General features: G+C 42.5%; 3 protein-coding genes and 2 pseudogenes across 5 annotated transcripts; 3 read left to right on the forward strand and 2 right to left on the reverse strand.

The window, feature by feature from the left end:
- Window positions 1-26,936: 26,936 nt before the first annotated feature.
- Window positions 26,937-27,400, forward strand: LOC308371333 (annotated as a pseudogene). The gene has a single exon. The product of its transcript is annotated as an uncharacterized misc_RNA (transcript).
- A 2,579-nt stretch (window positions 27,401-29,979) lies between these two features.
- Window positions 29,980-35,296, forward strand: LOC308371344 (annotated as a pseudogene). Its single transcript has 3 exons — window positions 29,980-30,822; window positions 34,085-34,255; window positions 34,391-35,296. The product of its transcript is annotated as an uncharacterized misc_RNA (transcript).
- A 2,414-nt stretch (window positions 35,297-37,710) lies between these two features.
- Window positions 37,711-39,601, forward strand: LOC308371354 (uncharacterized protein; the record flags this gene model as incomplete). The annotated part of the gene is made up of 4 exons (XM_080846215.1): window positions 37,711-38,371; window positions 38,474-38,542; window positions 38,625-38,747; window positions 39,579-39,601. The coding sequence occupies 4 exons, from the start codon at window positions 37,711-37,713 to the stop codon at window positions 39,599-39,601; spliced, it is 876 nt and encodes a 291-aa protein (XP_080702341.1).
- An 11,117-nt stretch (window positions 39,602-50,718) lies between these two features.
- On the reverse strand, window positions 50,719-54,061 carry cUnh5orf15 (chromosome Un C5orf15 homolog; the record flags this gene model as incomplete). Its single annotated transcript, XM_080856988.1, has 3 exons — window positions 50,719-50,869; window positions 51,246-52,108; window positions 53,950-54,061. The coding sequence occupies 3 exons, from the start codon at window positions 54,059-54,061 to the stop codon at window positions 50,738-50,740; spliced, it is 1,107 nt and encodes a 368-aa protein (XP_080713114.1). The 3' UTR covers window positions 50,719-50,737.
- Window positions 54,062-55,801: 1,740 nt separating this feature from the next.
- On the reverse strand, window positions 55,802-62,417 carry vdac1 (voltage-dependent anion channel 1). Its single transcript, XM_080835705.1, has 9 exons — window positions 62,322-62,417; window positions 60,595-60,664; window positions 60,050-60,099; window positions 59,286-59,438; window positions 59,119-59,171; window positions 58,725-58,952; window positions 57,155-57,305; window positions 56,997-57,054; window positions 55,802-56,864 (listed from the first exon to the last, which is right to left on the reverse strand). Exons 2-9 carry the CDS (start codon window positions 60,659-60,661, stop codon window positions 56,773-56,775), a joined length of 852 nt encoding a protein of 283 aa, XP_080691831.1. The 5' UTR covers window positions 60,662-60,664; window positions 62,322-62,417; the 3' UTR covers window positions 55,802-56,772.
- Between the last annotated feature and the right edge of the window lie 9,672 nt (window positions 62,418-72,089).

Genomic DNA, 72,089 nt, shown 5'->3' on the forward strand with positions numbered 1-72,089 from the left:
GGTCCACTTTTTTGTCAAATTGTCCTGGCTCTCTGGTCAAATTCAACCCTGGCTCTGTAAATGGGAAACAAACATAGTGGCTGAGCCATAAACAACTCCCAGTTACTCAACTCAGTGCTTCAGGACCACAGAAGAGAAGGTTGTAATTTGATTGGCTGTTGAGCTCAAATATCAACAACAACCTTTCGCAAAACCAAACCGCGGACCGCATCTTTAAGATCTAACAACAGTGGCTACCTGCAAGAGTGATGGTCACATGCTGAATAGCATGAATCATATACAGTGGCAATATCTTTGGCAATATGGTCAGATCATCCTCTTTCAGAAAATCTTTGAGACATGTCTGCATGCAAACATGTAGTCTCCACAACACCCGGAAGGCTTTATTTGTCAAGATGGAATTGACCTTGAATTTTGCATTCAAATTTCTTTCCATTGCGATTTCTTGGGCTGTATTAAGAATTTCTAATAAAACTCCCTCTCGCTCATCACTAGATTTTCCTTACACTGTACAAGTAGTTCAGACACTATAATTTAACGGCTGTTCCACTTTTATTTAAGTACACTAAGAATCACAGTCTTTTCCTTTTTTACTCTGTAGTAGTGATTTATATTTGACAATTGTTCAAGCCTATTGTAAACAGAGCCCAGCACTGTTCAGCAGCGCATCATGGACACCTACACAGAAGAATAGAAGTACCTAGTAAATTAAAAGGTTAAAATGCCACAATATATTTATTTTCACATTAGCAGCACCTCATTACAAAGCCTGTTCCGGTGCCATGGTCCCTCAGTGTGTGCAAGCTGCTGATTGTGCTCGTATTACCCAACATAAGTTGAAACACCGGCTGACAAGCACCCCAACGCTCTCAGGGGACCTGTGAGGCGTTCAGAGATTTTCTGACACAGTGCTTACTTGTTTTCAGATTCTTGCCAACCACCCAAAAAAAAAAAAAAAACAGAAATCCAAGCCAACATGGCAGAGAGGGCCTCTCTTGTGACCAGGTGAGCTCAATCCTCCATCTGCACACGCAGTAAGGAATTTACCTGCGCGATGGGACATGTGCTCAACCATCCAGCAAATGGGTGGGAGAGGGGCCCGTCATCTGTTCCTGTCTATGCTACTGAGTCCTACAGCCTGATGGCGATGATAAAATGCTCCTCACAACCTTTTACCACGAGTCACAGACAAGGTAAAGGATGCATCTCCTAATGATGACAGGGGAAAGACTCCAGAGGAGTTCTTTTTTCAAGAGTGGGGGGGGGGGGGGGGTGAAGAGAGACCAGGGAGATCTTCTTCACAACACCACCACAGCTATATGGAGACAACTGTGTTCCAGCTCCACTCACACCATGGCAGTCAACAGATTCCCTCCAGGCCGACTGTAGAATTCAAACTGTTGGCTGCCCAGAATACCAGAAAGGACTTTTACTCTCTGAAACCTCGAAATCCTTACCACTGACTGTCTCTAAATTACTAAACTTCTTTATATCCCTCAAAGCTGCCAAGACAATATAATTAGGCTGCTTAGCAGAGGTATTAAGTAAATGCACTTTACCTCCTCACTGCTCATACAACTGTGGTATTGATTTGTTGCCCAAGCCTACTAGAGGAAGACTGCACTTTCTCATGCTGTCTGCACCTGCAAGGGGGAGGACTAAGAGAGCCATTTTGCACCCTCACCCCAGCAGCTGATGGGAAGTGGGGAAAGAGAGGTTTTGACTCTTGAGGCATGTAATAATTTCAGTATGAAATTGTTCATTGTGGAACATATTTTAGAAGGAGGCACGTGGCAGCAGAGTTCCGTATTCCGTTCCGTGGCCGCAATTAATGCCTCCTAGTGCTGTGCTTCCAAAATGAACAGCTTTGTTTCTGACATTGCCGAACAATGTCTTCTGAAATATGTCTTCTGGATGGCCATTGAAATTGTGAAAGACTGGTGAATTGACAGGCCAACTCAAACCAACCACCATAGGTCCAGTTGGTCTTGTTTATTTTAGCATAAGTTTACACGTGAGTGCATCATGTGTAACATGTGTACAACGTACATTTTGGTTTGGCTTTTGTGCATGTCCTAGATTTAGATTCATATTCATGAATCTGTTAATTCATATTTGGCGTCCATGACAACATCCATCAGCACAGCGCAATTAATTATCTGCTGCTGCTCTTTATTGTTCAATTGCTTTTATGAGACTAGGCAAAACTGTTATTTTATGAGACTAGGCAAAACTGTTATTTTATGAGACAAGGCAAAACTGTTATTTTATGAGACTAGGCAAAACTGTTATTTTATGAGACAAGGCAAAACTGTACTATTATGAGACAAGGCAAAACTGTACTATTATGAGACAAGGCAAAACTGTTATTTTATGAGACTAGGCAAAACTGTACTATTTGCAAAAGAGAATTAGACACCAGGAAGCTTTTATGCTTACAATGAAGATTGCATAATATAAAAATATTTTATTCTTATCAAGCTACATAATGACTACAGGCTTGTGGCCCTGATGTTATGTGACACAAATGATACTGCACTGTCTCATCACCTGTAATTTTCATCAACAGGGGCGGCTCTAGCACATTAGGCGCTCTAGGCGAGCTTCACTCCTGGCGCCCCCCCCCCCCCCCCCCCATTGCAACTTTCAAACGCTATTTTGCCTTGTAAGACTGCAATTATTTCACATAAACACAACGATCGCAGCAAATAGACTGTGTTACCGTCATACACCTGTATAAACTCAGTCCCAACACAGAACAACGACATGCAATAAGAACAGTAAGGAACAGGTACATCGTTAGTGCATTATCACACATAGAAAAGTATATGCGCCCGCCGCACGGCATTATGGGGCGACTATGCTGGCATGTTACAGTCAGTATTATCATTATTTGTTAAATTTAGCTTTGTGGCGAAATGTATTTCCTCGCTTCAATGTCGTTAAAAGAATACGTTACTTTGCGCATAGGCCTATGTGATATTGTTGGAAGAAGTTTGATTTGTAATTAGTTGCAACAGACGAGGACCTGTCCAGCGGCTGTTCCCATAAATCCATGTACATGTTCTCATTCACAATAAGTAAGGGATAATGTATAGAACGCAGGTCATTGTCGGGAAAATAAGCCCCGACAGGGCGAACAGCACCCCGACGCGAAGCGGAGGGGTGTTGATTCACCGTGAAGGGGCTTATTTTCCCGACAATGACCGGCGTTCTATACATTATCCCGCTTATTATACGGCTAAAACTAAAACAATTACTTAACACAGTGTGTCTTTTTACAATGTATTTGTTTTTGTTACAATACGTAGTGTTAAAAAGCAGAGAAATAGTTCGCCAAAGACGTTGAACTTCAAAGACAGTTGAACATTCTTTAGAACACAGCTGCTCAACCGTCCGCTGAAACTCCCTTGATAAGTTACCGTACTACTTGCGGAGTGCTACGAAAGATGTGAATCAGAGGCAAAAAGGCCACTTTCCTTGACAGCGGTCATTAAGTGCATAGCAACGGTCAGTTATCGGAAAATAGTTGACCGCAGAACGTTGGGAAGCCCCATTCAAGTGAATGGAGCATTCTACAGCATTAAGAAGAGCCGTGTAATAAGTAAGGGATAATGTATAGAACGCAGGTCATTGTCGGGAAAATAAGCCCCGACAGGGCGAACAGCACCCCGACGCGAAGCGAAGGGGTGTTGATTCACCGTGAAGGGGCTTATTTTCCCGACAATGACCGGCGTTCTATACATTATCCCGCTTATTATACGGCTAAAACTAAAAACAATACTTAACACAGTGTGTCTTTTTACAATGTATTTGCTTTTGTTACTATACGTAGTGAGGTTAAAAAGCAGAGAAATAGTTCGCCAAAGACGTTGAACTTCAAAGACAGTTGAACATTCTTTAGAACACAGCTGCTCAACCGTCCGCTGAAACTCCCTTGATAAGTTACCGTACTACTTGCGGAGTGCTACGAAAGATGTGAATCAGAGGCAAAAAGGCCACTTTCCTTGACAGCGGTCATTAACTGCATAGCAACGGTCAGTTATCGGAAAATAGTTGACCGCAGAACGTTGGGAAGCCCCATTCAAGTGAATGGAGCATTCTACAGCATTAAGAAGAGCCGTGTAATAATGTTTGATAACCCCCTGAAGAAGTTGTATTAATGTTTTCCCACGTGTTGTTTATCTGCTCATTATACACTGTTTCTCCAAAATCAGTTTGATCTCTGAAATACTGTGTTCATTAGTGTTTTCATGATAACATATTGTAGCAACCCTTAATGTGTATTGTACATCATAAGTGGACTTCCCTGCACCTTGCGGTGTCATAATATCATTACTGTCACCTGTCTTTCCGAAGGTAAAGAGATATATCGTCAGTTCTGTGATCCGGTCCGTCTAGTCATGCACGCCGTTGGGGTTAAGCCTCTTCAGAGGATACACACACATTCGCACCAAATGTCTCGCTATGCTAGCATGATCTAACGACACCAATGAAGAACATAGCCCTCCGTTTTCGAGTTTTGGCTCATTTTACCCTAATGTTAGATTTATTTTTTTATGTCAAAATATTGGTTGGAGATATAGAAGGAGCGCCAATTTATGCGTCCGTGAAAAAAAAAAAATTGTGTTTTTTTTTTTCTTTTTTCGGGCGCATTATTTGGCGCTCCCCCTCTAGATGGCGCTCTAGGCGGCCGCCTAACCCGCCTGTAGGAAAGGCCGCCCCTGTTCATCAACATCACCAGCAAATGCATCATTCTTTTTTATAGATGCTTTGCAGATCCTTGTCTAAAACTAGCAGGGTAACTAGCAGGGTAACGGAGTATCTTTGTGCATCTATATGTTTTTATTCCTTTTCCTTTTCCTTTCCCTTTTTTCCCTTTTCCACTTCAGCCCTTTGTTATGTTTTGAACCAAGTTTGCCTCTTTTGAACCAAGTTTGCATTTGTCTCTCTCTATGTCTGCGTCTCTCTCTGCATCTGTGCTCTGTTAAGTATCCTCAGACAGTTTTATATTAACTCAATCTCAAAATCAAAGCAGCTGCTTCTTGGCTATCAGGAAGCATACACAGGAAAGGACACTCATCTCCTTGCAATATAAACTCTTCTTAATGTAAAAATACAGAACATATATTATGTTCCATTGAGTTGTACCAAGTACTGACCAAAATAACTCCAGTGTTCTTTCCAGAATCATGATGTTAAATTTTCGCATATGTCTTCCAGGAAAAGAGAGAGGGAAATATAGTGGAGGGACTTGCCCTTAAGCTAAGTCCTTTCTCTCAGACAGGGTGGTCTGCCTACCTCGGCCAATGAAGGAGAAGATACAAAGCCACGCTGAAGCCTATGGGTCTTTGTCAGCAGACACTCACTGATCATGTCTCCTAAATTCAAATGGCTCTCTTAAGTCCTAGCTTACGGTGCTCTACCTGCCTGGCCATAAAATCTTAAATTCAAGTGGTGAACCCTTATTTCCTCCCTTCTGTCACACTTTCCTAGTAGCAATCACATATAGACAAAAATATGGGCTCAAAAAACTGATTATTAAATCTTTATATCCCAATCCCACTGAGGACGACCCATAGAATGCTCACTGAAAATGTCTGATTGAAGGGCTGATGATGGCTCGGGGATTTAAAACAGTCTTTATCAAATATAAATAATAGTGTGCCACCATTAAGGCCGATATCTGATTCAGATAGATGGGCCTATTAAAACAGAAGCTTAATGAAGTGTCTTTTTCTCTTCTCCCAAGGTTCGGCTAAAAAGTTAAATGAGGGACAATTTCTTTCTGTCCATTATATTAAATTACTTACTCCATTCTCTTCAGTGCTGTTTCAGGGTTCACAGATCTGTTGGGGGACCCACATTAATGTTTTATAGTTTAACAGACGATGAGCAGGCAAGTCCTGCAGAGAGTGGAGAAAGCCACTATCCTTTATTTAGAGCTATTTGTTCTCTATAGAGTTTCTTTTTCAGTGCCTGCTATCAAAGAAGACATGCATTCACTGTAAGTTTCTGGCACTAAACACTTATTGTGGCACACATGAGCCTTAAATAAAAATGTCATACACAAGAATATCTATTTCAACGCGAGGCACAGAGCGTAAATAATTAAGGTAAATAATTAAGGTAAACAATGAAGGTGAATAATTAATCTCATTATAGTTAAAAGGGTGTGGCTGGAGAGAATTGGGAGGTTAGTTCAAGTGAACTACACGTGGGTTGTGTGAAGTGAGATAGATAGATAGATGGATACTTAATATGATTGGGTGGGTGTGTTAGAGGTTATTAAATTATGTTATCTCAATCAGTCATTAAAAGGCTATGAACATACGTAGATCAGTAAGACTGGTAGTAACAAGGTAATAATATGGAAATACTGTGGTATATATTGGTATCTGAATGGTAATTTCATGGTTGTTACCAAATAATCCATAATTCAATTTAGTGGGATAGGTTGTGTTTGCCTAGAAATAAACAGTTCCAGTTACTAAATGATTGGTGAATGACTTGCCACGAAAATTAATAATGAATCTGTAGTTTTGTTCATCTGTGGTTAAAAGGTTCACTACCCCGGAGGAAAAATAGCACTTTTAGTGTAAAAGACAGAGCTATGTATGAATTTAGCTGTCTCCTCTTAACTTTTTAGCGTTTACACACTTGCAAAATGTGAACATTACAACTACATCTTAAGCTTCGGCCTTTGGATGAATCAGTGATAATGTGAAAGACAGACAGAGCCTGATTTGGTTGTGTGTTTTGTAAGATATTTTTCTATGATAAGATGAACATAGATTGACTAATTAGTACGAAAGGCCTCAGTTAACTAGTGGACAGGCTTAACATCTGAAAAAACGCTTTACAAACTCTAAAAGTGATTAATGGCCATTCCAGGGGCCCCTTCAGGTGACATGGGGAACACAACCCTCGGAAGGAGATAATACTCACAATGAGCTCATAAAAAGTTATATAATATTAGATAGATAATTATGATTGGTTTTGGCAAACAGCCATACAGAAAGAGCCATGAAGAAACAGAGAGTGGGAGGAACTAGGTTCCCTTTAAAAAAAAGCCTGACCAGACATTCATACAATGAGATCGAGCTAGTCCATGGACCATCTTCTTTTTGTGGCTTAACGACTACAATAAACCTCAGATCAACACATGTGGCCTTTTGACTATTGATTGTGAAATTGCGAGACAGTGGCTAGTTTTCGCAATGACACTTTCATTTACAGCTCCACCTAGCAAATGACGATGACACTTACTTCAGCCAGGCTCATAATGGATAACGGTCCTTTTAGCCACTTCATCAGTCAGTCAATTGAGTAATTAGAGGCATGCAGTCATCATAGAATGCTGTAGTATGTGGGTGGATGGGCTTCACCCACAGCACAGTGAGCTAATTATGTGATTGCACATATGTGACCACATATTGTTGTTCTCAAATTACATTATTATGATTCCGGTCATTTTTGCTGCCATTTCAACTGTGGCAGTTTTCACAATATGGATTCCATATCAGCACTCACAAGTCTGACTTAATGCTGGGTAGTGTGCACAGCTTTTTGATAGACACTGTCTTGTGTTTCCAATTGAAAATTGAACGTGGGGATCTGTCTCTACATAGTGGTATGCTGAGGATTTGCATTTGGTTCGATTCAGTTGTCTTGGAGTGCCAAAGGGGGGTGAAAGGATGACCATCTCGACATGAAGTAGACCTACACAGAAGTCATAAGGTAACATGCTAGCTCCGTAACTGCTAAATTCAGTCAACCAGTTGATTATATTTAGACTTACAGCACAAGCCAGACATGTCATTTTATTTGTATGTGACAAAGTTTTTTAGTTTTTAATCAAACTCCCACATATGTCACAATGCAACCAACTCGTAAAAACTTGAAGTGGAGTAGACGCGAGCTGGCTTGAGGTGGCTTAGAGCTCGCTAGCACCATGAATTCAAGGACTTTAACAACACACACAGATATCTCCGTGTTGCACCTTCAAATGCTTATTACAGTGCATGAAATGCCCTGTATTGTTATTCCTAGGCTTCTTCTTCTTCTTCTTCTTCTTCTTCTTCTTCTTCTTCTTCTTCTTCTTCTTCTTCTTCTTCTTCTTATTACAGTGCATGAAATGCCCTGTATTGTTATTCCTAGGCTTCTTCTTCTTCTTCTTCTTCTTATTCTTGTTACCTTTTTCTGCGATTAATTCAGCCCGAACCGCTTAACGTAGAAACTTCATTCAAACTTTGTCGCGTAGGTCTTGTAAACGACACTTATGCTATGTATTTTTCACTTTTCTAAACTTTATACTTTTTAAGATATTAAAGAAAAACGAATATAAATTTCTCCCATTGACTTACATTGGGCCATTATGACATCATAATAGGGTCTTTAAACTGGCTTGCACCTGTGCTTTACTGACACCTGTGCCAAATCCAAGGAACCTCTGCTCTCTCTGTCCCTCTCAATTTAACTGTAACTAGGAACATTAAGACACCATCCATTCTCTATTTTTTTTCTCTCTCAGTCAACTTTCTCTCACACTCAATCTCTCTTCTTCACTCCATTTTTATCTCCTTTTTTCAATATTTTCACTCTCTCTTTATCTCTTCATCCAGAGCCACTCTTGTTCATTCTTCTTTCCTTCTTCCACTCTTCTTTCCTTTCTTATTTTCTTCTTCCATTTTTCTTTCCTTCTTCCACTCTTCTTGCCTTTCTTTTTTCCTTCATCCACTCTTCTTTCCTTCTTCCACTTTTCTTTCCTTTCTTCACTCTTCTTTCCTTTCTTCTTTCCTTCTTTCACTCTTCTTTCTTTTCTTATTTCCTTCTTCCACTCTTCTTTCCTTCCTTCACTCTTCTTTCCTTTCTTCTTTCATTATTTCACTCTTCTTTCTTTCCTTCTTCCACTTTTCTTTCCTTTCTTCACTCTTCTTTCTTTTCTTCTTTCCTTCTTTCACTCTTCTTTCCTTCTTCCACTCTTCTCTCCTTTCTTCACTCTTTTTTCCTTTTGTCTTTCCTTCTTCCACTCTTCTTTCCTTTCTTCTTTCCTTCTTCTTTCTTTTCTTCTTCCTTTCTTAACCTTTGCATTTCATGCACTGGTATTTCCTTCAGGAAATGCATTTTCTAGTTCTTGTTACCTTTTTCGATTTTGCGATTAATTCAGCCCGAACCGCTTAACGTAGAAACTTCATTCAAACTTTGTCGCGTAGGTCTTGTAAACGACACCTATGCTATGTATTTTTCACTTTTCTAAACTTTATACTTTTTAAGATATTAAAGAAAAACGAATATAAATTTCTCCCCTTGACTTACATTGGGCCATTATGACATCATAATAGGGTCTTTAAACTGGCTTGCACCTGTGCTTTACTGACACCTGCGCCAAATCAAAGGAACCTCTTCTCTGTCCCTCTCAATTTAACTGTAACTAGGAACATTAAGACCCCTTCCATTCTCTACTTTTTTTTCTCTCCATCTCTCCATGTTTCTCTCTATCCCTCTCAGTCTACTTTCTCTCACACTCAATCTCTCTTCTTCACTCCATTTTTATCTCCTTTTTTCAATATTTGTACTCTCTTTTTCTCTTTATCCAGAGCCACTCTTGTTCACTCTTCTTTCCTTCTTCCACTCTTCTTTCCTTTCTTCTTCCACTCTTCTTTCCTTCTTTCACTTTTCTTTCCTTTCTTCACTCTCCTTTCTTCTTTCACTCTTCTTTCCTTTCTTCTTTCCTTCTTTCACACTTCTTTCTTTTCTTCTTTCCTTCTTCAACTATTATTTCCTTCTTTCACTCTTCTTTCCTTTCTTCACTCTTCTTTCACTCTTCTTCCCTTTCTTCACTCATCTTTCTTTTCTTCTTTCCTTCTTCCACTCTTCTTTCCATCTTCCACTCTTATTTCCTTCTTTCACTCTTCTTTCCTTTCTTCTTTCCTTCTTTCACTCTTCTTTCTTTTCTTCTTCCTTTCTTAACTTTTGCATTTCATGCACTGGTATTTCCTTCAGGAAATGCATTTTCTAGTTGACAAATTATTCTTCATATTGATGGAATGGTCTGTCTTTGTCAACTTGTCACAAGCTGTGATACTTAAACTTTTTCGAGTGATTGATTGATTCAGATTAAGCTAGCATAACTTACCTAACATAGCTGAATCAGTAGTGACAGCAGGCTAACATTGCTGATATATTGACCCATTGAAAACCATGCAGACAACTGCGATTTTCAAACGTTTTGGAGCACTTAGAACTACCATCAGCAGACGTTGATGGCACATTTCTGTTGTGTTTTGTAAGAGAGGAGTTTGGGTCCCAGTTTTGAATTTACATTATGGTTCATTATAGTAATGTTAGTCAACTCATTTCAACTGGCATACTGTTACTCTATAATAACATTGCTTGTCAATTTTATCTATATATAGAATACACACGTGCACAAATAGTTTGTGTTAAACAAAATCTAAAAGAATACAACAAGAGATAGCCTTTAAGCTAAAATGCATGGAACTAATATCAGGTGTGCTGTTGAGACACAAATGTTGAAAATGGTTATGATATTCAGTGAATGCTTTTGTCCAAAGTGACTTACAAAACCAATTTTAAAAAAGTAAAAAAAATATATCAGCAAAAAATGTAGGGCTTGTAACAAATATATTAGAATGACAGATGAGTTCTAAAGAGGGAATTCTTTAGACACTTTGTGATACTTTTTGAATGTACCGCTGTCACTTGATCAGATAGCGTTACTGTATGTAGGTCTTTGCACCACAGACCGGAATCATAATAATGTAATTTGAGAACAACAATATGTGGTCACATATGTGCAATCACATAATTAGCTCACTGTGCTGTGGGTGAAGCCCATCCACCCACATACTACAGCATTCTATGATGACTGCATGCTCCTAATTACTCAATTGACTGACTGATGAAGTGGCTAAAAGGACCGTTATCCATTATGAGCCAGGCTGAAGCATCTGAGATAAGTATAAGTAAGTGTCATCGTCATTTGCTAGGTGAAGCTTTAAAAAAAAAGTGTCATGGCGAAAACCAGCCACTCTCTCGCAATTTCACAATCAATAGTCAAAAGGCCACATGTTTATTGTAGTCATTAAGTCATAAAAGTCATAAAAATGAATGAAAAGCGCCTTGATGTTTTTCAGAGGAACGAAGTTGTCAAGTTTTTCCTAGATCTTGTTAAGTCGCATTACACACAATAAATGCAGACCATCAACTCATTTTGAACATTGACTGATACATATTTTAATAGCAGTGTGTGTTGTCTGCCTATGTGTGCCAGAAAGTCAAAAGGTCATTGGAATTGGAGAATCGCTGCCCTGTGCCTTGTTAGATGATATGTATTGGTTATCCAGCTGGTAGTAGAAGAGTTAAACCTTTCTTTTGTAGGGCGAGGTGTTATCATCCATAGCATAGGTTACAGTGCGATCAAATTCATCTGCATCTCTAGTTTAGAAGATGATTAAATCTCCATTCCGTGTTTCAACTTGAGTCTTTGGAGAGGAGATTGTGTGGGTGTGAAAGAAAAACTGACTTCGAGGTCTGTGGTCCTTACAGTGTGGCTTGATTAGTCTGAAGTGAGCAAACACCCACTTTATTGTGTGCAAAGCTGATTTGATTACCTACTGTAGTTTTATGGCTGGGATTAAATGGATTGGGTTCACGGTTTGTCACTCTGCTGTTTGAGCATAAGCAGACAAATACTTGCCAGGCACCACCTCATTAAAAGCACAATTATTTTTAATTTAGTTTGGTTGAGTAACAGACATATTAATAAGCTATGGTGAGCCTCCATGCAGGAATTTGTACATCACTGATGTGCAATTATTTGGCATTCAATAAAGCAGGGAAGCAGTAAACAGACAAAGGGTTAATACAGGATTTATTTTCATAAATATGAGACCGAGAAGGACTTTACACAAGTGCTCTAAACTAGTCTCTTCAAGTGAGCTTTATTGTAAACGCCATAAACACACAAAATTGCTTTCAGTTTAATAAATGAAAACAACACTATTTGCTTGTTGCTTTAGGCGATGCACTGTTTTATTGTGTGCTGTGTGAGTTGCTGCCGTCTGTTATGTGGCTGTTGAGGTGGGAGTCCCCGGTCTTGGTGAGCGATTAATCCCGTGGCATCGCTCACCTGGTCAATGCAGGAGGAGGAGGAGGATGAAGAGGAGGAGGGGCACTCCCAGATGTCTTGGGATAGAATAGATCATCATCATGCCATTAGCTTTAAATCAACACAGAGACACGGCCCTCAGGGCAAGAGTGCAGATCAATCATAGAAAATCAATGAAAAACTGGTCAAAATAATTCCCAGAGCAGGGATGGTCTATTTCAAAGGAAATTAAAGATGTACATTTTATTTAAATACATTTTAGATCGAGACAAAACTAAAATAGTGAAGTGAACAGTCAGAGTGGTCTGTCCCTGCTCTGATTCTGTGTAGTTTGATGCTTGCTATTCTGAAACGCGTCAGCTGGTGCCATATGTTCACAAGCAGCTATTTTAAAAAAGCAGATGCTGTTAGTTCAGTCAGGCATTACTTTCCAAACATTTATACACTCTCACGGTACCAACTACTTAAAACACAGCTATCAAACAGAAGGTGTGTGACATCTTGTTCATTGTTGTCAAAATAAGCATCGTATCCTATGTGTGTTCTGAAATGCTGATATTACACAAATAAGGAAAGATGCCATTGTCCTGCTGGACATGCTGGAAAAAGGGCATATAAATACAGTTGACTTGCTGGGGGCAGGTTTCTTTTGTGCATTCCCACCTAAACTCTTCAGGACACACAACTTCCATATATAATGGACTATATCCATCTGCTTGAGGTCTTTTAAAAAGAAGAGAAGTATTATGGAGAACTATTGTATTTAATTGCTATAATTGAACTGCTATAATGCCTTGACTTGGCTGCCTGAGAGAACTTTTTAGATATCTTCAGCAACGAAACAACACCATTAGAACTGAGTGTTATGTTGAAATGGAATGACTCATAAAAAGTTCACTAGTCTAATACAACTTTATGAAATAGATAAATTCAACTGATTCATTCATTTTGGATTATTTCCTTTGAACTGTACCGTTGACTGCATCGCCTGTGTTAGAGTACTGCCAAATTATCCAGCAGGCTTGCCACTCTCTAGGCAGCCTCCTCCTGAGGCTTCATTTGGAGGAAGTCCTTTTCCTCAGGAAAAGGTTTCGGGCTTGAAGTAAAGCAGACTTTTGAAAGTGTACTTCAGTTTAGTGAAGTGCAGCATTGTTATAACAGTTTTGTTATTTAGGGCTAAATTGCCAAATTTAAGATGCAGTGTTCTTTTATTGCCATATAGCTCTTTTGGGAACATTGTAAAATACAGTTGCCTACAAGTTCCTTATTACTACATTCTACACACTTCATGACATCCTGGCAATACTATTAACCCTCATTATTTTCTTTAATTTCAGATAAGCAAATGTGGAGAGAACAAATATTTGTAAGATTTAAGCCAGCCAGATGAGATAATCTTTCCTTAGAGTTTTACTCTGGAGCTCCTATGGCCGTTAGTACTGTCTTCCCAGTGCTGCTGCTGCCAGCTAAGCATGGCCATAGGATTACAATGAAACTTACAGTAAGCTTTACTTTTTCAGTAAGAGTCAGACTCTTGTCAGATCTATGGACCATTAGATTCAGACTAAAGTGAAACCCTTATTATAGGTATATTACAGAGCAATTACATATGTACTACCAGTGAAGTGTTTTGTTTAAATGCCTTACAGTCTGGAAACGCAGAGAATAAATTACGACAGAAACTCAGTGCCTGCAAACAGATTCTCATACCCCTCTGAGGTATGATGCCACTATAGTTGCAGTGTGTTGAAAGGAAAATGAACCAAAGAAGACAGTGTTGATCACACATCTCATGTGGTGCAAGAATGCCTTCTGTTCTCTAGTGTAAAGGGTATTAATTAAATACCTGTTTGTAGGATTTAATTAACACATCATAGAAGAAATTCATGCCTTAAATGAAACATTTCCAGGTGACAAAACATACTAGTTACTGCGAGAGAGAGAGAGAGTTATTCTCCTGAATCACATTGACTTGTATCTTGTATCTTTGTGTTTTCGTATTGGTTTTAACAAAAGATATCAAGGTAGAAGGCTCTCATAATCCTTTATGCATACATTAGTTGATATAGTGTTAAACCCCAAGTGCATACTTACTGAAACAAACATTCCGCCTGCCCGATCACTCATAAAAAAAATGGTATCTCATGAGTTCCTGTGGTTTAGCTGTGGACTGCATCTATAACGCCAGAGGCGGGTGTTTTAATTCCCTCTGAGAACACAGACATAAATTGATTGTGTTTGCTAATCTGTGAGAAAGAGAAATATATTAATGTGGAATCAATCTAATGCTTTGCAATTATAATGTTGACATGATTGTGAAACATTCAGTGTGGTCGCAAAGACATTTGAATAGTTTATGTTTTTAAAACAGTTGATATTTTGATAGATGCATTCAGTGTGGGATGTCATTAATGCACAGCCTCTCTTTTGCTCTCAACACTTGCAGAAGAATGAATGCACGTTCTACAGTAGAACTCACTTTCAAGATATGTTGACAGTTCATTAGGCTGAGATACAATAAAAAACTTTAACACCTTCCAAGCTGAGGAATAAAACTCACACTCAGAAGAATAACAGCAAAAAAAAATGAAAAGTTTATTAAATCAGTTGCCTTTCCACCGCAGGGGTTGTACATATGGTGTTTAATTAAAAATACAACGTCTAAGCGTGTCTGGCTTTATTGTTATGATTCCTGGGTGGGAAGCTCAGTTGTCTAGGAGATGAAAAACAGAGCCTTCAGTTTGTTTCCATAGCTGCACTTTAACACAGGCCCACACTTGCACTATCATGTACAGTTTATTTTCTCTCAACAGTGTCTTTCATATCACTCAGAAGCAGCCATTATCAAGGAGTAGCTACAAAATAGCCTAGCTCACTTGCGTAATTGCCTGTCTCCTGTCCCCCCAGTTCACATTCTCATTATATACTTTTTACATGCAGTTCTGCTTTTGTGCTTTTGTGCCACTCTTTGTGTCTATCAGAACATCTCTCTGCAGAACCTACACCTTACCACTACTCTCTCTCTCACACTCTCTCTCTTTCTCTCTCGCTCTCTGCCTTTCTCTATAAGGGCCCTTCAGTGCTGTCAACAGAGTGGATCTGTGCCATTGCTGGTATCACTTTATTTGCTTTGTCACAAAAGCAGATTCTTGAAAATTGACACTTGCTGTAACAAGCATCTGTTTCCACCATCTGCAGGCTATATGCAAATGCCAACGATGAATATTCAGCCCAATCCTGGGCAGGGGATCTCCTCCTGTGGCTTGTGATCGTGCTTTACTGAGACAGCGAAGGTAGGCCATGTGGATCTGCATGCCATTGTGTGCCCCCCTCCTGTTCGAGGCAGACATATGTTAAATAAATGCTCAACTCATTTGGAACAGTTGATTAGCTTCCTGTTGTGGAGCTTCATTCACATGTGGGTTGGCATGTTTGGTTACATCACTAGCTTCTCAGGGGGTGGAGACACACCATGCCTTGCCTGAGTCCAGAACAAGATGGTCACATGACGATCATATCCTTCAGTAAATATGACTGTGCCTGTGAGTAAAACAAATTACAGAAAGGGAAGAAGGACAACCTTAAACCTTCATAGACGTATCTTGCTCTAATCACTCTTTCTGATCTGATCCTATTCACAGCCAGTATGAAAACAAATCAAACATTATACCAAGCTCAGTTTGTGATTAGCTGTTATGGATTCTGTGCACTACCTATCCATTACTGCATGGCCATGAAATAGTCTTCCATCTGTGTAGCGAAGGGAGAGCGTAGTCACCCCACCTGGACTTCAACCCGGGTCTACAGGGTGCCAAACATGCACTCTGACCGCAACACCAAAAAGCTGTAAAAAAAAAAAATCACAATTTTCTCTAGAATCACAGCAAATGGGTGGTGAATTGACATCGAGCCTGATGGCATGCCAGTCAGAGCACATACTCATGTGTAGTGACGGCACATTGTCACAGTCTGCATTATACATGCATGTCAATTCACCACCCATTTGCTGTGATTCTAGAGAAAATTGTGATTTAATGGCCAAACTGAAGAGTCAACATGCAAAGAACTTTGGCTTTTACAGTAGTAACAGAGTAACAACCTGGATAGAACAATCAGACAAGTTGTTCTTATCTTTGGATGTATTGGTTAGTTAGTTGATAAAAAGTTATAGCTAGCTTGATGATATTCCATGACGTCATGCTTTAAAAGCTGTTACATTTGCTCAGAGTTTCACGCACTGACTATAAATGTAGACAGTGAATAACTAGACCGTCACATGACAGTATATAATCCAAATAATTGTGAAAGAAACTTGCTACCTACAAAAAAATCTACCTTAAACAACCATGACAAGCCATGTATCTATGTGGGTACTTTGGGTGATGACCTTCCTCAGTCATTTGTTTTTTTTTATACTTTCCTTTATGCGTCTTTTTGCTGCTATTCCAACAAAGTTTAGACATTTCGTTGCCATATTTAATATGGAACCTTTGGTATGATCTTTTGGTGACACAATCATCACAGAGCCATTTATCCTTGCCGGAGACCCCATAAAAGTGTGATTGGTTTGCAAACGGACGAAAAGGAACAATGGCAAGATGAAAGCGTTAGTTTGTCAGCAGGTTCTGTATTTTTAGCCCTATTGCACACTCGTCTCCAGCGCTAACGCCTTTCATCACTTCCTTCTTTGATAGAAAGTCAGCATGAAAGAAGTACAGTAGCTCTCAGAGATGGCACTTAGCTCACCTACACATAAACTTTGCACAGACAATGGAGCACACCAAGCGCTTTGATGTATGTGGGGGGGGGGGGGCTCTGAAACCAATGAATAGCAAAAGAACACTGTGCTTTTGGGATCAGTACTTTCACCTCTATTATAGGAAGGATGGTGTAGTGCCTCGCCTTCCCAGCGCATGAGGAAACATGTTCCTAAATAAATGGAATTAACCAGTGTAACGTTGCAGAGAAGCATCCAATCCTTGTGCAAGACAGTGCAAAGTATCTGGTGTATTAAGGCACTCTAACCAATTTGTAGAAATTGTGTTATGTAAGGAATAATGGCTGACATGGTGGAATCCATGTTGCTAGTATAAGATAAGGCACACAGAAGTGGTAATATGACCAAGTTGCTAGTATAAGATAATGCACACAGAAGTGGTAATATGACCAAGTTGCTAGTATAAGATAATGCACACAGAGCTGGTAATATTACAATGACGTGAAATTGTATTACGATTATGCTTGAGATGTATCGCTTCAAATTGTGGCTTTTTTACTAGCTCGCTCTGCATTATTTTAGAAAAGTCAAATGGTGTTGTTCCTAACTTAATGCAAGCAGTGTTATTGTTTTGAGAACTCAAACAAAGCCAAACAGATGTCCCCATCTATAAACCGAGCAAGGTGTATATGCTGCTTGTAACAGCTAGTCCTTCAGGACTTCATTTAGCCCGCCTGTGATCTAAGCTGTGCAAATGTTTCCTGGAGGACGGGAGAAGGAACACGAGCATCTGTCAAGGAAGCCAAGTCATGCCGCATCCCAGCACAACTGTGGAGCTGTTTCCCCCTCATGATCGGTGGCCAAACATCAGCCGGCTGCCTGCTCAGGCGCCCTGGGAGAGTCACTGTGCAACATCACAGTAAACAGGGGCAGAATTTTAGGGCTGGCATCGGCAGATACATAAAAACGATGTAGCCTGCTCTCAATCACGTCATAACAAATTAACAACATAACAGCATTGTAACGTAATTATGTTACACGCATCAATTTGCAAATTGGTATATACACCACACTGAAATAATACTTGTCTGAGATTGCACAGGTCAGCTTTAAGTCAATGGATGTGAAGCCAGGGGAAGTGACTGTTAAAGATACGGCCACTGCAGAGGTCTGGCTGTGACAGTCAGCATTAACCAGGACCTCTCCCTGTCACTGAGGGCCACGGGATTGGGCAGGATCAGCAAACCCACGGCAGGAAACAGCTGAGGAGGAGCCGGGCCAGCGCCTGTGAGCCACAGTGAATACCAATCGTCCCGTCCAAAACACAGGAGACTGTGACTCCCCCCGCCCTCCATAAGGGCTATTATACAAGATGCCACCGCCTTCGAGTAATGTGATCTTGCCATTCACACAGGCAGACTCTTTCCCCTTCTTTTACACTGAGTATACATGGGTACTTTTATCTTGGTGACGCTGTTTTAAACGTGCGGTCTGAACATTGAGCAGAAATGACGCAAATTCTCTCAATCTAAAAACAACTGGAGCTTGCAGTGGAGGTTTGCCCAGACGAGTCGACTGAATATTCATTGTTTATCTGTTGATCTGTGTCCATCCTGGAGGAAGGATGATTAATTTAATCAGGTAGAGCACGTTCCCCTCAGTGGTACGGTCAGCAGCGCAGAGTCCCTTCTAGTAAAAAGTATGAAAAGAGGGTTCTCATTATAATTCACTGACTTATTATGCATAGCTTTAAATCTTTAAAGCTTTTTTTATGAATATAGATGTGTTTGTTAAACTCCGGTCTCATGCCACCCCCTCTAAGAGCGGAATGCAAGCTGTTCCTTTATCTCTCATTTTCACCCCACATCTGGGTTAAATCTTCAATTGGTCTCACTTTAAGTTTTTAATAATTTGCCATCATTTTTACTTAGCAGCGTTTAGACACATATGGCATAGGCTCAGGCTCGGGTGGAGATGATAGAAACTATCCGCAGATATATCTGACAGAAATACTCCCCCTTATCCCCTCTTTTCCTAATCTGGCAGAAATCCCCCCCCGCCCCTTCGACCTCTGTCCCCAGTCTCCGCACTTAAGAGCTGGTCAGATTGAAGTCACTCGAGAGGTCACATAGAAAAGGAGAGATTAATTATCCGCAATTAAAAGGAAGGGAAAATCTCCCCTTCTGTCTTGCTTTCAGTGGTCTGGTGAAATATGCATGTATATTCAATATTTCATACATGCGAACATCAAGGATCACACAAGAACCAGTGTTGCGGAGGCAGGGGAGAGGAGGGGGGGGGGGGGGGGGGGGGGGAATGCTGAAGTGCTGAGACCCAATATTTCCTGTCTGCTATCAAAGTGCTGTAATTTCCTCCAGCCTCCCATTTCCTTTTCATGTAGCAGGCCCTGTCAAATCTCTTCAGAAGGAGAGGGAATACCCATGGTTCCCTCGCATTCCGTCTGACTTGACACCAATTGCTGCCTGAATGAGATGGTTGAATGTACCTGCTTCATCTGAGAGCCCATCAGTGTGTGTTTCAGTGTGTGTGTGTGTGTGTGTTTCAGTGTGTGTGTGTGTGTGTGTGTGTGTGTGTGTGTGTGTGTGTGTATATGGTTCTGGGCATGTGCATGTCTACTGACCTCCACTTTTTGTCAAGCATTAAGTTGCTTCATAATACAAGGACATTTGGGCATTCACAGAACACTTAGCAGTGAGAGTCCCTGACTTTGAGGGAGAGAAATAAATAAGGAGCCGTTTGAAGTGCAGGTTGAGCCCGGAACAGGTGTGCCATTGAACTGCCGTGGAGTAAAAGGACTCAGAGTTTCCACGGCTACGGGGAACAAACAGATGGACATGGCCAGAACCCCCTATCCCACAGGAACACTAGAGCGGCTCGGCTCAAGGTTTCGTGCAAGTTTGTGGTCAAAGACATTTCATCAAGGCTAGATGAGAAGGTTTACTTGTGCAAAGACTTATGATTGAACGTGGTTTCTGACACTATTATAATGCTTTGTGTACACTGTCGCAGCCATTTTAGAAAAGACTAAAAAAAACTCTGCCCTCTCTCTTCCAGACTTGTGCTTCAGTTTGGATAAGTCCTTGATTAAATCAGTTAGGTGTCCTTGGAAAGGCATTTGGTAATCATTTACATTTTCATTGGGCTGCATTGGACATGGGCTAACATCAGGGGTTATAATTACCCACTAAACACTAAGGCCCAAGCAGAAAAGCAATATTTTTTTAATGCTATTTACACTGAAACCATACTGGGGTCTCACCACGTTAAAGATTAATTTAATCTCATGTCAGATTCCCAGCCGAATGTCTTCTCCAAAAGTTTGTTCAAGCTAAGGATTTAAATTTTCACTTTATCTGAATCCCACTGACTCACAGGGAACAACTGGAGGGAAGGTTGGAAATGGTTACAACTAAGTGTGTATGTGTGTGTATTATATGTGGATATATGTGTGTGTGTGTGTGTGTGTGTGTGTGTGTGTGTGTGTGTGTGTGTGTGTGTGTGTGTGTGTGTGTGTGTGTGTGTGTGTGTGTGTGTGTGCGTGTGTGTTTGAGCTTGGTGTTGATTATACTTTGTTTAACACAAACAGCACAGTTTCTTAATTTGCATTTAGATTCATATATGCCAGTGGGCCAAACCGGCGATCAGAGGCAGCTGCTGCAGTAAAAATCACCTGTTCATAAATATCAGTGAGGGGTAGGGTAAAAACACGGCTTCGCTGTCTCCATGGAGATTAATGGGTAAATGCAACTCAGCAGCATGGAGAAATCATTCCTGTGGACCTTCTACCCCCTCAGCCAGACCCCCTCCCCACACACACACACACACACACCCCCGATGAGTGAAGAATCCAAGCACAAAGACAACAAATATTCTCTGGCCTCACTTTCCCCCACGGCTGCAAGGCAGGGGCTGCTCTGTGTGAAAGTCATATTTACAAAAGACATGGTCACATGGTGAGCCGTCTGAAAACAGCCCAATCTCACAAAATACAACAAGAAATCTATATAAGTCTAAACATTGAGAAATATTTGTTCTGGTTGAATAAAAAAAAAAAACGTGTGCTACAAATATAGGAGAAACTATTTGCTGCGAGACAAGAAAAGAGAAAATTGGTGGGACACATACAAAGATGACTGTGAGCATACTAAAGCAGAAGTTTAAAGGCAGTGTCTGTTATTCTGGCCAAAGGTTGTTGATATTTGAGTTCAATAGCCAATCAAATTACACCCCTGCCCTCCATGAAGCAACGTGTTGATTGGCTGGATTGTTTATGGCTCGGTCTAAGCCACTATGTTTGTTTCCCATTTACAAAGCTAGGACTGTGTACAAACACCAGAGCTTTTATGAGCGCATACACTGAACAGACCGCTAGAAACCGTCAGCAGCAATTCACTGAATTAGACGAACATTTTATTGGATTACAATCACAATATGCACCTTTAAGTATGCATACAGGCTACCCTGCATCCAATGAAATCGTTGCCTCGTCTCTTCTGTCTCCCTGGGATACAAGGTATGCACAAAGCACGAAAAACACTAAAATGACTGAATGAGTGTGTGCTTAAAGGATGTGACACTGAATCACCATCTGAACAACGGCCATCCGCAGAGCCACCACTTTCAGTCACGGTGCTGCAGATGAGAACTCTAGTTCACATGAAAGAAAAAAAAACGCAGACGCACAGCTGTCAGAAATCAGTAGTTATGATTTAATCAGTGGGATCTCACCTCACTTAGGAGACAACAGGAGTAAGGAGCGCCGTGGCAGGCAGCGGCGGGGAAGGAAGGAAGGAAGGGATGAGAGGATGATGGCAAACATCAGCTCTTATCTTGGTGTCAGTGTCTGACGTGTAGCAGCTGTTTCGTGGAAACAACAAGGTTTCTCTGCTGTCTCGTTAGAGCTGCATCATCACACACACTCACAGGCACACACCGTACGCACGCACACACACACACACATACACACACACACTTGCTAATACACACTCACTCATGGAGGACCATCACTCCTGTTATACAGTCGGTTCATGTGTCAGGAAAATTCTGAGAGAAACACAATGTTTTCTCCAGTACCTTCATAAACATTCTTTTGTTTCTGATGTATGTCAATGTGTTGCGTACGGGTGTTTTGTAATGGATTGAAAAACCATCCTGATCATGACACACTCTCATAGTCGCCCCCCCCCCCCCCCCATCACTCTCTGTATCTCAGCCTCTCTTTTATCCTCTCCATATTGTCTCTTCTTCGCTCACTTTCTCTCACTCTCTGTAGGCAAAATACTGGCAGATTGGGGTGCCAAGGTGCTTTTCTCTTGTCACCATGGCCTTCTCATTTTCCTATCATTTACACATCAGCGAGATCTGTCACCCTGCTGGCTGCTCCTCCTGCACGGGTCTGCGTGGAACACTGCCTCAGTCCCCTCAGCAGATGGGCTGCAACCATGACAACACCTGTAGTGAGCCCATGCTTCTGCTGCAACCTACTTTCACAGGACAAGTGGTGAATGGATAAATAAAAGCACTCGAATGGCCATAACGGACAGCTTGCGATTTCTGTGCTGTTTGTCGGCACTTGGGGGGGAAAAACTGCTTTAGCTTTGTTATGCTTTTTTTCATCCTCATCTGTTTAGAGGCTCATTTTCTTACCTGTGGGACGAAGAGAAGCTTAGCGACAGCTGTTGTGCAGGGGGCTCAATCTAAGTATCCCATGTCTCGTGTCGTCTCCTGTTTCTCCTCCACGAATGCAGAACACATTTGATGAGTATTTGGCCTGTGCCAAGGGCTTTTGGGGGGGGAAAGGGGGGGGGGGGGGGGGCTACTAAGATGATAGGCATCCATTTTCAGCCAAACATCTCACTTCCCTATACCAGTTGAATAAGTTCACTTTGGGTGGTTGCTTATTATGACCGCCACGCGGCAGCGCTGCGGCGGTCATATAGGTTAAGTCGGAATTTATTTATTTATTTATTTTTTCTGTTTGCCGATTTCCGGGACACTGAAACACCGAAGTGCACAAAATTTGGTGGGCATGTAGCTTTACTAGATTAGCGTGGAACCACTGATTCTCGATTTGATCCGTTGCACCCCCGTCGGACTGGAACCTTTTAAAGAGGGTGGGACGATTCAGTTTTCTGTGAATAAGTCGAAAACCGTAGGGCTTAGGAGGACCACATTTTTTTGGTATGTTGATCTTAAGAGGCTACGTCAACCATTCCATTACCAGTTATTTCATGTATAGCGCCACCTAGTTACAAATGAAAAAGCAAAAAAAAATGCACGAAATCGGAGGTGTGGGATCATTATGACACCTTCTGACTGCACGTTAAGTTTCGTGGAATTCCGTTCACAGGGGGGCATGCAATAAATTGATTTATATGATTATACACCAACTGGTCTCTAGGTGGCGCGACACAGTTTTCTTCAAATATCCCGAGAACCGTAGGGCCTTGGAGGGCCAAATTGTTCTTGTATGTTTGTGTCAAGGGGCCATGTCAACCCATACAATAGCCAGTCATTACATGTATAGCGTCACCAAGTTGGTGTTTTAATCGAATATATGTCAAAGTGCTCGAAAAATTACCGAATTTGCCAGGGACATCAAGCCTGTAACCGTCCATCTTCGGTAGAGTTTTTGTCCATGGATGGAGCAAAATGACTCTGTAGCGCCCCCTAGAACATTGCAAAATAACCTGCGCATTGGGTTTATTTTGGCGTAGCTTGACGGAATTCGGTACACGTCTTCATCATGCTTGGACGCACCAAAAAGTCTCACGAAGCCATGGTGGCAGGTCCACAATAAGTCGGCCATTTTGAGTGGAAGATGCGTTTTAACGGCGTTTGCACACCTCGCATCTGATCGAACTCCTCCGACAGTTTTAATGGTAACGCCTTGAAATGCAGTCCGGCTACTCTTCAGCCATCGGCGACTAAAAGTTATATTGGATTTTCTCATTAGTCGGAAGGTGTGGGCGTGGCAGACCCTCAAACTTTGCCAACTTGTAAGTGCTTGCCACAAAACACAAAGCCTCTTATAACGGTTGCGTACATTGTTTGACCCAGAGACAATGTCTTAGGGTGGACGCTGGATTCGGCCCGAACGCGTACATATGCCTGACTGATATCACCTATAGCGCCACCTGTTGGTGGTTGGAAACTTCACTTTGTTTCCCCACCTCGCATGTGATTGAACTCCTCCTACAGATTTAACGGTAATGCCTTCAAACGTGGTCAGGTTACTCTTCAGCAATGGGGAATTAAAAGTTATGAGAGTCTTTTATAAAGTTTGAGAGGTGTGGGCGTGGCAGACCCTAAAACTATGCACTCTTCACAACTCCAGTCACTTATAACTTATGCATATATTGTCGAAAGTTCACGAAATTGAAAGTGGTGGATCATTATGAGACCTTCTGAATGCATGCCAAGTTTCGTGCAATTTTGTCCTTGGGGGGCCATACAATAATTTTTTTTGTATGTGACTGTACATCAACTGGCCTGTAGGTGGGCTGACACAGTTTTCTGCGAATACCCCGAGAACTGTAGGGCTTAGGAGGGCCACATGTTTTTTGTATGTTTGTCTAAAGGGGCCGTGTCAACCCATCCCATAACCACTCATTTTATGTATAGCGCCACCTACTTAAAAGTGAAAAAGCAAACATGAGGTGATGTAATTGCAGGTATCTCTGGCTGACATGGTCTAAACTGCACCATAATGCATGGTCAAAACTGCAACAGATACACACACATACAAAGTAGACATTCGTATGCACACATACACACACATTTGTGCATGCGTACTGTATGTACGCATGCACAAATACAGTAGTTCCTTTAATACATTAAAATTAAACACAAACAAATGTACACACACAAAGCACATAAAAACAAACAAACACACTGACAACCATGACTCATTCTGTGCCAAAACCTACTGAACAGTTCGTCGGTCATATTTTGTAACGCATTGCGTTACGTCTAGTTTAAAAAGGAACTAGTTTATCTCTTGTAATAAGAACATTATGTGGTTCCAGGAAGCGGCTTAACTTAGTCAACTGAGGAAAGCGACATAAAAAGGATGCACTGAAACCGCCAGGTCTGTTGAAACTGACTGGAAATGCTGCTGTTAACTAGAGGACATTCAAGCAGCAATTCAAGCTGTACGTTGCCACGCTTGAAATTGAGATGAGCAGATGAGCGAAAGATAGCCAGTGTTGCTGGCATTTAAAGCTTCAACACATTTCTGTTCGCTGCAAACTCCCCTCTGATCTGTGATCAGAATTCCGGACACTTATGTTTCGACGACCTGGAACAGGGTATATAACCTGACAGATTTCTCCAAATGGCTGCAATATGAGGCATGGTGCCATGGTGCCTTTTCTCTGTTTACCTACATCATTATATGTGATTTTGTAAGTTATGTGAGCTTTATCATAAATGAGAATGGCTACTGCAACAACACTAAAATGGCTGAATTGGCTGAAGCTGATATTGACAATCAGATCCCATCAATTTTTTCAACAAAATATTTTTTCAATCACCACAGTAGGGGTGAGGGGGCAGTTGGGAGGGTTAAGAGCATTTTTGATTGATAATACACTCCGTCATCAGTTAAATAGTGTCAAGAACTTATGTATACACTGAGTTGAAGCAAGTACCTAGCTCATCAATGCACGACTGAGAATTACACTGATAAATAGGTATCACTACAACAAATGTGCTGCTAATTTAGGCCAAACAATGATGCTGCTTTTCCTTTTTGTATTTTAATGGCAAAGTGACATTGAATATTGTCAGTGATGTCAACACACTTCACAGTGTTGAATGGAAGTTCACACCTGACCACACTCACAGCAATTGCAATCACCTGAAGCTAGTTGGTGAATTAGGAATCAGACGGAGAAGCTGTGCCTATAAAAGAGCAGGTTGGGTGTTTGGGAGTCATAGCTAGGGTGTTGCTGTTGCAGTGGTGAGGAGAGTGCTACTTTTGGGTCTTTGAGTCAAACCACTGAAGTTTGCAACGTCACTTGGCATGATGTTCAGGTACACATTCAATTGTTTGTCTTTAGGTATATCTTTTTCTACTTGGTCTAAGCAAAGTGTATTCTGCAGGTTCCCTTGGATGTGCCTTTACTTAATAAGTGAAATATGCTGTCAACAACTTGAACAAGGTATGAGTTGGTCTTTTTTTGTAAATTAGCATGTAGAGTATATTTTAATTGAAGCCCTTGTTTTGTTCTAGGGTTGGAAGATCCCCAGAGTTTTGGGTACCATGGTTTCAGGCCTGGGACTCCTGGCAGTGGCTCTGTACCCTCCATGAATGACTTCAGCTCTATCAAAGGTGAAGGTGTCCAAAGTTACAATGAACCTTTGAAGATGCCCCCAGTATGGGCCCAGGTGAACCAGGCGGCCAAGATGCATCCAGTGAGCCAGGCAGCAAAGATGCCCCAGGTGCAGGCCCAGATTCCCCCATCATGGGCCCAGGTGAACCAGGAGGCCAAGATTCATCCAGTGAGCCAGGGAGCCAAGATGCCCCAGGTGCAGGCCCAGATGCCCCCATCATGGGCCCAGATGCCTCCAGTGAGCCAGGCAGCCAAGATGCCCCAGGTGCAGGCCCAGATGCCTACAGTGAGCCATGCAGCCAAGCTGCCCCAGGTGCAGGCCCAGATGCCTCCAGCATGGGCCCAGGTGAACCAGGCGGCCAAGATGCATCCAGTGAGCCAGGCATCCAAGATGCCCCAGGTGCAGGCCCAGATGCCCCCATCATGGGCCCAAGTGAACCAGGAGGCCAAGAGGCCTCCAGTGAGCCAGACAGCCAAGATGCCCCAGGTGCAGGCCCAGATGCCCCCATCATGGGCCCAGATGCCTCCAGTGAACCAGGCGGCCAAGATTCATCCAGTGAGCCAGGCAGCCAAGATGCCCCAGGTGCAGGCCCAGATGCCCCCATCATGGGCCCAAGTGAACCAGGAGGCCAAGATGCATCCAGTGAGCCAGGCAGCCAAGATGCCCCAGGTGCAGGCCCAGATGCCCCCAGCATGGGCCAAGATGCCTCCAGTGAGCCAGGCAGCCAAGATGCCCCAGGTGCAGGTCCAGTTGCCCCCAGCCCCACAAAGCCAGGTGCAGGCCCAGATGCCCCCAGCATGGGCCAAGATGCCTCCAGTGAGCCAGGCAGCCAAGATGCCCCAGGTGCAGGCCCAGATGCCCCCTGCATGGGCCCAGATGCCCCCGGCCCCAGTGAGCCAGGCAGCCAAGATGCCCCAGGTGCAGGCCCAGATGCCTCCATCATGGGCCCAGGTGAACCAGGTGGCCATGATGACTCCAGTGAACCAGGCAGCCAAGATGCCCCAGGTGCAGGCCCAGAAGCCCCCGGCCCCAGTGAGCCAGGCAGCCAAGATGCCCATGCCCCCAGTGAGCCAGACTGCCAAGATGCCCCCAGTGAAGCAGGCGGCCAAGATGCCCCAGGTGCAGGCCCAGAGGGCCTCCATGCCGGTCGAGATGACCCTGCCTCAAATGACTCAATCCAACTCTTTAGGTAGTCTTGGCAGCTCCTCCATGGATGTCAGTGGAGAAACCACTTCTAATAGTGGTGCTGCTGAGGGTCCCTCATCAGGGCAAGAGCGCTACCTTGTGATCACAGAGCCATCAGGTTTTCAAGCACGCTATGTGGTTAAATCCTTCAATCGTTACGTGCGTGGGAAAATGGTCTTTTCCCAAACCACCTACATCCCACTGGATGTTCCTCCAAGTGATGCTGAGCCTTTTCCTGTCCCCATTTTTCTTGGACATGAAGCCCAGACTGACCAAACTGTAGACTACACTCTTTCAAAGTAGGCATGGGTTTTTCTGTATATCTGTTCATAAGTGAGTGTTGGAATTCTAATGTGTTTCTTTCTCTTCAGGAAAGGCTAGATTTGCCCAGTTGATCTTAGCCGTGGAGGTATCTGTCTACTTTTGTTCTCAAATTCTTTCATGTGGGAGGGAGTCTTGCTTTTCTTACTTTGTCTTCTCTTTTCAGGCCCTGAACTCAAACCTAAATGGATATCAAGGATGCACTTTACATTGTGGTTAAAATAATAAAAGACTTTCTCTAAATTTGCATCTCTAATTTCTTGAAGCCCTTTTTTGGAATTGATGGGTGAAAGGCAGGCTATCCATGGATACCATTGAAATCTTGTCCTGCTGTTGAGGGAGGTTGACTCACATGGATTACTGGAGAAAATCGGGATGTAACTTCAGGATGTAGAATTTCTTTATCGGGCTCTCTATGGCAAACCAAATTTATAATCGGCATCCTTGAGTAAAGTGTCTCTTTTGAACCGTTGTCCTTAAGCTTTAGGTGTGTAACGTGTGCCATGTGTTTTTCCAGAGAAGCAAATGCTCCATAAAATGGCCTGTATTTGAAAGTACCATGCATCAGCGTTTCAATTATATTCTGCGTCAACCATATATAGGCAAGTGTTTTACAGTTAAAATGGTTCATACACTTTAATGATTGGTAGTTCATTGATGCTGCCTCATACTAGCATCCCTAGAGATATATCAGCAGTAAGTAGCTATGAAGTTGGCAATGTAACTGACTGAGTTTGTGAATAAAAGGTTATTTAAAAAGGAATAGTTTCTCTTGTAATAAGAACATTATGTGGTTCCAGGAAGTGGCTTAACTTAGTCAACTGAGGCAAGCGACATAAAATGGATGCACTGAAACCGCCAGGTCTTTTGAAACTGACTGGAAATGCTGCTGCTAACTAGAGGACATTCAAGCAGCAATTCAAGCTGTACGTTGCCACACTTGAAATTGAGATGAGCAGATGAGCGAAAGATAGCCACTGTTGCCGGCAGAGAAGCATTTAAAGCTTCAACACATTTCTGTTCGCTGCAAACTCCCCTCTGATCTGTGATCAGAATTCCGGACACTTATGTTTCGACGACCTGGAACAGGGTATATAACCTGACAGATTTCTCCAAATGGCTGCAATATGAGGCATGGTGCCAGGACCGTTAAGGCCAAGCCAGACAGTAAGCAGAAGAAGGACAACAACAACATATATATTTAAATTCTTTCTTTTCTCTGTTTACCTACATCATTATATGTGATTTTGTAAGTTATGTGAGCTTTATCATAAATGAGAATGACTACTGCAACAACACTAAAATGGCTGAATTGGCTGAAGCTGATATTGACAATCAGATCCCATCAATTTTTTCAACAAAATATTTTTTCAATCACCACAGTAGGGGTGAGGGGGCAGTTGGGAGGGTTAAGAGCATTTTTGATAACGCACATTTGCATATATTGTCATTAAGACAGGGCTGAGAATTAGCTTTTGGTCTACACTCCGTCATCAGCGAAATAGTGTCAAGAACTAATGTATACACTGGGTTGAAGCAAGTAACTAGCTCATCAATGCACAACTGAGAATTACACTGATAAATAGGTATCACTACAACAAATGTGCTGCTAATTTAGGCCAAACAATGATGCTGCTTTTCCTTCTTGTATTGTAATGGCAAAGTGACATTGAATATTGTCAGTGATGTCAACACTCTTCACAGTGTTGAATGGAAGTTCACACCTGACCACACTCACAGCAATTGCAATCACCTGAAGCTAGTTGGTGAATTAGGAATCAGACGGAGAAGCTGTGCCTATAAAAGAGCAGGTTGGGTGTTTGGGAGTCAAAGCTAGGGTGTTGCTGTTGCAGTGGTGAGGAGAAGAGTGCTACTTTTGGGTCTTTGAGTCAAACCACTGAAGTTTGCAACGTCTCTTGGCATGATGTTCAGGTACACATTCAATTGTTTGTCTTTAGGTATATCTTTTTCTACTTGGTCTAAACAAAGTGTATTCTGCAGGTTCCCTTGGATGTGCCTTTACTTAATAAGTGAAATATGCTGTCAACAACTTGAACAAGGTATGAGTTGGTCTTTTTTTGTAAATTTGCATGTAGAGTATTATTTTAATTGAAGCCCTTGTTTTGTTGTAGGGTTGGAAGATCCCCAGAGTTTTGGGTACCATGGTTTCAGGCCTGGGACTCCTGGCAGTGGCTCTGTACCCTCCATGAATGACTTCAGCTCTATCAAAGGTGAAGGTGTCCAAAGTTACAATAAACCTTTGAAGATGCCCCCAGCATGGCCCCAGGTGAACCAGGCGGCAAAGATGCATCCAGTGAGCCAGGCAGCCAAGATGCCCCAGGTGCAGGCCCAGATGCCCCCAGCATGGGCCCAGATGCCTCCAGTGAGCCAGGCAGCCAAGATGCCCCAGGTGCAGGCCCAGATGCCCCCATCATGGGCCCAGATGCCTCCAGTGAGCCAGGCAGCCAAGATGCCCCAGGTGCAGGCCCAGATGCCTACAGTGAGCCATGCAGCCAAGCTGCCCCAGGTGCAGGCCCAGATGCCTCCAGCATGGGCCCAGGTGAACCAGGCGGCCAAGATGCATCCAGTGAGCCAGGCATCCAAGATGCCCCAGGTGCAGGCCCAGATGCCCCCATCATGGGCCCAAGTGAACCAGGAGGCCAAGAGGCCTCCAGTGAGCCAGACAGCCAAGATGCCCCAGGTGCAGGCCCAGATGCCCCCATCATGGGCCCAAGTGAACCAGGAGGCCAAGATGCATCCAGTGAGCCAGGCAGCCAAGATGCCCCAGGTGCAGGTCCAGTTGCCCCCAGCCCCACAAAGCCAGGTGCAGGCCCAGATGCCCCCAGCATGGGCCAAGATGCCTCCAGTGAGCCAGGCAGCCAAGATGCCCCAGGTGCAGGCCCAGATGCCCCCTGCATGGGCCCAGATGCCCCCGGCCCCAGTGAGCCAGGCAGCCAAGATGCCCCAGGTGCAGGCCCAGATGCCTCCATCATGGGCCCAGGTGAACCAGGTGGCCATGATGACTCCAGTGAACCAGGCAGCCAAGATGCCCCAGGTGCAGGCCCAGATGCCCCCGGCCCCAGTGAGCCAGGCAGCCAAGATGCCCCAGGTGCAGGCCCAGATGCCCCCGGCCCCAGTGAGCCAGACTGCCAAGATGCCCCCAGTGAAGCAGGCGGCCAAGATACCCCAGGTGCAGGCCCAGATGGCCTCCATGCCGGTCGAGATGACCCTTCCTCAAATGACTCAATCCAACTCTTTAGGTAGTCTTGGCAGCTCCTCCATGGATGTCAGTGGAGAAACCATTTCTAATAGTGGTGCTGCTGAGGGTCCCTCATCAGGGCAAGAGCGCTACCTTGTGATCACAGAGCCATCAGGTTTTCAAGCACGCTATGTGGTTAAATCCTTCAATCGTTACGTGCGTGGAAAAATGGTCTTTTCCCAAACCACCTACATCCCACTGGATGTTCCAAGTGATGCTGAGCCTGCTCCTGTCCCCATTTTTCTTGGACATGAAGCCCAGACCGACCAAACTGTAGACTACACACTTTCAAAGTAGGCATGGGTTTTTCTGTATATCTGTTCATAAGTGAGTGTTGGAATTCTAATGTGTTTCTTTCTCTTCAGGAAAGGCTAGATTTGCCCAGTTGATCTTAGCCGTGGAGGTATCTGTCTACTTTTGTTCTCAAATTCTGTTTCATGTGGGAGGGACTCTTGCTTTTCTTACTTTGTCTTCTCTTTTCAGGCCCTGAACTCAAACCTAAATGGATATCAAGGATGCACTTTACATTGTGGTTAAAATAATAAAAGACTTTCTCTAAATTTGCATCTCTAATTTCTTGAAACCCTTTTATGGAATTGATGGGTAAAAGGCAGGCTATCCATGGATACCATTGAAATCTTGTCCTGCTGTTGAGGGAGGTTGACTCAAATGGATTACTGGAGAAAATCGGGATGTAACTTCAGGATGTAGAATTTCTTTATCGGGCTCTCTATGGCAAACCAAATTTATAATCGGCATCCTTGAGTAAAGTGTCTCTTTTGAACCGTTGTCCTTAAGCTTTAGGTGTGTAACGTGTGCCATGTGTTTTTCCAGAGAAGCAAATGCTCCATAAAATGGCCTGTATTTGAAAGTACAATGCATCAGCGTTTCAATCATATTCTGCGTCAACCATATATAGGCAAGTGTTTTACAGTTAAAATGGTTCATACACTTTAATGATTGGTAGTTCATTGATGCTGCCTCATACTAGCATCCCTAGAGATATATCAGCAGTAAGTAGCTATGAAGTTGGCAATGTAACTGACTGAGTTTGTGAATAAAAGGTTATTTAAAAAGGAATAGTTTATCTCTTGTAATAAGAACATTATGTGGTTCCAGGAAGTGGCTTAACTTAGTCAACTGAGGCAAGCGACATAAAATGGATGCACTGAAACCGCCAGGTCTTTTGAAACTGACTGGAAATGCTGCTGCTAACTAGAGGACATTCAGGCAGCAATTCAAGCTGTACGTTGCCACGCTTGAAATTGAGATGAGCAGATGAGCGAAAGATAGCCAGTGTTGCCGGCAGAGAAGCATTTAAAGCTTCAACACATTTCTGTTCGCTGCAAACTCCCCTCTGATCTGTGATCAGAATTCCGGACACTTATGTTTCGACGACCTGGAACAGGGTATATAACCTGACAGATTTCTCCAAATGGCTGCAATATGAGGCATGGTGCCAGGACCGTTAAGGCCAAGCCAGACAGTAAGCAGAAGAAGGACAACAACAACATATATATTTAAATTCTTTCTTTCCTCTGTTTACCTATATCATTATATGTGATTTTGTAAGTTATGTGAGCTTTATCATAAATGAGAATGGCTACTGCAACAACACTAAAATGGCTGAATTGGCTGAAGCTGGTACTGACAATCAGATCCCATCAATTTTTTCAACAAAATATTTTTTCAATCACCACAGTAGGGGTGAGGGGGCAGTTGGGAGGGTTAAGAGCATTTTTGATAACGCACATTTGCATATATTGTCATTAAGACAGGGCTGAGAATTAGCTTTTGGTCTACACTCCGTCATCAGCGAAATAGTGTCAAGAACTTATGTATACACTGAGTTGAAGCAAGTAACTAGCTCATCAATGCACAACTGAGAATTAGACTGATAAATAGGTATCACTACAACAAATGTGCTGCTAATTTAGGCCAAACAATGATGCTGCTTTTCCTTCTTGTATTGTAATGGCAAAGTGACATTGAATATTGTCAGTGATGTCAACACTCTTCACAGTGTTGAATGGAAGTTCACACCTGACCACACTCACAGCAATTGCAATCACCTGAAGCTAGTTGGTGAATTAGGAATCAGCCAGAGAAGCTGTGCCTTTAAAACAGCAGGTTGGGTGTTTGGGAGTCAAAGCTAGGGTGTTGCTGTTGCAGTGGTGAGGAGAAGAGTGCTACTTTTGGGTCTTTGAGTCAAACCACTGAAGTTTGCAACGTCACTTGGCATGATGTTCAGGTACACATTCAATTGTTTGTCTTTAGGTATATCTTTTTCTACTTGGTCTAAACAAAGTGTATTCTGCAGGTTCCCTTGGATGTGCCTTTACTTAATAAGTGAAATATGCTGTCAACAACTTGAACAAGGTATGAGTTGGTCTTTTTTTGTAAATTTGCATGTAGAGTATATTTTAATTGAAGCCCTTGTTTTGTTCTAGGGTTGGAAGATCCCCAGAGTTTTGGGGACCATGGTTTCAGGCCTGGGACTCCTGGCAGTGGCTCTGTACCCTCCATGAATGACTTCAGCTCTATCAAAGGTGAAGGTGTCCAAAGTTACAATGAACCTTTGAAGATGCCCCCAGTATGGGCCCAGGTGAACCAGGCGGCCAAGATGCATCCAGTGAGCCAGGCAGCCAAGATGCCCCAGGTGCAGGCCCAGATGCCTACAGTGAGCCATGCAGCCAAGCTGCCCCAGGTGCAGGCCCAGATGCCTCCAGCATGGGCCCAGGTGAACCAGGCGGCCAAGATGCATCCAGTGAGCCAGGCATCCAAGATGCCCCAGGTGCAGGCCCAGATGCCCCCATCATGGGCCCAAGTGAACCAGGAGGCCAAGATGCATCCAGTGAACCAGGCAGCCAAGACGCCCCAGGTGCAGGCCCAGATGCCCCCATCATGGGCCCCGATGCCTCCAGTGAGCCAGACAGCCAAGATGCCCCAGGTGCAGGCCCAGATGCCCCCATCATGGGCCCAGATGCCTCCAGTGAACCAGGCGGCCAAGATGCCCCAGGTGCAGGCCCAGATGCCCCCATCATGGGCCCAAGTGAACCAGGAGGCCAAGATTCATCCAGTGAGCCAGGGAGCCAAGATGCCCCAGGTGCAGGCCCAGATGCCCCCGGCATGGGCTAAGTTGCCTCCAGTGAGCCAGGCAGCCAAGATGCCCCAGGTGCAGGCCCAGATGCCCCCTGCATGGTCCCAGATGCCCCCGGCCCCAGTGAGCCAGGCAGCCAAGATGCCCCAGGTGCAGGCCCAGATGCCTCCATCATGGGCCCAGGTGAACCAGGCGGCCATGATGACTCCAGTGAACCAGGCAGCCAAGATGCCCCAGGTGCAGGCCCAGATGTCCCCTGCATGGGCCAAGATGCCTCCAGTGAGCCAGGCAGCCAAGATGCCCCAGGTGCAGGCCCAGATGCCCCCGGCCCCAGTGAGCCAGACTGCCAAGATGCCTCCAGTGAACCAGGCGGCCAAGATGCCCCAGGTGCAGGCCCAGATGCCCCCATCATGGGCCCAAGTGAACCAGGAGGCCAAGATTCATCCAGTGAGCCAGGGAGCCAAGATGCCCCAGGTGCAGGCCCAGATGCCCCCAGCATGGGCCAAGTTGCCTCCAGTGAGCCAGGCAGCCAAGATGCCCCAGGTGCAGGCCCAGATGCCCCCTGCATGGTCCCAGATGCCCCCGGCCCCAGTGAGCCAGGCAGCCAAGATGCCCCAGGTGCAGGCCCAGATGCCTCCATCATGGGCCCAGGTGAACCAGGCGGCCATGATGACTCCAGTGAACCAGGCAGCCAAGATGCCCCAGGTGCAGGCCCAGATGTCCCCTGCATGGGCCAAGATGCCTCCAGTGAGCCAGGCAGCCAAGATGCCCCAGGTGCAGGCCCAGATGCCCCCGGCCCCAGTGAGCCAGACTGCCAAGATGCCCCCAGTGAAGCAGGCGGCCAAGATGCCCCAGGTGCAGGCCCAGATGGCCTCCATGCCGGTCGAGATGACCCTTCCTCAAATGACTCAATCCAACTCTTTAGGTAGTCTTGGCAGCTCCTCCATGGATGTCAGTGGAGAAACCACTTCTAATAGTGGTGCTGCTGAGGGTCCCTCATCAGGGCAAGAGCGCTATCTTGTGATCACAGAGCCATCAGGTTTTCAAGCACGCTATGTGGTTAAATCCTTCAATCGTTACGTGCGTGGAAAAATGGTCTTTTCCCAAACCACCTACATCCCACTGGATGTTCCTCCAAGTGATGCTGAGCCTGCTCCTGTCCCCATTTTTCTTGGACATGAAGCCCAGACCGACCAAACTGTAGACTACACACTTTCAAAGTAGGCATGGGTTTTTCTGTATATCTGTTCATAAGTGAGTGTTGGAATTCTAATGTGTTTCTTTCTCTTCAGGAAAGGCTAGATTTGCCCAGTTGATCTTAGCCGTGGAGGTATCCGTCTACTTTTGTTCTCAAATTCTGTTTCATGTGGGAGGCACTCTTGCTTTTCTTACTTTGTCTTCTCTTTTCAGGCCCTGAACTCAAACCTAAATGGATATCAAGGATGCACTTTACATTGTGGTTAAAATAATAAAAGACTTTCTCTAAATTTGCATCTCTAATTTCTTGAAACCCTTTTATGGAATTGATGGGTAAAAGGCAGGCTATCCATGGATACCATTGAAATCTTGTCCTGCTGTTGAGGGAGGTTGACTCAAATGGATTACTGGAGAAAATCGGGATGTAACTTCAGGATGTAGAATTTCTTTATTGGGCTCTATGGCAAACCAAATTTATAATCGGCATCCTTGAGTAAAGTGTCTCTTTTGAATCGTTGTCCTTAAGCTTTAGGTGTGTGCCATGTGTTTTTCCAGAGAAGCAAATGCTCCATAAAATGGCCTGTATTTGAAAGTACCATGCATCAGCGTTTCAATTATATTCTGTGTCAACCATATATAGGCAAGTGTTTTACAGCTCAAATGGTTCATACACTTTAATGATGGGTAGTTCATTGATGCTGCCTCATACTGGCATCCCTAAAGATGTATCAGCAGTAAGTAGCTATGAAGTTGGCAATGTAACTGACAGTTTGTGAATAAAAGGTTATTAAGAAAGGAACTAGTTTATCTCTTGTAATAAGAACATTATGTGGTTCGAGGAAGCAGCTTAACTTAGTCAACTGAGGAAAGCGACATAAGATGTATGCACTGAAACCGCCGGGTCTGTTGAAACTTACTGGAAATGCTGCTGTGAACTAGAGGACATTCAAGCAGCAATTCAAGCTGTACGTTGCCACGCTTGAAATTGAGATGAGCAGATGAGCGAAAGATAGCCAGTGTTGCCAGAAGAGAAGCATTTAAAGCTTCAACACATTTCTGTTCGCTGCAAACTCCCCTCTGATCTGTGATCAGAATTCAGGACACTTATGTTTCGACGACCTGGAACAGGGTATATAACCTGACAGATTTCTCCAAATGGCTGCAATATGAGGCATGGTGCCAGGACCGTTAAGGCCAAGCCAGACAGTAAGCAGAAGAAGGACAACAACAACATATATATTTAAATTCTTTCTTTTCTCTGTTTACCTACATCATGATATGTGATTTTGTAAGTTATGTGAGCTTTATCATAAATGAGAATGGCTACTGCAACAACACTAAAATGGCTGAATTGGCTGAAGCTGATATTGACAATCAGATCCCATCAATTTTTTCAATCACCACAGTAGGGGTGAGGGGGCAGTTGGGAGGGTTAAGAGCATTTTTGATAATACACTCCGTCATCAGCGAAATAGTGTCAAGAACTTATGTATACACTGAGTTGAAGTAAGTAACTAGCTCATCAATGCACGACTGAGAATTAGACTGATAAATAAGTATAACTACAACAAATGTGCTGCTAATGGAGGCCAAACAATGATGCTGCTTTGCCTTCTTGTATTGTAATGGCAAAGTGACTTTGAATATTGTCAGTGATGTCAACACTCTTCACAGTGTTGAATGGAAGTTCACACCTGACCACACACACAGCAATTGCAATCACCTGAAGCTAGTTGGTGAATAAGGAATCAGACAGAGAAGCTGTGCCTATAAAAGAGCAGGTTGGGTGCTTGGGAGTCAAAGCTAGGGTGTTGCTGTTGCAGTGGTGAGGAGAGTGCTACTTTTGGGTCTTTGATTCAAACCACTGAAGTTTGCAACGTCTCTTGGCATGATGTTCAGGTACAGATTCAATTGTTTGTCTTTAGGCATATGTTTTTCTACTTGGTCTAAACAAAGTGTATTTTGCAGGTTCCCTTGGATATGCCTTTACTTAATGAGTGAAATATGCTGTCAACAACTTGAACAAGGTATGAGTTGGTCTTTTTTTGTAAATTTGCATGTAGAGTATATTTTAATTGAAGCCCTTGTTTTGTTGTAGGGTTGGAAGATCCCCAGAGTTTTGGGTACCATGGTTTCAGGCCTGGGACTCCTGGCAGTGGCTCTGTACCCTCCATGAATGACTTCAGCTCTATCAAAGGTGAAGGTGTCCAAAGTTACAATGAACCTTTGAAGATGCCCCCAGCATGGCCCCAGGTGAACCATGCGGCCAAGATGCATCCAGTGAGCCAGGCAGCCAAGATGCCCCAGGTGCAGGCTCCGATGCCCCCAGCCCCACCAAGCCAGGTGCAGGCCCAGATGCCCCCAGCATGGCCCCAGATGCCCCTGGCCCCAGTGAACCAGGCAGCCAAGATGCCCCAGGTGCAGGCCCAGATGCCCCCATCATGGGCCCAGGTGAACCAGCAGGCCAAGATTCATCCAGTGAGCCAGGCATCCAAGATGCCCCAGGTGCAGGCCCAGATGCCCCCATCATGGGCCCAAGTGAACCAGGAGGCCAAGATGCATCCAGTGAGCCAGGCAGCCAAGATGCCCCAGGTGCAGGCTCCGATGCCCCCAGCCCCACCAAGCCAGGTGCAGGCCCAGATGCCCCCAGCATGGCCCCAGATGCCCCTGGCCCCAGTGAACCAGGCAGCCAAGATGCCCCAGGTGCAGGCCCAGATGCCCCCATCATGGGCCCAGGTGAACCAGCAGGCCAAGATTCATCCAGTGAGCCAGGCATCCAAGATGCCCCAGGTGCAGGCCCAGATGCCCCCATCATGGGCCCAAGTGAACCAGGAGGCCAAGATGCATCCAGTGAGCCAGGCAGCCAAGACGCCCCAGGTGCAGGCCCAGATGCCCCCATCATGGGCCCCGATGCCTCCAGTGAGCCAGACAGCCAAGATGCCCCAGGTGCAGGCCCAGATGCCCCCATCATGGGCCCAGATGCCTCCGGTGAACCAGGCGGCCAAGATGCCCCAGGTGCAGGCCCAGATGCCCCCATCATGGGCCCAAGTGAACCAGGAGGCCAAGATTCATCCAGTGAGCCAGGGAGCCAAGATGCCCCAGGTGCAGGCCCAGATGCCCCCAGCATGGGCCCCGATGCCTCCAGTGAGCCAGACAGCCAAGATGCCCCAGGTGCAGGCCCAGATGCCCCCATCATGGGCCCAGATGCCTCCGGTGAACCAGGCGGCCAAGATGCCCCAGGTGCAGGCCCAGATGCCCCCATCATGGGCCCAGGTGAACCAGGCGGCCATGATGACTCCAGTGAACCAGGCAGCAGAGCTGCCCCAGGTGCAGGCCCAGATGCCCATGCCCCCAGTGAGCCAGACTGCCAAGATGCCCCCAGTGAAGCAGGCGGCCAAGATGCCCCAGGTGCAGGCACAGATGGCCCCCATGCCGGTCGAGATAGCCCTGCCTCAAATGACTCAATCCAACTCTTTAGGTAGTCTTGGCAGCTCCTCCATGGATGTCAGTGGAGAAACCACTTCTAATAGTGGTGCTGCTGAGGGTCCCTCATCAGGGCAAGAGCGCTATCTTGTGATCACAGAGCCATCAGGTTTTCAAGCACGCTATGTGGTTAAATCCTTCAATCGTTACGTGCGTGGGAAAATGGTCTTTTCCCAAACCACCTACATCCCACTGGATGTTCCTCCAAGTGATGCTGAGCCTGCTCCTGTCCCCATTTTTCTTGGACATGAAGCCCAGACTGACCAAACTGTAGACTACACTCTTTCAAAGTAGGCATGGGTTTTTCTGTATATCTGTTCATAAGTGAGTGTTGGAATTCTAATGTGTTTCTTTCTCTTCAGGAAAGGCTAGATTTGCCCAGTTGATCTTAGCCGTGGAGGTATCTGTCTACTTTTGTTCTCAAATTCTGTTTCATGTGGGGACTCTTGCTTTTCTTACTTTGTCTTCTCTTTTCAGGCCCTGAACTCAAACCTAAATGGATATCGAGGATGCACTTTACATTGTGGTTAAAACAATAAAAGACCTTCTCTAAATTTGCATCTCTAATTTCTTGAAACCCTTTTATGGAATTGATGGGTAAAAGGCAGGCTATCCATAGATACCATTGAAATCTTGTCCTGCTGTTGAGGGAGGTTGACTCAAATGGATTACTGGAGAAAATGGGGATGTAACTTCAGGATGTAGAATTTCTTTATCGGGCTCTCTATGGCAAACCAAATTTATAATCGGCATCCTTGAGTAAAGTGTCTTTTGAATCATTGTCCTTAAGCTTTAGGTGTGCAACGTGTGCCATGTGTTATTCCAGAGAAGCAAATGCCCCATAAGTAACATGCATCAGCGTTTCAATTATATTCTGCGTCAACCATACATAGGCAAGTGTTTTATAGATAAGATGGTCCATACACCTTAATGATGGGTAGTCCATTGATGCTGCCACAGGTTGTTGTTGGCATTGAACTGGATTGTTTTACAACAGTGGTGGAGAGAAGGATCCTGAGAAGGTTGCTGACAGTCTTGGACAATGACCACTACACAGAACTTTCAATAGACAGAGGAGACGTATTCAGTTGCAGACTCATTTCACTGCCATGCTCAACGGACAGGCAAAGGATGTCCTTTGTCTCCAGGACCAAGTGCCTGTCCAACTCCACACAGAAGGGGAGGGGGGAGATGGCTTCTCAGCATGAGTACCTCATTCTGCCCTCTCATCCACCCCCCTCTTATTATGACTGCCGCACGAGAGTGCTGCGGAGGTCATATAGGTTTAGTCGTTTTTGTTTTTTTCTGCCGGCAGATTTTCTGTCAACAATGCCCGGGGTGCACGACATTTGGTGGGCATGTAGCCCCACTAGATTAGCGTGGAACCATTGATTTTCGTTTTGATCCGTTGCACCCCCGTCGGACTGGACCCCTTTTAAAGAGGGTGGGGCGATTCAGTTTTCTGTGAATAAGTCGAAAACCGTAGGGCTTAGGAGGACCACATTTTTTTTGTATGTTGGTCTTAAGAGGCCACGTCAACCATTCCACTACCACTTATTTCATGTATAGCGCCACCTAGTTACAAATGAAAAAGCAAAAATGGAGTGTTTTAAAACATTTTAATTGTAAGTTGACAAGGTCAGAACTGCACGAAACCGGAGGTGTGGGATAATTATGACACCTTCTGACTGCATGTTAAGTTTCGTGGAATTCTGTTCACGGGGGGCATGCAATAAATTGATTTATATGATTATACACCAACTGGCCTGTAGGTGGCGCGACACAGTTTTCTTCGAATATCCCGAGAACCGTAGGGCCTTGGAGGGCCAAATTGTTCTTGTATGTTTGTGTCAAGGGGCCATGTCAACCCATACCATAACCAGTCATTACATGTATAGCACCACCTAGTTAAAAATTAAAAAGCAAAAATGAGGTGTTTTAATCGAATATATGTCAAAGTGCTCAAAAAATTACCAAATTTGCCAAGGACATCAAGTCTGTAACCGTCTACCTTCGGTAGAGTTTTTGTCCATGGATGGAGCAAAATGGCTCTGTAGCGCCCCCTAGAACACTGCAAAAAACCCTGCGCATTGGGGTTATGTTGGCGTAGCTTGAAGGAATTCGGTACACGTCTTCATCATGCTTGGACACCCCAAAAAGTCTCTCGACGCCATGGTGGCAGGTCCACAGGAAGTCGGCCATTTTGAGTGGAAGATGCGTTTTGACGGCGTTTGCACACCTCGCATCTGATCGAACTCCTCCGACAGCTTTAATGGCAACGCCTTGAAATGTGGTCCGGCTACTCTTCAGCCATGGGCGACTAAAAGTTATATTGGATTTTCTCATTAGTCGGAAGGTGTTGGTGTGGCAGACCCTCAAACTATGCCAACTTGTTAGTGCTTGCCACAAAAAACAAAGTCTCTTATAACTGTTGCGTACATTGTTTGATCCAGAGACAATGTCTTAGGGTGGACGCTGGATCCGGCCCGAACGCGTACATATGCCTGACTGATATCACCTATAGCGCCACCTGTTGGTGGTGGGAAGCTTCACTTTGTTTCCACACCTCGCATGTGATTGAACTCCTCCTACAAATTTAATGGTAATCCCTTCAAACGTGGTCAGGTTACTCTTCAGCAATGGGGAATTAAAAGTTATGAGAGTCTTTTACAAAGTTGGAAGGGTGTGGGCGTGGCAGACCCTCAAACTATGCACTCTTCACAACTCCAGTCACTTATAACTTATGCATATATTATCGAAAGTGCACGAAATTGATAGTGGTGGATCATTATGAGACCCTCTGAATGCATGCCAAGTTTCGTGCAATTTTGTCCATGGGTCCATACAATATTTTTTTTTTTTATGTGACTGTACACCAACTGGCCTGTAGGTGGCCTGACACAGTTTTCTACAAATATCCCGAGAACTGTAGGGCTTAGGAGGGCCACATGTTTTTTTGTATGTTTGTCTAAAGGGGCCATGTCAACCCATCCCAGAACCACTCATTTTATGTATAGCGCCACCTACTTAAAAATGAAAAAGCAAATATGAGGTTATGTAATTGCAGGTATCTCTGGCTGACATGGTCAAAACTGCACCGTAATGCATGGTCAAAACTGCAACAGATACATACACATACACAGTAGACATTCGTACTGTATGCACACATACACACACAGTAGACGTAAGTACGCATGCACAAATATTTCCTTTAATACATAAAAATGATACACAAACCAATTTACACACACAAAACACATAAAACCACACAAACACACAGACAACCATGACTCATTCTGTGCCAAAACCTACTGAACAGTTCGGCGGTCATATTTTGTAACGCTTTGCATTACGTCTAGTTTATACTCCAATTAGCAAGAGCCAAGGCCCTGGTGTGCTGCTCTCACTCAGCTGCAGAAAAGGTATGAAAGAGAATAGGGAAGAAGGGAGTGTTTCTTTCCCATGCCAACCCTATTCACACTTCTATTAATAACATGTTTTACTGGCATCATTTTAAATGTCGCTGTTTCTTCTGGTACACTCAGAGAGCCTGCTCTGTGTGTATATTGCCACGGCAGTGAGTACAAGGTGAGATAAACAGTGACAAGCCATAAAGAACTATCTAGAGTCTGCCCCTGTTATTAGGACCTGAAAGGTTCTTCATTTGTTAAAAAAACGAATTGTGAAATGTTATCCAATTACTTTAACAGCCATTTAAACTCATAAACAGAGAGAGGGTCATTGTACTGATTGTGGTCATTTTTAATGGCTATCGCTTTTCCAATAACTACAGACACACGATTCCCCTTGGTTCTTTAAGTGCAACATTCAGCCCTTTCTCTTCAGGGTTGCAAACTGAAAATTGATCTTGTGCACTCAACACGTTTAAGATAGGGGTTTATTCAGTCTCTCGTGCTCTCTCAAAACAACTGAATTGCAAAACTATTTCACAAATTGTGAATTGTGTCTAAGCACTTCCTTTATGGATACTACAAGAGCCTATTGCATTATTCATTGTATTATAAGAGAAACTGATAGTGGTCTTGAAAGAGAACTTATATATAACAAGAATGGGAGCATTCAGAGAATGCAAACCTCCGCCTTGTGACCTTGACCTTTGACCTTGACATCTGAAAATCTAATCAATTATTGCCATTATATGACCCAGTCTCCCCACAAAGTTTGATGGAAATCGGTCCATGCGTTTCTGCGTAATCCTGCTGACAAACAAACAGACAAACAAACAAACAAACGAACATACAGGGGCGAAAACATAACCTCCTTGGCGGAGGTAATAAAATAAAATTGAATAAAGGGACAATTCTACTCTGGGATAAAAGCTGAAGCATTTCAGTGGACAGCTAAATATTTATACATTTCTGAAACATAAGTATAAAGCAGACACAGACTATACAACTGTGCAATATTTGATCCTATCATATTTGGCAGACTTGCAGTCCCAGGTGGTTGCAACCTGTTGCTCATTTATGCAGCCTGTTCGTGCACTCGGCTTTTGTGTACCTTGTTTAGTGAGCATCAAAACATGTACCAGCTATTGTTGTCATTTTGGTATTGGTGCAATCAATAAACTCTGGCACAAAAAAAAACATGATAGAGGAGCTGGGTGAGACTAATTTTATTTCTCCTCAAAGGCAAACAGCGACAACAACAGCAACAGAGGGAGCAGGCATCAACTTCTCGACTTGAAGAAGGGATGCCTTTGTATCACAACACTGGATGTTCTTTTCTTTATCAAAATTGGTTCTGACTCGACGTGTGATGTTTGAAAATCCTTTTTGTGCCCCCCCCCACAGACATAGTCTTTTGACAATCAACACATTTGTCACCCGCCAAACCCCCCCGCACCCCCCTGCTCCTTCCCTTTGCACCTCCTCTCCCAGCCCAAAGCTATTTCCTCCATCCCTGTGGTTCTATTGTGGAGCCTGAATGAAATCATTATTTAAAGATGCAAAAAAATTGGGTCCGTCACCCTCTCTTAGACAAAACGCTGCCCCCTGGTACTCTCCCTCCTGATGACTGCGCAGCCCCCTGCATGCCAGCAAATCTTAAGGTGACTCATGTAACCCCAGTTCTCCAATTGGATGGGACAAGGCCCTTTGCGGTTTCCCCAGAAGCCATATTCCAGCCCTTTCCCTTTGTTACAAGATGACGCAATCTCGTAACACAGGGGGGCTTTAATACACATCGTTTCAGACAGAGGGTGGAGAGTGATGTACAGTATGACAAAAATAATGTGTTTGTGGAACATTGAAGCATGTACATCTATTCTTGTAAAATACAATTATGAACACCAAAATTGAGCATGATAGGTGATCTTTAAGGGGTCTGCCATAGAAGACGTATGCCTGGCAGCTTATAAGGCTAACCCAACTACCTTTGCTAGGTTTTACAAAGTTGATGTCACTATGCCGCCACTGCAGTGGCGTGCACAGACATTTTGGGGGGCAGGTGCTGAAGGGGGGGTTGGGGGCATGTGGAACTTCCGGCTGCCTTACTAGGTTATAGAAGAGAGGCTATATATTATATCGGGGCATTATTGTCACATGCTTTTGATCGTGAAGCATGGAGATTATCATTTCAACATGGACCAGAGTACATTGTGACAAAAAAAGGTTAAAAAAAACCTTTCAAAAAGGGCATTTTTTGTCAAGTAGGGCAAAGGGGCAGGTGCTTTAGCACCACCTCGTCCCTATCTGTGCACACCTATGCGCCACTGGCACATACAGTGTCACGTGTGGATATGGCGAAGGGCATGACTGATTGACTGGGTTGGTTTGATCTATGAGACAAGCTTGTCTGGCAATCCGGGAGTTGGTATATCTCAGTAGTGAGATACTGAAACAAATGCTTGAAAGAGAACTTTACATTACTCACATAACCCCGGTTCTCTGATACAATGAGTGAGATGTCACACCAGACCACCCCTCACCTAAACTGATTTGATGACGTTGCTTTGGGGGTATATGGGGGAAGGAAGTACATCCTCTGCAACAGCCAGCCAATGATGGCTTCCGTAGTGGAATATGGCTTTAGGGGAACCCGCAAGGGAGCGTGTCCCAGAATGAGGTGAGATACCGAAACAAAAGTTTGAGAGAGAACAGCCCACTCCTACCGGATCGGGAATTGCCAAGGAGACATAGCTGACCCCTCATCAGACCCCTCATCTCCAGCAGGTCCTCTAGTTTACGCACCTCATTTACCAAAACATCAGTGGAACAGGAGGGCTGAGATTACAGTGGGGTCCCATGATGTAGTCTCTCTGTCTCAAAAGTCCTGAAGGACTTTGCAAGGTCAAATCCCCACAAATGTGTTCCTGTTTTTTGGAGGAAGGTCATAGAGGAGCTACAGCAATGAATGTATTTCCATTAAGGAGGGTGTTTTCTACACTGTGTAGAGCCAGAGGCTGCAAGGATTATTTATATATCTGGCCACACAAGTACATTATTGAGGACAATATAAGTGTGTATAAAATAATAGTGTTTCAGAAGGAACCGTATATTGAGACTTTGGATATACAGGATTAGGATTAGAGTTGGGATTAATTTTGCCAGTGCAAATTCTGTTACTTACTGATAATGAATGTATTACATTGTACTTGTTGTTGTGTTTATAGTTACATTATAAGAAGGGCTATGACAAGTCTTACCCCAAGTCCAAAGATTTTCATAAAGAATATCAGGGTAAGAAAAGATGACAAACCAGGAATTCAGTCACAACCAATGGCAGACATAAAACACATACCAGGAAACAAAAAGGAAGGGAAAAAATATAAATAGTGTTCACTACTTACAGATGTATTTAATAATAACTCTACAATTAATAAGGCACTGACCAACAACCTACTGAAGTTGTAAATTCACATTAAACTCAATTTAACTCCTTACCTCAGGGTACCTCCAGCTGTGGGATTTCACTTCAAAAGAACCAATTCAATGGAATGGACAATTAGTTAATGAATGTAATACATTTAGGGGAGTCGCAGAGAGGGGTCTTCAAGTGGAACACACATGATGAGATAATGGAAACGCATGTAGTTCTAGTGGACTTTGGTCCAACATTCAGCTGATGTAGACAATAGAGGATCTTGCTTGAAAAAATACCTTTATCTTCCTCCCAAAAGAGGAATGGTTGCATTGACAGACATATGCAGTGGGCTATGTTGTTTGCCCCCGTTCCCTGACACAAACCTTAAAAAATGAGTAAAATCAGAACTATAATGGGCTTAAGGATTTCCTAAAGTATTGTAAAGCTTCCCTGCCTCTTTCAGCATAACCCTGGATTTGTTCCAAAGAACAGAAAGAATAAACACAACAGCAGAGGAGCAGATGAGGACTTGTGCCTGTAGTCAGTTACTGTAGTCTATAGTATATTTGCTACTGTTCAGATGTGGGCAAACATTTGAGGATAGTGGTACATTGGTACATTTGCACGGTCAATAACTGCTCATGTGATACATTTGAATGATCTGCTACAGATCTGTCCACTCCTCTTAAGTAGAAGACTTGTCTTTGCTGTGCATGTGTTGCTGAGGTGGAACCTTTCAATGCCGAAACGGGAATTTAAATGGTCATTCACAAAAGCCTTTTCCTCATACCTGAGATCTCGATGATGAGCTTGGAGGGTTGGGACAATGGATAAATGGTCAGGAATGGAGGTCCTAGAAGCTTGCCCCAACTGTGGTCACTAAAACGTACATGGAAATACATCGGGGGGGCATCTATTTAAAAAAAACTGCATCTGTGATTGTACACTGTGTGAGATATTCTCTGAACTAGTAATGTCACACCAAACATGCGTTATGTATTTCTGCATTATTCAAAGGACATGGTTTACTTAAGTGATGTAAATGCACAAGTTCAAGGGTGACAGTAAATTAAATGACTTACACGGAGGCAGAAGGAGGAATGTCACCAAATCGCTAGAGTGTATTTAGTGCACACCAAGGTGATTTTACCCTTTAAAAACTGTTCTGTCCCAGAGCACACTGCTTTGAAATACATTTTCAAAAATCCCTGCGAATCAGCCTACTCCTATATATCAGACTTTCAGAGCTGTCAGATGCCGTACATCATATTAATAGGGGTAATAATTTGAGACCATTGTGTTTGACCTGACATGAGCACATTTTTTGCTTACTCAGGCGATGGTATTCGTTGTCACATTGGATGCGGATAGAAAGGTCACCATGTGACAGTCTGCCATAGAAATACTGTTTTTGAACTCCAGGCAGTGTGGTTAGGCACGTGGGCCTTCTCCAGCTGAATATGCACATCAGTTTGGCACCCGTGACACATCACAGACGCTCCTCACACAGAATTGTATTACCATTTTTTCCCTCTCCCGGACTCCGCACATTACCTCCCCCCCATCTTCTACATTGTTCTTCATTTTACGCACGCCGTGCCCTCGCACTCCATCCCAAATGCCGAGCAGAGATTCTTTAAAGAGCTCCATTAGCCAAGCTGCACCAGTGTGAGGAGGAGGTGTGGTGAATCCTAATTTGGTTCTTATCTTCGTAGCCAGCAAAGATGGCTCAGTGTTTTATTCCCTCGCCGGTCAAGCCTCACGTCGGTAATCTAATATTCTATTAGCTTCTGTGATTCATGGCGGCGGGCGCTCATGATGGGAGGAAGCCACAGGGTGTGGCTGAAAACAGCAACGGGAATATGCCAACATGGTCGCCACGGTGATCTGTCATTAAGCACAGAGAGATGTGATGAGAAGCAGGGCCTTTACGGAGGTTTTGTGAAGCCTTTCAAAACATAAAGCAGAAAACCATGCAAGGGGTCAACAATCAGTAAATGTAAAGGCTGTTTACCTGTGACAAGTGTTCAACTAGAGCTGTGTGTGTGTGTGTCGGTCTGTGAGCAAGAGGGGAGAGAGAAGAGGAATGGATAGAAACCTATAATACAAGCTAACTTTGTGAGGAGGACACTGGTTGAGTTTATCAAAGGATTCTGGCAAGAACAAGCCAGTACAAAAACAAACATCAGTCCTGTAAAAACTACTCGGAAAATAAGGCTGGCAACAGATTCGAAATAAGGCTGTCAGTCAGAAGTGGGCGACTGTGGAAGTTAGAAACCAGAGTCCCTTTTAGTCCCCTAAAATCAGCATACTGTGTTTAACTGTGACTTCTTACATTCTCTTCTCTCCTATTCACCCTCCCCTCTCTTGGCAAAGTGCTTTTTATAATGATTGGCATTACAGGAGTGGATATATACTGCATATATACGGGCTTCATATTCACTTTTGTAAGACTTCCGTTTTCTTAGTTCATATAGATTTGCACTTAAACTATTATACGTGGATGCATTAGAGAAGTGTTAGAATCTGTGGTAGAATCTGTGGAAGCAGGCTAGACATTGGCATAGTAAGGCTGTTAACACCAAAGGAGCACTGGCATAGTAACTGTGCTCAGACTGTTCACACTCTCTCCACCAATGAAGTACAATTATTTTAACTCTTGAAAAGAGTAATTATCACTCCTTTGCCGAAGTAGCAGCAGATAATGCTGCTCTTGTTCATCTGCAGGTAAGGAAAAATGACTATGTAAATGATTTTGTTTTATCTGGCATGGTTTGATGGTGATTATGGTGGCACTTGTGGAACCATTCATTTATATCACTCGGAAACAAAACTACACTGGGTGCTAGCTGTTCAGACACATTATTTCCATAGTGCAGTGGTCTCTGGGTGGTATCCTCTGTTGTGTATGACTCCACTGCCATCCAGTGGCCATATGATGCAAATGCATTTTCCAATGTGTCAGCTTCTTTTACAGTTCTGAAAATGAACAATAAAGGTTACCAGTTTTAGTGTGATGTAAAGAAACAAAACGTTATGTACCATGAAAAATGTGTCCATGAAATCTGTTAAAAAATAACATAAAATACCTCCTCTAAAAACGTATAAGTAATGTTATGGAGTATTTTGAAAGCTATAATTTACACCCAGATAGCAGGGAACGAATCACTGATACACAATTTGTGCATTCAGGAACTACTTTCACTCTTTAGTGCACCCCCATAGGTTAAAGGTCAATCCACAATTCTAATCCAATACCCTTTCTGTCAAATTCCATTCAGTGTGCACCCCAGGAAAAATCTGGTATTTGTATACAGTCCTTGCACTATGAATGTGAATCAAACGATTCCAGCCAACAATACTCCAGGGAGGGGTTCATTGAATTGGCTGTTGAGCACAAATATCAACAACCCTTTTCCAGAATCATGAAACCAATCTTCAGGTGTCACATTAGGTAATTGTAGTTTTCTCCCTTTATGTACTTCCTGAGAGTAACTACTTACTTACTATTATTCGGTGTGTTATTGTGGTGTCTGAGGGTCATAAGTAGTTAATTCACAGTCCCACGGTGTTATCGTGAGCCGACACAATGCCTTTGCATTGTCTGACTTGTCCAACCAGTAAAACAGGCCTGCTGAGCTCAATCATGCTGGTCGGTTAGATTAGATTTTTAGAACAACATAACAGCTGTGTGTGTGCGTGTGTGTCTGTGTGCTTTAAGTTTCCTGGTTGTTGTGGTTCCAGTATTTCCCCCAGCTTCATCCTGAACTAAAGGGAATACTTCGAAGGAGATGGCCATTTATATAAAATATGGTTTTTGCTTTTTGAAGGCGCAATCTTGGAACTTTTTGACTGCAAACTGTATATGGTGTGCCTCTCCATCATTTTCCAACCAATCAGATCATTCAGTTGGTAGTACTGGTATAAATTATTTTGTCTATTAAAATCAGTGAATACCACAAACTAAATATATTTACAGTTGTGCTTTAATAACAAAAGGGTGAATAATGCCTATGGCTAATAGAAAGAGCAGAGGCACACACAAAGAAACAAGTCATGCCTGTTGTGATAATTTTTCCACACAGTTACACAGATTGGTCAGAACCTGTTTAGTACCATTCTTTTTACCATTTTACCAACTCCGGTACACAAAAAACAAACAAAGAGAATACAAATACCACCTGTGTGGCATTGACAGTAGGATTCTTACTGTAGGCCATCAGAAATGTGGTGACACGGCAGGAGTCCTATATAGGCGAAAAATGTAATCTCTCCTGAAATAATACAGCATTCTTTGAGAATATTTGGCCACATTCAGCTACAATGCTAGTGTAAGCGGATCAAAGCCAAAGAGACTGCAAAGAAAACGGACACCTTTCATCTCAGCAATAGCAAACCGGCACAGGAACGTCTTCATTTTCAAGAGACTTCACTGAAGTCATAACTCAAACACAGAAAGGGACAGGTGTTCAAACGCCTCATAGAATATGAGCAGGTCTCAAGTCGGTCCTGATGCACTGATACTGTAGAGATGATAGACTGTCAAACAAAAGGAAACTACCATGCCATACATTGAAGTGATATTGCTTTGATATCTCCCAACAAGAAATAAAATATAATAAGGTTGATAGTACAATTATTGCATTTTTGGTGCTTTATGAAACAGCACAGAATTAGTAATGTTGCTGCTCCTGACATCAGGGGACACCATGTCTACATTTGAAATGTGTGGGGATTCTGCACTCTGTGCCTCATTCCACTTGTGTTAAATATAATCTTTATAATCTTAATGCTCTTGACATAATCTACAACACCATGGCCACCCTAGGTGTCCAATTGCCCATCAAACAATCAGTTGTGCAATAAAAGCCTTAAGACAGCAGGGATCTGAAACATGGTTTGAATTAAATACACGCTCTGGAGACCAACCAAGCCTCCAAAAAGAACCGTAGTCCTTTTTAAATATAAAAAAGACTGAAAGAAAAACGATACTATGGACGAGCAAATAAGGTGAAACCATTAAGCCCCATTGCAGCTCGAAAGTTCAGAGATCAAAATATTTAGTTTGCCCTACCACCATAACCCTGAAACTATCCCAATAGTTAAGAGCCCCCCCCCCCCCCCCCCTACAAAGTCCTTGTTTACTGCTGGCCAGAGGCTCTAAAAGATGTAATCATTGGTCATCTTCAGCGAGGGCATGGCTTCATTGACGTTCTGGTCGAGTCTGCGATACTCCACTCCGCGTGAGCACAGGTTGTCCCTCCAACGACGGCTTGTGGCCAGCAGGAATATCTAATCAAAGCAACAAAAAAAAAACACAACAATGAGCAGACGTCACAGAAATCATAAGCGGTCACAGTGTTCGTTTCAAACGGTTAAGTCGACTTTGATGAAACAACCAAATCAGATTGTCGTACATGTTTAAATAAAATAAAAAATCGTTTGTGTGTGTGTATATGTATATATATTTTATACTTTATGTGACAGAGTTAAAGTGTATTACGCAAATCTTCATAATGGTTACAACATTCCCGTCATTACTTTTGCCATTGTAACCTCTGAGCCTTATTTTTTTACAATACTCCCTGTGACAATACAGTTCAAGACATTTAATACACACCGTGAGAGAGGTGTTGTCTCTGTCAACAGCCTATGTGAAGGCACTTACCTTTCGCTTGTTATGATAGGTGATGTACACAATGGCCACCAGGAAGGCAATGATGACCAGGTGGAAAAAGAAATGCGTGTCCTCATCTGGGTTTGTGTAAATGGTGGCATCCTGCAAACGCTCATCAAACTTCTTTGGGTCACCTGGCAGATTTTGTATCAGACTCTTTTCCGGGAGATCATATTCATCGTCATCGGTTTCCTGGTTGGTAACGGAGTCATCCTGGTCGTCAGGCCTCAGAAACATCCCATCTGTTCCGTTGTCGTCTCCACCACCACCACGTGTATAAGACGCCGTGGTGTCGTAGTCAAGGTAACCTTTCTCGTCATCGTCATCGTCTTCATTCTCAGAATCCACCAAGGGTGGGCTGTTGGTTGCCTTACCCTGTGGTGTGTCTGTGGGCTTCTGGGGGACATTCATGTCAACGATGGTGGGCGCAGCGGGAGCTGTAGTGGATGTGGATGAAAGTGTAGTAGTTGTGGTGGCTTTGGTGGCAGGAGCCTTGGTGGCAGCAGCCTTGGGGGAAGCAGCCTTGGGGGCGGTGGTCGTGCTAGCGGGGGCAGGAGGTGCTGGGGAGGCATCGCCAGCTTTAGAATCTAGCGGGGAGTCTGTGCTTAAAGGATCTGACACGGACAGATTTGATTCTGGAGGGCCTGACACAACAGTGTCTGGCTGGGGCGGACTCAGTTTAGCTGGAGTGGAGTCTACAACCACATGCTGGTCCTCCGAGGAGATGTTAGGTTTTAGGTTTGGGTCCTTGTCACTCTGAACTGGTGTTAGCACTGCCTCCTTTGGTAATGTAGTCAAGTTGTGCGTATTAGGGATGGGAGGATCCTTAGACGAGGCAGTAACTGTTTTGTTGCCTACAAACAAAGACAGACTTTCAGTGAACTGAACAGGGACGTTGTAAACACAACCAACCAGGGCTCATCACCAGCAAGCAAGCCTAACATTCATTTCAGTCTCACAAGAAAATGGTATACTGACAAAAGCACACAAAAAAGCCAATTGGAAATCAACAATCAAAAAAGAGCCCAAACTAAAAGTGGCAAAGGTCTATTCATACTAAAAAACTAAAATATGAATGAAGCCTTCCATGCAATAATACCCATAAAAATGGGTTTACAACCTTCCTCTTAACTGCTAGGTCTAAATCTAATCCTCTCCAAACACTATTCACAGTGTCAACATAAAACCACTCCCAGCAATATCCAGTGAAAGTCTCAACAAAGTAAGGCTTCATGAGGTTTGGGTGACTCAGGGGAATTATGATCCACATGATGCCAAGAACTTTTCCTTCCTCAGTGTCAAAGATGGCAACTTAAAGCACTTGATGACCAGTTTCAAATAAGAAATATTGTATAAATTTAGTTTACTATAGTTTCTGAATTTAATTTAGTTTTTGAGTTTTGAGTATTTGAAATGCAATGAAAGAGTTTCCTTCAGGGCTAGACTTTGACATAACTTTCCAAAAGGAAAGGCTCCCAGAAATAATGACGCGAAATAAAGTCTCGAAAGAGGGTCGCTGAATTAATACGAGACTTTGTGTGTTACCGTATATCCCTCACATACAATCCATGTAGATTCACGACTATCTGACTATGGCAGAAATGTACACACCACTGCGTATGATTCGCTGAGAATGCCAAGCTAATTTGCGAATTAACCAAATGACAGCAGAGACCACAAAATACGTTTCAGACTAACTATTCTACAGAGTTGTAAGGATTGGTCATTCAACGTGTACAATTAAAAGGGGAGGGGAGGGACATGAAAGAACACGTAACATCGCCTACCCTAAAGGGCAAAAACATCCATAATGAATGATGTACCTAAAACCCTCCATGTGTAGTCTGTTCTAGGTAATTAACTAATCTCAAAGTATATCTACCGAGAACATCTGTTTCCCAATCCTGGAATGTCCCTCTGGTTACTCTGACAGCATAACGTTGTCTAGGGACATTAATCACTGGTAAGTTGTCAAGCTTTAGTGGCCTAGCATCTAATCACAGGTCATTTGAACAACATTGCTAAATACGCCTCCAAATGTGAGCGTTGCTTGGCCAGTGAGTTACACATACGAATGTGCAACAGTTAACATGACTATGAGTCAGACTGGTGACAGCAAGCTAACGATCAACTTTATAGCTAGCTTTATCTTTGCCAGCGCTGCGTTCGTGGTCACTTGATAACATTCGCAGCCAGCTTATGTAGAAGTTAGACGTAGCTTGCATGGTAGCTAGCGCTCCAAAAGAACATCGTGAGCCCACCGCTGACAAATAAGAATACACACAACGAACACGACGCTTGGAAAATTATCGTATTCTATATAATACGTTTAGAAAGCAGTTATTAGATTGAGGTAAACGTTAGCTAAGATACAACGTCGACCACTGACGTTAGCCATACCATTTATATTCTAACCTGACAGTGGCCAAATCCATTTCGAATCATCTGACTCACTATCGGTAGACACAACGTCAAACAACGATAGTCTTCGCTAGGAAACAGTGCTTTCGTCGCCAAAGAACCCTCTGGCAAAAATAAATGTTAGTTTTGAAACAAGCCTACTCTGAGCCTGATTCTTATTGAACTAGCCGCTAATGTTAGCTGTCTGAGGTTCAACATAGACCATTCAGGCCGTACTAAAGCGGCTGACAAACATATTTCTAAAGAAAATCCATGAAGGAAAAGCATAACATACCATCATCTAAGGGCGCAGAACTGCAGGAACGAAAGTGACATGAGAGTATGATAAAGACGATGTAAACTCCAAGAACAACCAGTTTTCGCCCAATCTTCCATGAAGTGGCCATCTTGAAGGGAATGCGTGTTGTGGGCGGGTGCGCGGCACTGCTGCGACTTTTTTTAGGGGAAGCTGGGAGCGGGTGGGCCGCGGTAATGAATTACATGTACGGATACAACGCCGGCACTGTCTAAAAGCTCTGACGTGGCGTGATAGGCCTGCCTACCTGCCTGCCTTCGTCAGGTAAACATGATTACAGAGACTCAGAATGTTATGGCCAAAAAGTCATAAATAACTTCTGGGAAATTCTGACTCTAAACTCTGACTGACTTTAAATGTTATATATATTTTATTAAATATTATTTAAACACATAGATCAGCTATAAGTGCATCTGGTGTGATCAGAGTATGGCAGATTGTGATAAGGTTGACCTTTGTGACGCTTAGATTATTATTTTTGCTGCTCTTCATCTTTCTGGTTGCCTGTGTGTAGTAGGCCATCCCAGAGAAAAAAAGTAAGGTTCAAAGTTCAAAGTACTTTATTTGTCATTGCCACAAAGACAACGAGACAGTAGAGGCAACCAGACTTCTTACACAGCTAAATAATAATAAATAACAATTAATAAATCCCAGGTACCAAGCAGTTAGTACGGTAGTAGCCTGCCCTATACTGCCTCTTCCTAACCCACATTTAAACCAGCTATTGCTATGGCTTCATTCTCCTAGCAAAACAACGCCATAGGGCTCTTTAATGGGGTTTATGATCAATTTACCACTCTGACTTAATTTAACCAGGTTTGTCACTAAACTGCGTTCTTGGAATACCCCCCAGGACTACCATGCACGGATTACCTGGGAGGACCTGATCATGCACCCTTGAACAGATGATTACCGAACAGATGATTACCAGACAGATGATTAGGTAACGTCCAAGTAGCGAAATACATTAATGTCTTAGTGTGCTGTGCATTTTTCACACCAGTTGTGCATAGTAAAATTAATTCAATTCAATGATCTTCTACTCTGCCTGTACTCTCTGTATGCTTAGTTTGCTTACACTTGTCTAGTGTGCTCACATCTGGTGCATTGGCTGTAGGGAGGAACAGCAAGAAGTCAGAAGACTGTCATTCATGGAGTAGCTCCAGCCCTACAGATTGGTGAGTGAACTTTCAACAAAGTCAATTTACTTACTGTAGTCTAGTTTTCTGTGGTGGGTATACTGTCTGTGATGGGTCGGTGCCACAGCTCCCCCTGGCCTAGGTTTTAGTGGAGACATAGGTTTTAGTGGATATACGCAAACCCACGAACGTTTTAGGTGGTAACGGCGTATACCTGCGTATCACGTAGACTACAGCCCTGGTCCTCCCCATGAACATGTTTGGGATCGCTGCCTTTTTACGCACACATTGTGTCAGTAAAACACAAATGCTGATGGCTGTGATCTACTGTGGCGGCACACAAGACAAGGCGCATGACAGCAAGTGAGCACTTTCACTTCCCTGCTCTTCTACACACACACACACACACACACACAAGTACAGTTGCTGTAAGCAGTGAGCATCAATCAGAACTTTGAAAAGCGCTATATAAATGTGATGTATTATTACTATCTTCAAACGCACAAACTGTACAAAAAAAAATCACACTAAATAATTCACTGATTATGACAAGGTCATTGTTGATAGTGGAATACATTGATAAAGCTTGTCAGATTACTGCTGCCATAACAGCTGTGGCCTTTTTGGATTGGCACATTGACTGGCAGGAGCCCTTGTTCATACATGAAGAACACAATAAAGTTTTTCCCATATCAATATTTATTGAGACCAAAGCAGAGTTCAGGTTCAAATACTTTACTTAATTTAGGGGGCAACAAGTTTGTCAAGTACATAGTGTTCTGATCCTACTTCAACACTGGAAGACTACATTTTGAGTTTAAAACATATTCATTCATTTTAGCCCAAAGGCATTTGGGATAGACTGATGTTTAGCATAGGTGTCTTACTTTACTTTTCAGGAACAAGAGAGTTTTGGGAATCTTGCCTTCAGTGTGACAGTCAGGTTAAAGTATACAAGAATATTGATAACATGATTAAGGTTTAAGAATCACAAAATAAATCCGTTCACAAAGACGAGTGAGACAAAACACTGAATGACAAACACCAAGGTTCAGAGGCCTACTGCTGCATAAGTGAAGGACAACTAAACCATCCAGTACTGTTGTGTCTGTAAACAGACAGCTTCCTTCTTTCTCGAAGGTTTTGTTTGTGAATAGAAATATTCCTAAACCAGGATAATAATAAAGGAATGTTGTTCCACCAAGTATTGCGCTCAGTGTCTCTTAGACAAAGCTTTATCGGCCCAACCTTGTGGACACAAAGTTTGCTCCCAGAAAAGCTGACATTATGATTTGAAATCTGACTGAAATATTTACCCCAGACTGTTCTGGTACTTAAAAATCAATAAGTTAAATGCTTACTCACATGATGATAGCAAAAAAAAAAAAATAATAATTTTCATTCTGAATCATTACAATTATTACTTTACTTGAATGTTCTTGTGAGGCCTACCTTTTAACATTTCTAAGTACACAATGTTTCCCTTTTCAAACACTTGGGTCTTGAAATCCAGTATAACCTATCATCTGATGCCCAACAGTGAAGGATCAACTGTTGCATGACTTGACATTATAACACCTCAACTCATCCGTATCACAGCTAAGAGAAACACAAGGTTGTGAGGGTAGATTCAACGAAATATTCAGAGCTTTGAGACGGTTCTCTATGCCTCAAACTCCAGGCCCAGACCAAGCTTGTGGCCACCTGCGTTGATGTTCTTTCCATCCAAAAGAGCCGACAATGTAAGCTTGATCCCTATAGCAAAAAATAAAACATTAGTACGTAGATGAGAGATTATATAAAATTGATTGTAATACCCCCCAATTGTAAATAATAATACAAAAAATCACTATATGCAGAATCACTCTTCTCATTCAGTGTCCTCACCTGGCTTAAGAGTTTGGGTGTATCCAAGACCAACCAGGCTTGAATTGTTCACTTTGGCCTAGAAAAATAAAATAATAATCAATTCATGAAACATTTGGTTATCGGGCAGACAGTGTGAGTCTCAGACAGTGTGAGTGGTGGTATTGCATTTCCCATACCGAGAATGAGGCGTCAGAATCAATCTGATACTTGGCAGCAATGCCAAAGCGTGTGTTGCTATTCCCAGCAGTCCAGGCCAGATTGACGGCTGTCTCCAGCTGGTCGTTCACCTTCTGGTAAATGGACCCACCAAACTCAGTGCCGTCATTTCTGCAGGAGTGATAAAATAAATCATAACAAATGCTTCAGGAAAAAGATGCAATTTCAAGAGGAACAGACGGTTCATCTAAGGCTAAGCCATAAGAAAGTACATTGTTCAATTCTATTTGTGCTGGTTGATGGACAAAAGCATCCTGGTCAAAAAAAAAAAAAAAAAGTAATGTACAAGTTGGATTAACAAGAGATTAAGGAGCTTGAAGACATAAGAAGCATCTTAACTGGTTTTGCAAAAATAAATGGACAGCCTAGGACAACACAGGAGGGAATAAACACCAGTAGCTTATTCTCTCCTCACCAACAAAGCCCTTGACAAATCCCATCACCCCGAAATAAATGACGACATAAATAACTACAATCACACATGGACCAGACGGACAGTAGGACAGGACATGACAATGGTTACGCTGTCATTGGTGACCTCTGTAAAAGTACCAACAGTGTAACTTCACCAGCAGTAGATTACAATCTCAAATATTATACCTACACTAGTGCAAACAGGATCCTAAATATTTCTGTGTAAAGGTTAGGAGGGGGAACAAAAGATACAGGGTAGTGTTGCGATAAAAAATTATAGTGTAGTATTGCAATATTTTAGACACAATATTATAGATACAGTAGTGCCAAGTCATTTTATGATTTTAATTGTATTTTGGTACATAAGTCTACTCTGATAACACTAGATGATAACAAGTTCACAAGATGGCACAGGACTTGTTTTACTCTTATGTCACAGCGGAAATTGAAAAGAAATTCAGAGACAAGAACCTATTTACCACACCAAGATAGCTGCAAATAAATCGCAATGCATCAGAATAGAAGCGCAATACTTCCTGCATGATAGAATGTAAAGAAATGTACAGGTATTAAAATCCCCAAACATTAATAATAGATTGTCTCAAGACTATCAATACAATGTGACTCCACTGCCCATACAACTCCATATCATTCTATTCTGAATAAAGTCCTGCCCCAAGGCCCAATATGAAAACCATAGCCCAATCTACCAGCCACGGCACAATAGTATTGGCAGCAAGAAGACAAACTACATTTACAGTTGTCATTTATGTTTGTGCCAACAGCCAAAGGTGCATGTTTATATTTATAGATTTAGCAGACTGTCATATCAATCTTATCAGTACTTAATCAGTGCTTTTTGTTTAATATGTTTAGTAAGAGGTCCTGATTGTTCCATGCTTGTGACCTGATTCAAATCAACCGCTTGTACAAACATAACCTTACAACTGGAGTTTTTTCGCTTCATTTCTTTCCTTCCCCCACCCCTTTTTCCCAGTAAAGTAAGGTGTGCAAGTTTTCTACTCTGAGTAGCCAAAAACTAATGAGGCATTACTTTGTACCATTCAAATGTTTTCAACAGCCATCTGTCTAACGCATAGGCCTACAAGTACTTACACATTGGTGTGCAACTGGAACTCTTCGGTCTTGTAACCAACAGCAAAGTTGCTCTGGGTGACCCTGTTCTTGCCAGCCTCAAAGGTCATCTGGTAGCCAGCCAACCATCCCTCATAGCCCACAACCGCAGCCCCATGGACAGCGGTGCCGTTGATGTCATAATCCACATCACAGCCCAAATTAACGTGCTCTCGTTTATAGCCGGTCTTGATCTTCCCACTCTTCTTGCTGAAACGCAGACAAGGCCATACCAAAGGGTTTTAGAAGCACGATATGTGTACTTAACAGAAACTGTTTCAAAAACACTCAAGACGCTTCTAAAGCTAGGCAAACTGATTCAGTTATGTGAGGTTGGTATTTTGTTAGGACACATACAAGAAGAATCAAGAGTTACCCTGTGTTTGGTGAGAAGGATGAATCAAATGTCAACTTCAGACCTTTAGTCAGCTGACAGGACAAAGAGACAAGGGGGGGTTATATTCATGGTACGGTGTTCTTTCTTCACCCAGACAGGACACATAGTGCAGCGAGTGTTGAAAGAACACAGAGATGGGTTCTCACCTGATCCTCCAGTGTGATCTCAGTGCCCAGGGTGTTGTCAGTATTCCACTTCTCGGTGAAGGTCAAGCCGTGCTCTGACCATTTGTACTTGGTCTCGAGGGTGCCTGCCACTTTGCTGGTCTCTGTGTTGGCAGAGCCTGTGCTGACGAACTCCTGGAAGCCGTAAAGTCATGACAACAAGAAGACTTCAGTAATGTAAAGAATAGAGCTGTGAACAGAACACAGCATCCTGACTACATAGTCATGATAAACTGCTGACTAGTGGTTCAGCAAAGACTAGGGAACCAACAACTGCAATAGGCTGTTATCACCTCAAGGTGTCATGTTACCAAAACCCCATAAACACAATTCTGTCACAGCTGCAGCTGTGCTTTGATTCAAAGAGGCCGTATAGTTGTGTAATGATACATTTACATACTCTGCTTTTCATTCGTCTCAAGCTGCGTCCAGCGTTTTGCCATTGACCTTCAAAACTGTGTTTAACATTTAGTCATGGCAACACTATAATCGGTATATTATGAGATCAATGATTTGGCGATCTTTGAAGCCCATTGTTGAAGAGGAGGGTTCAAAACTCTATACTAATGATTCTGTTTTTTTGATCGGGTCACTAACTCTGTATGAAAATGAAAACAAAACAGGTTTACAGCAAGGCTACGGCAAAGTTTCATCTACACTGCAATGCATTGTAAACTGCATTTAAAAGTCACATCAGTGCAGCACCGTCAATCATATCCTGATTCAAAACCAAAATCTTAACTTACCAATCCATTTCCTGACTTTGTTTTCAAGTCCAGCTTGATTAGGCCAAAACCTAGGATATTACATAGCAATGAGTTAAGACCATAAGTTTGAATAACTACTCAACTAAACTACTACTAAATCTTCACGGCAGCAGGTATAAATTCCTCTTGGCCAATCACTGAACTAGAAAAACTTAACAATCCCACCTATCTGGAGAGATTCCAATGCCAATGATCACATCATCCCAAAAAAACTAAACTATTTTTTATTTTATTTTTTTAAACACACAGAGCTCCATGAAAATACAGCCCTCCCCCAGGGGGCTTAACCCCCATCTGAGGGGCGAGCGGAGGACAATGACATCAGGCCAGCTACATTCAGTGACTATTGATCTGGAATTCCCACTGCACTGGCCCGGCCTTTAGAGTCCATGTGCCCCAGGAAATCCTGATGAGCTGAGATACACTATTTAGAACCAAAACATTTCAGCTCATCAGACGTTTTCCTAATAAACAAAGAGCAATGTTCAAAATAGTTTAATGCAATCAATACGTTTATTTCTTACCGTAGCCTTTGTTGAAGACATCCCTGGCATGTTTGCCAAGGTCAACGTATGTGGGGGGTACAGCCATGATCTGTGACAGGGAGGCAGGCATTCTCATCAGTCAAACTGTTGTTTTTAATACAACAGCACAAATGTAAAGACATCACATTTACAAATATTGTAAATATATGACAACCTGATGGTAATGTTGGTTTTCAAATAAATAGCCCAGAAACATATGGACAAGAATAACCATTTCAAAGAAAAGGTAGATCTTACAAGCCAAAGTTGACAGTGTTTCTCATAATAACTTCCTAGCTACAACCAGACATGTCATATGAATCATCATCAGTACAGACTGCAGTGGGGGCTGCCAGCCACTGCAACTGCATGGTTCAGTGGGGCAGGAATTAGCTGGATTACTCAAATGGAGATTGAGACCCAAGCCTAGTGTGACAGTGTAAATAGATTATATCAGGCCCAACAGTTTCCCCAAAATGCCCGGTAGAAATTAAATGTCTTCCATGGCTTAAAAAAGCCAAGGTCATCAGTGGCTTTGTATTAATGGTACGTTATTTTGTATGACCAAAGCAAAAGCAAGTTCAAGAGCTGGATGAAATTAACGTGCTTAAAGGTAATGGTGCTTTGCCATCTTGGATCCCAACATGACTTGTTCCGACGGTCACTCACTACAGTCAAGGACATGTTTGACCAGAGGATTACAGGGAACGGAATATGTGAAGGGTTGAATAGGTGTGGCCTACTTTCACCGAGTGAGAATGCCGCGTGCATTCAATACGAACGGGGAGGTTCTTTGTCGAACCAGAAGGACTTGTTGGTTATGGCACTTTACTCTTTGTCAATGTTGCTGCTTACGGAGGATGAGTCAAAAAAGCAGAGACAAGCGTTAGATGCATGTGCCAGACAAATGTGATTGCACGTGCAATAAAATAGCGTTAACCGATGAGTTGCGGTTGTTGAATTTATTGTCTGAGTCAACACCATCACCACTACTAGGGAGTGGCTGACCTAACACTAACATCAAGTTGAGTACTACAGCTCGTTTAAGGTGAATAGCTAACGCTCTACGAATGCTAGCTAGCTAGCATAGTCAATGACCTGTCAGCGGGTCTATGCTATAATCACTGACGTGACTACCTGCATGTACCACCAGTGCGAAAATCTGAAGTGGCTTTGTATCCTGGACCCGGTGGAGATAACCATTTCGGGACAACTTCACTTGAAACAACTTTACCTTAATATCTAGCTACAGTTGCGAATCAATTGCTGCCATCTACGTTATAAGAGTTGGGGGAAAAAATAAGTTCTGCAAGAAACTGTGAGCTAAGGTACCTTGCTAGCTAGCTAATTGTGGGCAACCCCTAAAACGTCACCCAGAGTCCACTTTTAAAGCTATCTTGCGGTCCAGCTTTTAAATAAGTTAATGTCATGACACTTTTATATATTTGTGCAGCTCCTCGTATGCTCTCCTTACTGACTATGAACATTTGGAATTAGCTAGCTGGCTAACATACCAGGCCTCACTCGTGTAGCTAGCTGATGAAGCGAGGACATCCCACTGCAGTGCACCATGTCCATCAGCATCTTCCTCATAGGAAAACGCATCGCTACAGAATGCACGCGTGACAGCGTTGGATTTGAGTGCTTAACCGATTCACTGCTAACAATGAGGGAAAAAACTTAAATAAGAACTGCATCGTAGCTCCTTGAATAAAATTTCAACATACCTCTGAATTGTCAACTCCTTATGAAGCTCTTCTGCACAAGATTCTGCTGCACAGTGGACAAAGGGAGGAGTAGGAGGAGGTGCGCACGTAGTCACAGTCACGCAAACGCTTAAAATGCGCCCTGCGTCACGCCAATCTGCTGGGCCTGACCACAAACTATGAAAACAGAACGTCCTATAAGCGGTAATGGCGTATTTGAGTCATACTGTACATCAGATAATTTGAGAATATAAAAGAAAGCACGATATGTAACATTTCTGATAAACATCTGATAAAAACCAGTACATTCGCCAAAAAGTAATCTTGTATGGTTTGAACATGGACATTTTTGATGGAGATATAAATGGGGAAATAAAGTGCCTTGCACTTTCATCCTACCTGAACATTTGAGACCCCATCATGAATTACCCTTACTAAGTTACACCCTTTTGCCTGAAAGACATAAAGGGAAAGTCACAGAAGTAGGTAAAGTGATTGAATACTGTGACAATGGACAGAGTGTTAACAATACTTATACTTCCTTTATTCGTGCCTTGCTGATATTAAGTATGCAAGTTATATGTGCAGTTGTGTGTCCAGTAATCTAACCCTAGGAGTCTATTTTCATTGCGTTGAAGATATGTAGAAACAGAATTTAGAATGTTGACATGACTTGCTCCAAGTTACCCAGGCCAAGAAGCCCAAATGTAAACATCTTTCTAAAATAAATCCTGTTTCAACAAGAAATAGTGTCTGTCATGCCCTTTTTGCCCATTAATGTTTGAAGGAGATTCATGAAGGCTTTTTTTTTGCAGCTGTGGTGATATATTACCACTATTGCCACTAGGTGGCATACTCTCCTAAGGATATTATAATGGAATTTATCATAAAGGGAATGCCGTCCTAGAAGGGCGTGCATTGGCTTGAAAAGCATTCAGGGTCCAGACGTGCAATATTAACAAAATCTCAATCTTTCAGGCCCCTTCCTCAATGTACAAAAAAAAAATCATAAGTTAGTATCTCTTCACAGTTAACAAGAAGTGCAGGAGGCGTAGGCTACAGGACGTTCCACAGCTCCCGAGCGAGTCGGACAACAAAAGTTCTTGAAAAACTTGCCCACATACCAAACAAAGACTTCAATCATTCATCATGCTTACTTCCACATAGCTCATTGTACATCGAAACACTGAAGGGTTATGTTTAAATATGTGGTTAAAAAGTCCCTAGAGTTATGAAAGCACATGAGCTACCAATGTGCTACTGTTATTCATTGTTAATTAGTGTGTTCCATGCAGCAATGTGACAAGGTTTACGTAAAATCACGTTCTTTCATTCACTTCATGAAAACAAACTAATATAGCCTATCGTGTGAATGTAATTGCTTAATACCTGATGCAGAGGTGCCTGGGGGGCAGCCAGAGAGGATTAGAGGGATAACTGAGAGAATGTGTTGCAGGTTGTTTTTCATTGTTTTAAATTGAAATCAAGAAACTAGGCTACTAAATAGTCATATCAGTTATTACACATCACAAAGCAGGCTGTACCTCTTTATGCTTGGCATTAACTGAATTTCAAGCAGGTAATATATAAATTGTTATTAAAATCTGAGCATTTATAGTTAAAAATATAACAATCCTTCAAAAACGTAATAAGTTAGTTCATACATGGCATGACAGCATTGTGCCTTTATATGTACCTAAAGCTCAAGAACTACAAGTATAAAGGGGAAAAAACACTAAGTTGATGATAATTGGAAGGGCATGCATGTAATTGCCCATACAACGCATGTTCTTCGAATCTGTAACAGAAATCCCATGACCTAGAGTCTTAGCCTTGACTCAGAGTTGTGTGCACAACCAGAGAACATGGTGAGAGCCTTTACAAGAGAAGGCTCGTTCAAATGAAGCTCAAAAAGAAGATGTAGGTATGTAAGACCAATGCAATGTGGTCACAGGGAGTACAAAGACATGCTTTGATCCTAATGTACCACTAGTTGGCAGTATGGTGATGTTACTTTGTTACTAATAAGGACTGAAACATAACCTCACACCTCATTATTTTTGTCAGTCAGAACAGCATCATTACAAAAGGAGCTATTACTCATGAAGTTCATGTATACATTTCTGCTTCTTGAATTATTTGGTCATTTTTTATTATTAAATTGAACTGATGGTAAGGCATCTAATCCACAAACAATAATAGAACGGTGTATGTTTTTGGTCATTCATGATTAGCTTGGATTTATAGGAAGTGTCATTTACTAAACGAGAATTACCAAAAATATTTCATTTATGTATCAAATTTAACCCAGTAACTGTTAGTGTAGATTATTTGATTTAGCAGTACATCATCCCATATATTCTCTAATTTTCTGACCCATTTTATCGTGTACATTTGAAGGAAAGGGGATTCTGTTTTCTCATAAAACTATATCGACTGGAAATAAACCTTGTTTAGCTGATGTCAGATCATTTTAATAATATTTTCCCTCTGTACGTATGATTTTTAATACCTTTAAATGTATTCAAATCATAATAGCTATTCAGTCACATTTCAAAGTGTTTTTGAGTCATTTTCAGATATTCAAAGATGTCGTCTCCCAGTCTAATGCATTGAAGTAATAAGTAATATAGATCCTCCTTCCGAAGCTTCAAAGGCAACCAGCACATACTTCAAACAACCATCATGAGCTGCCAATCATGTTCCCGAAGAAGACAAACAAAACACCAAATGCTAATGAAGCCAGAGACGCATCTACAAAGTAAACCAAAAATTAGAGCCAGATGCCATGATTTACAACATGCAGATAACCAAAACACTATGTCATCTTATATACCAACAGAGGTTCAAGCAAGGTCTAAAAACTCACTTATCTGTTCTTGTCTCATGAGTAAATTACTTGTAGCCTGCCACTGCTATTCTGTGTTTACGTGTGTGTGTGTGTGTGTGTGTGTGTGTGTGTGTGTGTGTGTGTGTGTGTGTGTGTGTGTGTGTGTTTGTGTGTGTGTCTGTGTGTGTGTGTGTGTGTGTGTGTGTGTGTGTGTGTGTGTGTGTGTGTGTGTGTGTGTCTGTGTGTGTGTGTGTGTGTGTGTGTGTGTCTGCGTGTGTGTGTGTGTGTGTGTGTGTGTGACTTATCAATCAAACATTTTGCTTGCAGTAGAAAATACCAAATTTCTGGCAATATTATATACCTACCATATCGTATCTACACACAGTATTTACTAAGGAGTATTTATAAAGGAGTTTATTTCTTTACTGTTGTGAGTTGTTACATTTTTATCACTTGTATCTCTCCTCTGATCTTGTGCTACAAACAACTGAATAACAGATTATGGTAAGTGTATTGCTGCATTACACAAACTGTATAAATAATTTCATGAGTGTGTCTACACACTGTAAAAGGTCACAGTGTTTAAAAATAGTTTCTTTATTTGTGCGAGAAACAGGTTTCCATCAAGACTGTCACCTCGCTGTTGTTAAAAAGCCTGTTTCCTGCCTTGACGTTTGACAAATACCGGAAGGTAGGATAAATGTCAAACACTTCTGTGGTCAAAGAGTTCTCAAGTCAGCACACCGAGGCTATCCTCTTCTGACAGTTTGTTTCATTTTGTGAGAAGGGTCTCAGATCTTATCACACTGTACGTGTCGGTGTATACAATCTGTGTATACAGCACCTTTCTGCATAGACCTAGGAAGGGGAAGGTCATGACTGCTGATAACGGATGGCATACAGACATGCAGTGTCAGCCCTGTATAGCATATGTGCTCTGTGGTTCAAAGAAGTGTAAATTGTTTCACAATCACAGCGCAGAAGTGTTTCCTAAGATGTCTTCAATCCACCTTTTCTTAGTTGTAATTCATAAGCCTTTTCGTAAGTGACTATTAATATAGGTTTCGATTTCCTCAGCAACGGAAGCTTTTTTTTCCAGTTTTTCTGTTCTACTCATTTCCCTGTCTTAGACCACTCATCATGTGGGTACTTTATGAGAAGCCAAACGTCTGGCCTCAATCCCTATCCACATGTGTACAGAATATGTGATCACAGAATCAACAAATAAGGAGTATTTTCCCCTGGAGCTCCTGAACTTCAAAGTGCTGAAGTGCTTTGACATCTTGGCCCTTGTTCTGCGTGAATATCTCAAACCACAGACTGATGTCCTCAGGACAGTACCAGCAAGCCAGGGCAAAGCAAAAGTTCACCTTCACTGATATTTTTCACAGGTTTTGCCCCTCAGTATTTTGTTGTTTTGTTTATGCATTTGATATCGTAATTTCACATTCACATTTAAAGTGCTCAGTAATTCATGATGTCTGTGTTTGTACGGAGTATTTGCCATTATGTTTCTCTTTTTTTCTTGGCACTGTATAGATATGTGTCAATTAAATGTTAAAACTGAGTTGATGGCAGTGAAATAGGGACATGCACGTACAGTCCTGATTATAATTGTATCGGTATGCACAGTGGAAAGTGTATACACGCAGACCTGCAGTTGCACCACGCCGTTGCTCAACTGTGATGCTGGCAGGAAACTCACATGCCAAGCATGTACATATCTATGACGTGCACACACACAAACACACACACACACACACACAAACACGCACACGAACAAACACACGCACGCACACACACACCGCACCCGCATGAGCGTCTCAGCCCCCACACTTTTTGATACATCAAATAAGGAAAGAGAGCCTCTGACATCAAGGCTGTTGTATTCTACAAACTTGCATTTTCCATGAAAAGGCGGACTCCTGTTTATTCTACAAAAAAAAAGGTCCGCTTTTTTTCCTCATTGCACCCTCAAAGATTCAAGTCCTTCTGGTCTCTTTTCTTGTGCCAACCTGACACTGTGTTAGGACTTCAGAATTTTACCAAAACGATTTCCTCTTAAATTGAATAAAAAGCATAGTATTCCAACAGAGATGTCATTCTATGTTCTTACATGAGTAGATATTTCTGCATCAGCACAGTAGGAAGCAGCATACTTAATTTGCATACTCAATGCAGTAATTCTTTAACAGATTTAAATAAGTTTTAAGTACTGTTACTTTCCCCACACTGTTCCTGTTTTCATTGTAAGACCTTTTCCTTCTGGTTTGTCCTCTGCCCTGTACTTTGATAAGAAACATCTCCTCCCTTGTGTAAATAGGCTGTGAAACTGCATGGTGACAAACGCAACACAAAGTGACAAAAATATCAGAACCGCATCCCGACATTTCATATTCTCAGTGATGTCACCACTCTCAATTACGGCTCCGTCTCCCCCAAACCTGACCAATACATCTTATCAACATTGCCGATGAGAGCCCTAACACTCCAAATGAATTGTTTTTGTGCATGTGTTGGTTTTATAAATCAAGAAAAATCACACATTGGAAATATGTGTGGTAGTCGTTTGGTCAGCATCGCAAAAGCAAGCCTATAATCACATTCTCCCCTAAAGACATCCTGATTGGTTTGTGTAAGGCACTCTCAGGGTGTCAACACTGTGAATTATGTGGGTTTGGAGAATAATGTTTGTTCCCATGACTGATCCACAACTGGATGATATATGGTGAGAAGTAGTCCACTCAAATACATTTTTCCCACAGTCTGGATGGATAAACCAGTGTAGACACACAAATGCACACAAACACACACAAATACATACGCATTCACAAACACACAGACAAATACACACACACACACACACACACATAAATACACACACACACACACACACACACACACACACACACACACACACACACACACACACACACACACGCACACACATAAATACTCACTGACACACACAACACACAGACAAATACACACACACAGACAAATGCACACAACACATTTCTCTAAAATCCTCTTTTGTTTCACAATGGCTTAATTCTGTCTTTTTTTTTGCAGAAAATGTTACTTTAAGATGTTTTTGACATTTGATTTAATCAAATTCAGATTTTTTTTCCCCTCAAGGTAAATGTAAAAAATATTTGTGCAACAAATGCAGAGGCTGAGCTGAAAATAAACATCTTGCAGAAGCCAATCAAATGATGTACACAGGCACACACACACACACAACTGCAAAAGAAGCACAGCTCCACATCCTGTCATACAATAATCCATTTACCACATTAATAGATCTGCTCAACATCTACAAGATGAATCGCTGGTTTGAGTTCCCTTCCCACCACACACGTTTCAGATGTCATGAGGGCTGCTGCTAAAAATGGCAAACTGACTTCAAAAATTCAACTTTGCTTTTTTATCACCTCTGAGGCTTTTTCACAGACATCTGGATGAGAAGTATCTGTGTTTGAAACAACTCGAGTCCATCAAAGCTGGATGTTAAGCATCAAAAGTAAGCTCAATCTGTGGCCGTTTGTTCAATGTGTCTCTGTGGCTGTCAAGATTTTATTTGTTGAGGAATAGTTTATTTATGCCAGTTTTCAGACAGTCATGTCAATTACTATCACATTTACTTCACCAAGCCCCCTCACAGAATAGCTGGTAGAAACAAATACTTTCTTGCTATTTTTTAACACTTGGGTATAAGAACATTTGAACTTATACATTAGTGTGCCAACTATACATTAAACTTTCCCATCACATACATATATTGTGCAGGTTCCACCTCAGAATTCCAATCGACTGAGAGTACATGTTACCTTTAGCCACAATCCATTCAAGTTCTGTCTTGACTCTTGGATGAATACCTAAAAAAAAAAATGTAAAGTTAAAATTAAATTTGGTCACATAAATAACTGGATATTCCATACAATGGCTCAATTCTTAAAAGATTTCATGTTGAAAATCAAATTCTGAAAGGGGAATGTTTTAATGGAACATAGAAGAATACAGAATAAAATCACAACAGTTAGCCAATTATTTCTATTGATCATAATTTATTAAGTAAAATTAGGTATACTTAAAGTTTACTTAAGTCTATAATATTACAACATTTGCAGTTGCTTTAATTGTTACATAAAATACATTTGGAAGTTGTGTTGGCAATATAAATACGTTTTTCTTTAATCACATAAAATTGATGATGGATCGAACTGTAACTGCCATTTTCACCACGAAGCACAAGAATGGCTCAGTCAGTCCATATGCCTTATGGCATTCACTGAAAAAGAAAAATATTTCACTATGTCAGACTGTGTGACTGTAATGAAAGAAATGAGGATTCACTACTCTTTTTTGAATACTTTTGACATCAGTCTTGATTACATTTTTGTAAAGCTATCATCAGAAATGCTTGTAGATGCTATTCTGTGAAAGTTGTTCTGGATGGGCCATGCACCCAGCATTTCGATATTGATCTGATAAGTCTATGAAGTTCCCATAGACAATACCTGACCATCAATGTGCTGTGGTCTCATATTTGGTCCCATTGCACCAGTAGGATCAGGGCTGAGTATATGGAGCTTTTCAGTTCACAGTTCAGGCACAAAGGGCTCAGAAAGATTTCACAGAGTCCCCTCAGCACAGAGTTCTGGAGAGAGGCTTGATGATACCATATGTGACACTTTCTTTACAAATAACCCTGTAGGGAGGAAATCCATGCCAAGCCAAGTTCTTTCTACTCCTAAAATGAGTTATCCAACTACACGTATTACATAATGCAACACAATACAATTCTTTCTAGTATTAACCTCTTGCTATTAAACCAAATTTGGTTCATATTATGATTGGGTTGGTCAATCTAACTACTGTGTGTCAGAACACATAGGAGCCAGGACTGACTGACCTTTAGTTCAGTGTGGCCACAGTAGACCCCAGTCATAAGGGTGGTACATGGTCCTGAACAGCTCCCTCTACCAACACTGGGGGCACTACAAGAATTGATTACAAATTATGTTAAATGATTGCAAAGCACTTTGACTGGGATTTAAAGTAAGCATAAATATAAACACCATTTTCTGAGGTATTTGCATGGAGAGGATAGGATAATCTCAGTCAAGAGTTAAGCTGCACAAAGCAATGACGATTCTGATATGCTTATTTGCAAATGGATGCATTCAGTGGGTAATGCATTTTCATTATTTAAAAGTTGCTTATTGGTGTAACAAAAGAAGAAAGAAGGAAGATAGAAAGAAAGTAATATACACCTGTTTGGACCCAAGCAGACAGTAATATGAGAGAGTTCACTGATCTCAGCGAGGACATAAAATAAGGCTTTCTCAGGGGCATAATTCATCTGGCGTCAATACGTTTCATATGGCTGAAATCACTGGATCATGTGTGTGTGTGTGTGTGTGTGTGTGTGTGTGTTTTTGTGTGAGACACATTATTGTTCCAACCACAGTAAAATGTCATACATATCCATAAATTCTCTGGGTATCTATTTCAACTTGACTTTCATATGTCAAGTCAAAAAACATTTTAGTTTCACATGATGATAAGTCCCAGATGGAGTTAAATCATTTGCGAAAGGGAGACCAAAAATGAATTCTCTCATAATGCCTCTAAATGTTCACATAACACTGATCTTTCAGGATGATGCTACTGAAAAGAATCACCCATTTACAAAACATCAAACACTAAAGAAAGGGAAAATGTTAAGTTCAGCCCAGCAGATACATATTAATAGTATTCATCTGCAGAAAGAGTTAAAATTTGATTTGGTAATTTATGACTATTTCTCTTTGAAGTATAATGGATATAATTTCTATAAACAACATTCATTCAAATTCTTATATATTGTCATGCCATACAATGACATGAAAGTCTAGCACACATACATCCCGCACACCATCAGTGAAAACCTCATCAAGTCTCATTTGGACTCAAGATGTTCAGTGCAGGCAGCACCTCCGTCTAAATGTTCCCCTGTTGTTCCTCAAGGGGTCAGTCTTTTGCTCTCTTTTACATTTCTGACCTCATCAGACTGCTTTCAGCCAAATATCCTGTGTCACTTACACACCACTTGTCCTAAATACAGTTCATTAGAGTGTGAATACTTGCCATGTTCTAAGGAAATCCTTTAAAAATGCGTAACAACAACCAGATGGATCACCTTCTAATGCTGAGATCCTGTCGAGCACTGAACTAACTCCATGCTGCATATGTCAAGCATTACACAAAAGCTCAGTATACTTGGGGATTAAGCTGTGGTGCAAAGACGTCAAAAGTGGTGACGAAAATGCTTATCTTCATGTTCATGTCCTGGCTTTTCTATGTCATGTGTGATATGTCACTTCCTGTGTAGTGATGATGTATGGCACATATCAGACCATCAGACCACAAGAACGTCAACTGTTGTGTTACCTGGAAATAACTGTGCAATAACTGTGCATTTGTTCTTCGAATTCTCTGTGTCTTAATTCCTGCCTTATCCTTAAATATATAATTATGTAGTGCATGGCAGGATAACTTTTCTTTTTGATACGTTTTGCTGTTTTCTTACCTTGCTCATTTCCTCCGTTGTGGCTATGGGTTTTCTTGTCATCAATAAAAATCAGATTGAAATTGATAATATGTTAGGGAGACAAACATATTGTTGTATTAGCATGTATTAGCGAGCAAGTAAGACAGATACAGACTATGGTCCCCGCTGTGAAACTGACCTAGTTGAGTTTTGTCCATAGGTCTATGGGTTTGACCCTGGTATCCCACAACAAACTAGTAATTACATTCTAACTATGCTGTAACAACGGATGACCAAATACATGGTGCCGTGTGTAATCCATTGGTAATTACCATGCTATACATGTATTGTGCTCACTGTGCAGCGGTCACTTCATCTGCATAAAAGGCTCTGTGTATTTACTGTTGGCTTCTCGATCATATAT

This window comes from Sprattus sprattus (assembly GCF_963457725.1).
Source record: "Sprattus sprattus genome assembly, chromosome: 1".
Taxonomy (NCBI): Eukaryota; Metazoa; Chordata; class Actinopteri; order Clupeiformes; family Clupeidae; genus Sprattus; species Sprattus sprattus.

Coding starts and splice junctions, on each gene's coding strand:
- vdac1 (XM_080835705.1), bottom strand. CDS start 60,661: ATGGCTGTACCCCCCACATACGTTGACCTTGGCAAACATGCCAGGGAT. Junction 58,953..59,118: donor TCCTTCTCACCAAACACAGG/GTAACTCTTGAT, acceptor TCTGCGTTTCAG/CAAGAAGAGTGGGAAGATCA. Junction 57,306..58,724: donor TTCCAGTTGCACACCAATGT/GTAAGTACTTGT, acceptor TCACTCCTGCAG/AAATGACGGCACTGAGTTTG.